This window comes from Peromyscus californicus, unplaced genomic scaffold (genome assembly GCF_007827085.1).
Source record: "Peromyscus californicus insignis strain IS unplaced genomic scaffold, ASM782708v3 Scaffold_41__1_contigs__length_357258, whole genome shotgun sequence".
Classification (NCBI taxonomy): domain Eukaryota; kingdom Metazoa; phylum Chordata; class Mammalia; order Rodentia; family Cricetidae; genus Peromyscus; species Peromyscus californicus.
The window spans coordinates 72,844-144,607 of NW_026294553.1; the positions used below are offsets into that span (position 1 = coordinate 72,844).

Sequence of the window (71,764 nt, forward strand, 5' to 3'; positions counted from 1 at the left end):
ACCAGCCATGAGCCATATGGCAGCACATAGATTAATAGAAATGGGTTAATTTAAGTTACAAGGCCTAGCTAAAAATCAAGTCTTAGCAATTGGTTGCACATTTATAATTAATAAGAAGTTTCTTTGTGGTTTTTTGGGGGGAACTGGCTGGTGAAAAATGAAAGTCTGACTACAATAGACAGACACAGGTCCTCCTAGTAACTTTCTGAAACATGATGTGTCATCCATATCCTTCTTTGAATCCGGCAGTAAAACCACTCGAGCAAAAAGAGTATCCATCCTACCCTAACCCAACGCTAGGCCATATGTAGTTCCTTAAATGACAAATTGAAATAATAAGGAAATGTAAAGATATAGGGGCTAATGTAGAGATGTAGGGACTGGGGTATATATTAAGCATGAGGTTCAGTTCTCAGCACAGTCAGCCAGAATAGGATGCAAATATTTAATGATATACAAATATGTTGTCAATGTTTTTAGAAAATGAACAGAATAACTTACAGAACAATTTGGATAAGATACTTGAATTACACTATTCCTCACTTGCTTGGCCTGGTGGTGCAGACTTGTAACTCCAGCTACTCTGGAGGTAAAAGCAGGAGGGTAGGAAGTTCAAAGCTGGCTTGGGCAACTTAGCCAGACCCTGTCTCAAAACAAATTTTGATTAAAAAGAGCTAGGGATGTAGTTCAGCCAGCTCAGGCTAGAGTGTGAGTCCTTGTTTCAGAAACAACAAAATGAAAACATTTAAGCATTTTGTTTAAACATTCATCAGAAAATGGACATGTGTCTTGTTTCACACTTGAGGTCATGTGAAAAATGGTATCAGGAACATACATGGAAGGAATTTGTGTAGAATGGGCTGCTTTCAATCAAATAGGAGAAGAACTATTTGAGTGGAGGTACAGGACGATCAGATAGAAAGAGGAAATCAGGGGTACAGGGTAGAGTGGGGGAAGGGGGAATGAAAAAGTAAAATGAAACACATCTATAAAAATGTCATTTCATCAATAATGAAAGGCAACAATTTGTCTGCTAATTTAAAAAATTAACACTGGGAGGTGGTAGCACACATATTTAGTTCCAGTACTTATCCAGATGCAGGTAGATCTCTGAGTTTGAGGCTAGTCTGAATCTACAGAGCGAGGTCCAGGACAGCCAGGGGTACACAGAGAAACTCTGTCTCTAGAAAAATGAAACACCAACAACAGCAAAAACCTTTAACAAGCACAGAGCACATATAAAAAAGGAATATCTCTTTTGGTTTCTTGGCTCTGTAGTAGAGCACAGGTACCATGAAGACAGGAAGGGGAAATGGGGAGAAACATAAGTGGGGAGGGCAATGACTGGGTGGGGGTGGGGGTTGGGGGAGGGTGATGTATGGGGTGGGAAAGCTAGCAGGAGAGGGAATGGATAAAGAATGCTTTGTGTGTTTGAAAAAATCCATAGACAGATCTAGTTCTCATAGGCTTTCTTAAAAATGCATATACAAAATATGTACATGTAGTTTAATTGGAAATATCCCATCCTGGGGAATAATGCCCTCCCCTGGAAGCACAGACATTAGGAGAAAAAAATCTGGTGCCAGGTGTGTGAAACCTCCTTTGAGTTTTGTGGTTTGATAGTCCAAGAGATTTCCTCAGACAATATAAACTGTTGCCATTGGTCTGGTTGCCTGCCAGAACTTGAGGACATGCCCCTCCTGAAGAGCAAGCAACCACTGCTCTTCCAAAGGACCCAGGCACAGTTCCCAGTACTTCTGCGGCAGCTCACCACCATCTGTGTCTATAACTTCGGTTCCAAGGGATCCAGTGCCCTCTCAGTTCCTCTTCTGTCCTCTGTGGGCACAATGAATGCTTGTGGTACACACACATATATGCAGGCAAAACACCCGAAGGGGTGTGGTGGCACAACACTTTAATCTTTATTAAAACCTATTTAAGCTTGTTTCTCCCGTAAATGCTAATTTCCCGTTATATGGTTCCCTCAGTCATCCTTTGTCTCACTTAATGGAGTCAAAGATTTTCTCAGAAAGGAGCAAAGAAACCCTCGCGGCTTTCCCAGGTCCACAGATCCCGCCCCTTTGAGACTCTGGGGCGGATCTAGGATAGATCAGTTATCCGCTGGGCGGGGCCAGCACTCAGAGGGACAGGAATTTCCTTCTTCCTTTCCTACTTCCCCCTCAACCAAGAGTTGGGAGAGTGGGAAGAAGGCGCCAAGTGCAAGCTGCTGGCGCTTGCAGCCCCCAGAGGCCTGAGATCCGACCACAGGACCGCCCTGCCTGGACCACGTAAGATTCTTGCATTATCCCCACCTTCCTGGTAGCTTGAGCGATCTCTCTGGAGCCAGGGCCTCTCCAGTCCCTGAGTGTGGGACCCTGAACCTGGAGCCTTGGGACTTGGCGCTCACTGAGACGGACCCTCTGGCAGGTGGAGGAGACACCACGTGGGATGGCCTTGTTCATGAGTTTAGGGAAACTTGAGTTTGTGCACTGGGCAGTATCCAGAAAGCCTGGTGGAAGGGCCTCGTGGGGGACTCGGAATCACTTCCCTGGTCCAGAGGAGGCTGCGGTAGGCCAGAGAGGGCTCAGGGACTCAGCACTAAGCAGGGCCCCCTACTCTCTGCCTGTGCACCGCCATTTAGGCGCGGGTGCTGTGGTGGTTTGAGCTAAGTAATCGCTAAAGTGTAGCCGCCCTGTGCAAGGCTGTGCGGGTTCCCCAAACTTACTGCAAGAACGTTTACTTTCGGGGATGTTTCAGAGGGGAAAACATCACCAAAAACAGCTGCCTTTCTGAGTGTGCATTGGAAAGATCTCACAAAATTTCAGGGGCATTTTTTTCTTTCCAGAAAGACAGGGTTTCTTTGTGTAGCCCTGGCTGCCCTGGAACTCACTCTGTAGACCAGGCTGTCCTCCATCTAAGAAATCCTTCTACCTAATTCTCCCAAGTGCTGGGATTAAAGACAGTGACCACCGGCCAGTCACATTTTCACTGGTCTAGACTCTAGAGTTTTGTGAACTGGAGAAGATATGAAATCATGGTTATGAATATTTTACAGCACTGATTTACCAGGACCTTGCTCATGTGAGGAAAAGCACTCTGCCCTACAACCACTTGCTCCCTGGAATATTAAAGGAATAATGAAACTTAAATTTTAAAATTTTTATGAAGAGATTCTTTCCTATCCCAAAGTTTATAATAATACATAATATGCCTAAGAAGAGCAAGTCCTACTTAAAAAAACAGATCAAAATGCAAATTATGTACAAATGAGGGCATTGTCGGTATTTGTGGGTGTTCCTCTGTATCCTTGTATTGGTGGTTAATCATACTGAAGCATAAGCCTCCAATGCAGCATTATTTAAAACTTAAAGTTTCTGAAGAGATTGATATCATAGTCCCTACTTATTTACCACGATGAATATTATGTTCACATATAGCCACGGGCTTTTTTTTTTTTTTTTGCTGTGTTTTTACTCAAATGTAGGAATACTTAAGCTTCCTCCTCTAGAGTCTAGAATGATAAAGGAATGTCCTAATACACAAAACAACACAAAACAAGTTACCTCTCTGCTTAGTTTCTGCATCCCTACAAGGTTTATCAAGGTTTATCAGTGAACCAGGCATGGAACTAGGAACTTCCTGTACATAGCCATCGCTCTTTCTCAAGTTTGTGTATACTCCAAGGTGACTTGATACCTGAGAAGCTTTAGGTTCTCTTCCTCTATTATTTTTCAAACTAAGTGTCTTGTCTCCAACATACTCCTGCTTTCATCACCCAAGGCTAAGATAAGAGGCCTCTTTTTTTTTTTTTTTTTTTTTTTTGGTTTTTCGAGACAGGGTTTCTCTGTGTAGTTTTGCTCCTTTCCTGGAACTCACTTGGTAGTCCAGGCTGGCCTCGAACTCACAGAGATCCGCCTGGCTCTGCCTCCCGAGTGCTGGGATTAAAGGCGTGCGCCACCACCGCCCGGCTCAAGAGGCCTCTTATAACACATTCAGCACGGCAGAACTATTTTTGAAGTTTACTTTATCTATTAAATTTCTATGTGTGTGTGTGATAATGTGTGTGCGTGTGTATACAAAGTGTGTATGTGGTGCATGAGGCACGTATACACAGTGGTTAGAACAATTATATGCAGTTAGTTTTCATTGTTAACCTGGTCTGAAACAGGGTCTCTCTTATTTTTACATTTTCAGCGCACACTCCAAAATGGTGGACCTCAAAATTTTGGCGTTATTCTGCTCACTTCTTTAATTTCTCTCTACCTAAACAAAGGTAGAACAACAGGGGCGCTATAATTTGCAGAGGATCTAGACACAGGTTTTCAGGCGCACACAAGGAAATGTTTTTACCTGAGACACCTCTGTGATCTTACAATTCTTCTTCTATGACTGTTACAACTTTTTATATGTCGACATCAATTTTAAGTATATTTTTAAGTCAAGGAAATTACTCCGTGTTTATATCCTTATAGGAAAGATAAAGAGTGGGCTTTCAATGTCATTTGAAACTATAAGGGTCAGGATAGAATAATTAACATAATCATATGATATATATATATATATTATATACAAATTAAAAATAAAAATATATAATATGTATGAATGCTGTATAAGATCACATATATTTAAATTAAATATTCTCTCAGATACAGAGAGTTCTGTGCCTGACAGGGTCTTGGGGAAGTTAGAGAAGGGAAAGAGAAGTTTCCTGTGTGGGGCCTGGTAGTTGGTGTAGGGTAGGGTGGGGAGTGGGAGGTTAGGGGTGGGAGGCAGAAGACTGTGCAGAGGAGAGGGATTGTGACAGAGCTGGAGGTAGGTCAGAATGGTTGCCTGGTGCTGCCTAGGAGACGGTTATGGTGGGAGCCGGGACCCAGGGTTTGGTGACAAGAGGGCAGGTGGGCGCAATGTTTCTTCTTTTGATGTGTCCTTGTCTCCTCCTCAGGGACCTGGTCGGCCTCCTGTTGAGGCGAGGTTGTGGATGTCCCCGGACCCTAGTGCTCCCTGCTTCGGATGATGTAGGGCAGCATCCACCTGAACGCACATCACTACCAAGGCCAAGGTTTTGGAAGGAAGCCCTTCTCCTCTCCCATCTCAATATTAGACCATGGGACCCTGGGCCACGGGGCTCAGGCCGCCGACCCTGGAGCCCTGACCAGTGAACACAGCTGCCTGTCCTTTACCCTTGTGTCCATCCAGGAGCGGCCTTCTGCCAGGTGGGAAGCCTGTGCTGGGCCTAGGGTCCCATTGAGTCGGGTGGTCACCTCTCTTGTTTTCAAACCTCCGCGTGTTCTCTCGGTTCTGGGACACCACCAACCCACTGCCCTAGCAGGACCGGGGTCAGCATGGGAGGCCCCTCTTGGCTGGTCCCTTGACCTTGAAGCTTGGGTCAGCAGACCCAAGGCCATCCTGGCAGCTGTACTGGTCACCCTGGTGGGTGGAGTCATGTAGACAGCCAGTGGATCTCTGAAAGCTGCTGTGTGTGTGTGTGTGTGTGTGTGTGTGTGTGTGTGTGTGTGTGTGTGTGTGTGTGTGTTTGGGGTGATGGCTGGGCAAGGGCAGGGATGCAGCTGTGAGAATACCCTGGTTTGGCAGCTAGGGGGCGACGCTCAGCCCCTGGTCCCCAAATCCATGAGTGTGTTTCTGAGGCTCCTCCCCTAGAATCCAGATGTGGTTTATGGAGGACTCTCTTAGGGTCTGGTGCAGGCTCTCAAGTGGACCTGCTCCCACATCTACACACTCCCCACTTGGCCCCCTCCATGACACCCTCCACCACCCACCCCATCTCCTGGCAGCCTACCATACCCTCAGTCAGGGCCTTCAGGGGGTGGCAAAAGGCCCAGTGTCTCAGGGCAGTGCAGGGAACGGAGGAACCTGTTAAGGTCGGTAACCTCCATCTGCACACCACACCCTCACCTGCTGAACACCCTGGGATCTCTAGCAGCAGCCCTAGACAGCCTCATGTCTGTCAAGTCCCCTCCTACATGGTTGGTCTCCATCTTGGAGCTTGGCAGGAGAAACCTGGCATTTTTTTAAATTTTTTTTTATTTTTTTGCGTTGCGAAGGGCGGAGGGAGAGCACCCTTTGACCTTGGCAGTTGGTATTCACAGGGCACTGCTGCCATCACATGGACTCAGTTTGCCAATTCTGCCAGCAAGGTCCCCTGCTTCCCTGGAAATGGAGGAGGCCCGCTAGGGAAGGTCTCCTGCCTGGGTCCCCCAGGACCAAGTTGGTTCTCTTTCCCACTCCATGACCCAGGAGAGCTAGAGGAGGAAGCAGGGTACAGGTGACCAGCTCAGGGTGGGCGCCATGAGGCTTGGCTTGCAGGTCACAGAAGCACAGCTTCCCGGGTCCTGAGGCCGGCATGTCTGGCCGCAGCAGAGGACCTCTCCGCATGGGATTGTGCAGCCTGGGCTGCATCATGGTCGTTTTGGGGACATTTCCTACCCGTGTGCCAGAACGCCTGCCCTTACTGTGGTGCACAAGACCACCCTGGGACCCCTTAGCTTTTGTCTGAGCCTCCCTAGCGGTATCCACAGCTCACTTCCGGAGACCACACAAACTCTGCCCTGCATCTCTGGGAGGTGCTCAAGGTCTCAGGCCTGGTTACTAACCACCTTGGCCAAATGTCTGTCATCCATTTAACTCTCACCCTGCCATCCCCTCTCCTCTCTGGCTGCCAGGCCTTCTCTCTGGCTTTCCTTTTGTTCCTTTTACAAGCTTCCCCCTTGAGCTGTGCTATAGGTGGAATTCAGAGACCGGGACCTGTCAGAAAAGGTTCCTGCTGCAGAGCCACATCCCCAGATCCCTACAAGGGCTCTGAAAGCCCCCCACCCATCATCATCCTATGCAAGGTGGTTGTGTGTACCCAGCAAGGCAGTGTGCTGGCTCAAAGTGAATCCCAGTAGAAGCAGCTCGAACAGGATTTGGACACAGGGGTGCTCATAAACAGGCATGGCAGAACGTAGGTACCATGGTGGCCAGGTTTCATGGTCCCTGCCTCCCCCGACAAGCCTCCTCTGTGTTATGCAGGACACACATGCAGACCGCATACTCCTTCCTGTGTTCTCCTGCCTAGCTCCCTTTGCCTTAAACCCAGGGAGACCTCCCAGGGTCAAAGGTCAAAAATCCCCTTGTCCTGCACTCACTCCCCTGTGCAGGCATCATCTCAGCAGGAAGAATATTTAGAGAAGGCTCTGAAATTAACAGAAAGCTCTATCTAGAGTCCTAGAACTGCTACGCATGGAGGAGTATTTGTGAGTGTGTGTGTGTGTGTGTGTGTGTGTGTATGTGTGTGTGTGTGTGTGTGTGTGTGTGTGTGTGTGTGTGTGTGTGTGTGTGTGTGTGTGTTGGGTGTTTGTATACCTGGGATTATTGTGGCCTAGTCCTGTGAGAAGCCATAAGCAATGGCTGAGAGGCACAGTATGTAACAGTTATGGTGGTCAGCTCTGGGATGTAGAGGAAGGACAGGTTTGCATGCAGGGGAAGCCTTCTAGGGCTCTATCCTTCAGCTCCAGCTCAGGTGAGCACAAGGTTTGGAGTGGTGCATCGTGTGTGTGGTTGGGGGCTCAGGCCTTGCCGGGTCATGGTGGATGAGAGCATTGTGTAGGAACCATTGGAAAGGTGGTGGGACCCTCCATTGGAGTGGCCTGCCAGACAGGTCTAGGAAGTCAGGGCCTCCACCCTTACCAAGGCACCAGGAAGCTCCCTTTTTATCCTAAGCAAATGTCTCCATGAGGCTTTGTAGAGAAGGAGATTTGGAAGAGCATAGACAGGCTTGTCTCCAGGTGGCAGGGAGAGTGATTTTCTTCGAGGCTCCATGATGGAAGATGTCAGCAGTGTGGAGGAGGTCCTCTGGAGACTTTCAGTGCTCATGGAAGGAAGGCTTCCTGTTGGGGAGTGCAAAGCATTTCCCAACTGAACATGGCCTAGCTACCGTGGATACCAGGGATGGGACGGTACATAGGAGCGAAGGATAGAGAAAGACAGAGATAGAGGTAGAGGTGGAGGTAGAGGAGGATAGATAAATGAGGGGGGGGCGACAGGGACAGAGAGGGGGGCGGGACAGGATGAGAGAGGGTAGGAGAGCACATTAGAATCTGCATGTGGGGTGTTGGGTGTTTTCGTGATTGTTGGTGTTTTTTTCATGCAGGCTGGTGGGCAGACCCACTCTGTCTGTGGACACTTTTTTCTGTTGCATGGGTCTGGGCCCCTGCAGGGAATTGTGTGTAGGACACCTGCAATGTTGTGGGATATCCATAAGGACAGACAGGGTGGGTGTGTGCTGCAGGCATCCTGGTGATGGTGTTAAGAGTGAGAATTACTTCTTGTCCCTTAATTCTATGTTGCTGTCCTCGGGCCAGTTGAATCTTTTGAGAGAGCTGAGTCTTGTGTGTGCCTAGGCCCTGCCACAGGTAGGTGGGTGTCCACAGAGGATACAGAGAGTTCTGTGCCTGACAGGGTCTCGGGGAAGTTAGAGAACGGAAAAAGAGAATTTTCCTGAGTGGTGCCTGGTAGTTGGTGTAGGGTAGGGTAGGGAGGTGGGAGGTTAGGGGTGGGAGGCAGAGGACTGTGCAGAGGAGAGGGATTGTGACAGAGCTGGAGGTAGGTCAGAATGGTTGCCTGGTGCTGCCTAGGAGACGGTTAAGGTGGGGGCCGGGGCCCGGGGTTTGGTGACAAGAGGGCAGGTGGGCGCAATGTTTCTTCTTTTGATGTGTCCTTGTCTCCTCCTCAGGGACCTGGTCGGCCTGCCTGTTGAGGCGAGGTTGTGGATGTCCCCGGACCCTAGTGGTCCCTGCTTCGGATGATGTAGGGCAGCATCCACCTGAACGCACATCACTACCAAGGCCAAGGTTTTGGAAGGAAGCCCTTCTCCTCTCTGATCTCAATATTAGACCATGGGACCATGGGCCACGGGGCTCTGGCCGCCGACCCTGGGGCCCTGACCAGTGAACACAGCTGCCTGTCCTTTACCCTTGTGTCCATCCAGGAGCGGCGTTCTGCCAGGTGGGCTGCCCGTGCTGGGCCTAGGGTCCCATTGAGTCGGGTGGTCGTCTCCCTTGTTGTCACACCTCTGCGTGTGCTCTCGGTTCTGGGACACCACCAACCCACTGCCCTAGCAGGACCGGGGTCAGCATGGGAGGCCCCTCTTGGCTGGTCCCTTGACCTTGAAGCTTGGGTCAGCAGACCCAAGGCCATCCTGGCAGCTGTACTGGTCACCTTGGTGGGTGGAGTCATGTAGACAGCTGCTGGATCTCTGAAAGCTGCTGTGTGTGTGTGTGTGTGTGTGTGTGTGTGTGTGTGTGTGTGTGTGTATGTGTGTGTGTTTGGGGTGATGGCTGGGCGAGGGCAGGGATACAGCTGTGAGAATACCCTGGTTTGGCAGCTAGGGAGTGATGCTCAGCCCCTGCTCCCCAAATCCATGAGTATGTTTCTAAGACTCCTCCCCTTTAGTCCAGATTGGCATGTGGTTTGTGTAGGATTCCCTTAGGGTCTGGTGCGGGCTCTCAAGTGCTTCTGCGCCCACATGCACACACTCCCCACTTGGCCCCCTCCATTACACCCTCCACCACCCGCCCCCTCTCCAGGTACTACATGATACCCTCAGGCTGGGCTATCATGGGATGGCAGGTGCCCAAAGCCAAGTGTCTCAGGGCAGTGCAGGGCATGCAGGAACCTGTTAAGGTCGGTATCCTCCATCTGCACACCGCACCCCACCCGCTGAACACCCTGGGATCCCTAGCAGCAGCCCTAGAGTCTCATGTCAGTCCAGTCCCTTCATACTTACTTGGCCTCCATCTTGGAACTTGGCAGGAAAACTCTTTTTTTTTCAAATTTTTTTGCTTTGCGAAGGGCGGAGGGAGAGCACCCTGTACCCTTGGCCATTGGCATTCTGGGTGCACTGCTGACATCATGCGGATTCAGTTTGCCGATTCCGCCAGCAAGTCCCTGTGCTTCCCTGGAAATGGAGGCGGCAGGCTAGGGAAGGGCTCCCGCCTAGGTCCCCCAGGACCAAAGCGGTTCTCTTTCCCACTCCATGAGCCAGGAGAGCTGGAGGAGGAAGCAGGGTCCAGGAGACTAGCTCCGGGCGGGCGCCCCGAGGCTTGGCTTGCGGGTCACGGAAGCACAGCCTCCCGGGTCCTGTGGCCGCCATGTCTGGCCGCAGCAGAGGACCTCTCCGCAGGGGATTGTGCAGCCTGGGCTGCATCAAGGTCGTTTTGGGGAGATTTCCTACCCGTGTGCTGGACCGCCTGCCCTTACTGTGGTGCCCAAGTCCACCCTGGGACCCCCTAGCTTTTGTCTGAGCCTCCCTAGCGGTATCCACAGCTCACTTCCGGAGACCACACAAACTGTGTCCTGCATCTCTGGGAGGTACTCAGGGTCTCAGGCCTGGTTGCTAGCCACCTTGGCCAAATGTCTGTCATCCATTTAACTCTCTCCCTGCCATCCCCTCTCCTCTCTGGCTGCCAGGCCTTCTCTCTGGCTTTCCTTTTGTTCCTTTTACAGGCTTTCCCCTTGAGCTGTGATATAGGTGGAATTCAGGGACTGGGACCTGTCAGAAAAGGTTCCTGCTGCAGAGCCACATCCCCAGATCCCTACAAGGGGTCTTAAAGCTCCCCACCCATCATCATCCTATGCAAGGTGGTTGTGTGTACCCAGCAAGGCAGTGTGCTGGCTCCAGGTGAATTTCAGTAGAAGCAGCAAGAGCAGGGTTTGGACTCAGGGGTGCTCAAAGAGGCCAGGCAGGACCTAGGTACCATGGAGGCCAGGTTTCACGGTCCCAGCCTCCCCTGACAAGCCTCCTTTGTGTACACAGGACAGACATTGCGGCCACATACTCCTTCCTGTGTTCTCCTGCCTAGCTCACTCTGCCTTAAACCCAGGGAGACCTCCCAGTTTCAAAGGTCAAAAATCCCCTTGTCCTGCACTCTCCTGTCCAGACACCATCTGAACAGGAAGAATACTCAGAGAAGGCTCTGAAGTAAACACAGGGCACAATCTGGAGTCCAAAAATTCCAGTGTGTGTGTGTGTGTGTGTGTGTGTGTGTGTGTGTGTGTGTGTGTGTGTTTTGGGTGTTTGTGTGTGCCTGGGATTATTGTGGCCTAGTCCCGTTTGGGTCCATAAGAGGTGGCTGAGAGGCACAGTATGTAAGAGTTATGGTGGTCAGGTCCAGGTTGAGCGGGAAGGACAGGTTGGCATGTAGGGAAGCCTTATAGGGCTCCATCCTTCAGCTCCAGCTCTGGTGAGCACAAGGTTTGGAGTGGTGCATTCTGTGTGTGGTTTGGGGTGCAGGGCCGTGCCGGGTCATGGTCGATGAGAGCATTGTGTTGGAACCATGAGAACGGTGGCAGGACAGTCCTTTGGAGTGGCCTGCCAGGCATGTCTAGGAAGTCAGGGCCCCCAACCCAACCCAAGTACCAAGAAGCTCCCTTTTTAGCCTCAGCAAATGTCTCCAGGACGCTTTGTAGAGAGGGAGATTTGGAAGAGCATAGACAGGCTTGTCTCCAGGTGCCAGGGAGAGTGCTCCATCATGGAAGATGTCAGCAGTATGGAGGTGGGCATCTGGAGACTTTCAGTGCTCATGGAAGGAAGGCTTCCTGTTGGGGAGTGCAAAGCATTTCCCAACTGAACATGACCTAGCTAACGTAGATACCAGGGATGGGACTGTACATAGGAGTGAGGGATCGAGGGAAACAGAGATAGAGGTGGAGGTGGAGGTAGTGGAGGATAGATAAATGAGAGATACAGAAAGTAAGATGAGAGCAAATGAGAATGTGCCTGTGGGATGTTGGGTGTTCTCTAGATTGTTCGTGTTTTTCATGCAGGCTGGTGGGCAGAGCTCCTCTGTGTACGGACACATTTTCTATTCCATGGGTCTGGGCCCCTGGAGGGAAATTTGTATGACGATACCTGGAAAGTTGTGGGAAGTCACTGAGGAAAGACAAGCGTGGTTGTGTGCTGGAGGCATCCTGGTGTTGAGTGAGAATTGCTTCTTGTCCCTCAGGTTCTATGTTGCCTGTCCTCAGTCCACTTGAATCTGTTGAGAGAGCTGAGTCCTGTGTGTGCCTAGGCCCTGCCACAGGTAGGTGGGTGTCCACAGAGGATACAGAGAGTTCCGTGCCTGACGGGGTCTTGGAGATGTTAGAGAACGGAAAAAGAGAAGTTTCCTGAGTGGTGCCTGGTAGTTGGTGTAGGGTAGGGTCGGGAGTGGGAGGTTAGGGGTGGGAGGCAGAGGACTGTGCAGAGGAGAGGGATTGTGACAGAGCTGGAGGTAGGTCAGAATGGTTGCCTGGTGCTGCCTAGGAGACGGTTAAGGTGGGGGCCGGGGCCCAGGGTTTGGTGACAAGAGGGCAGGTGGGTGCAATGTTTCTTCTTTTGATGTGTCCTTGTCTCCTCCTCAGGGACCTGGTCGGCCTGCCTGTTGAGGCGAGGTTGTGGATGTCCCCGGACCCTAGTGCTCCCTGCTTCGGATGATGTAGGGCAGATCCATCTGAATGCACTTCACCACGGAGGCCAAGGTTTTGGAAGGAAGCCCTTCTCCTCTCCCATCTCAAGATTAGACCATGGGACGCTAGAATAGGGGACTCAGGCTGCCGACCCTGGAGTCCTGACCAGTATACACAGTTGTCTGCCCTTATCCCTTGTGTCCACCTGGGAGCGGCCTTCTGCCAGGTGGGAACCCGGTGCTTGACCTAGGGTCCCATTGAGTTGGGTGGTCTCCTCCCTTGTTTTCACACCTCCCTGTGTGCTCTCGGTTGTGGGACACCACCACCCCACCTCTCTAGCATGTCTGGGGTTGCCCCAGCCAGCAGGGTGTCAACAGGTGTGATCCACCTGCAGGAGAGAATGAAAGGGAAATGAAAGGGATGGGGGAGACACGAAAGAAGACAACAAGACAGTGTGTTCTGATCAAGCTGTAAGTATTATTCTCCTCAGCAAGGCTTATATAGCATGGGAGAGGGAGGGGGCAGGTAGGAGGGAAGGGGTGCACGATGTGCCATTCGTGCAGGTGAAGGGGGACATGCAAGTCGTGAGGGTGTTGTGCTAGGTGGTAAGGTCACTGGTCAGGGCCCATTGTTCTGTTGCTATGCTACCTGACCTGCCTGAGCTGTTCTTTATCTTTGGGGGCATCTGGTTGAGGGCAGGGGCTTGTTCTCTGGCCCAGCTAGTACTTTTCCATGGTCCATGTTTGGTCGCTGATATCTCCCCCTTCTCTGTGTATAGCAAAACAAAGAAAGGAGGCCCAAATGTTTTTGCCGTGACAGGAGAGGGGTGACAGAGGCTCTCTCCCTGATAAGTTCCATTGTTAACTGTCAGTCCATGTAGGCATCCCCACGTGCCCTGACGGATGCTGGAACGATGCAGTTTTTTACAGGGGGCGGGTTTGAATTCGGGAGGAAAGAGTATAGGGTCTGCATAACCGCCATGCAATAAAGCATGTCATCCAAGGCACCCAAGATGGTGGAGCACTTTGGTCTCCCTGCCTTCTGCATTCCCAGCTGCACCCTCAATCCCCTATGCAGTGGGCTCCAGCTCCCAGGCACAGGTGCATCCTCCCCTGGGCAGAGGGGCCTGTGCTGATATGGAGTCTTTATCTGGTTCATCGAGACCACGATCATGGAGATCGAGGCGATGGGAATGAACCTGAATTTGTTTTGCCTGAAGTTCGGCCAGCTGACCGCGCACAAATCGAGTTAGTCAAGAGAAGTTTCAAGGGCCGAATGTCAAGAGAAGAATGAGGCCAACCAAGGGTCCCAGAAGGGAAGGCAGGAGGGTGGTTGGCCAGGGAGATGCAGAGAACCAATTTTGGAACCAGCCTAGCTCTTGATCTCTTTCTTTTCTGCGCTTCTCTAAGCCTTCCCGGACCTTGGCCATGCTATCCCTTGCTACTCCTGTATGATCAGTATAAAATCAGCACTCTTCCTTAAGAGCGGCACACAGAGACCTCCTTGCTGTAAAAAGAGGAGGTTGAGCCCTCGGCGGTTTTGGAGGACCACCTCTGAAAGGGAGGTGAGGGAGGATTCAAGGGCGGAAATGCCTCGCTCAAGCTGCCCTATATCTTCATCTATGGAAATTCTAAGCTCTGAATAATGTTGATTAGATAAAACCAGGGAAGCTATGCCAGTACCGGCCCCTGCAGCCCCGGCCCCCAGGAGGACAGCCAGAGTGACTGCAGTCACGGGTTGGGGCATCCTACGCTTTCCTCCCTCCAATAAATTTTGCAATTGTGGGCAGTCTGACCCCACCCCCAGAGAAGAAAAAGAAAATTTGTAAGTGGGAGATATAAACTGTAGTCAGGTTGTATTCCTCCCAGTCCTTCTTGACTTGTGGGCATTGGCAAATGTTGATCACGTGCCATCACTGCCGGCATGATCTCCTGAAGCTTATGAGAACCTTCTTAATAGACAAAATCTTAGACATGTTAGCAATGTAACAGTGGTGAACTTTATCAGAGCAAAATTATGAGTCCTTGGAGCCTCAACAAAACATCAGGATAGCCAGAGAATGAAATCTGAAATGTGTCATTTACATATCTCCCAAGTCTCATATATATTTTGACAAAAATTAATAAAATACATTTAGAACAGAATTATTAGTTCTAATCATCTTTCTATAAGTTTTGATGAACAGTTCATCAAAAGGATCTGGAATTGTATCAATTTATTCATATTCAAGGCTCAGTATTTAAGAATCTAGAGGTAAATAACAGCCTGTATTTAGACTGGCAGCTTTAGAACGCCTTTGTCCTGCAGCTGCCAATATATGGTGTGACCAGGCGATCCAGGATTCATAAAGGCGGGTCAATGTCCTATAAAGACATGTATCTTCCTCCTGACATTATGAAAACAGCAGGACCTTGTTAAATACCAGTGAGGAGATCATAGAGGCTTAGGTGTAACTTTGTGGCTTGACCTGGTGGTGATGAGGAATACCTGTAGTGAGGGATATGAAAAATAAGTACCAATTCTTAAGAACTCTTGAAGTATATGTAAGGCTGTTGTCTATATATGGGCTCAAGGCATTCCTAAAATTAAAAAGCAGTGAAAGAAATGGTGTATAACTTCTTATTTCATAACCATAAATCATAAGGACGTAAGCCTCGTGGGTGATCTTCTATAGGGAGAGAATTTATAATTGTTGGACAGACATATGAAAAGGTGCCAGTATGTCCTGTAGAGCTATCTGCCATTCTATAGACTCACAAGTTTCATAGTTTGATATGAATATAATATCATCTGTACAATAAATGTATTGTAAGATATATGTATATACATATACATGTATACAAACATATAGGTTGGGGGACTGTGAGGAAGCTATAATTGACAGTTCTGATAGTTAATCTGCATATATAATGAGGAACTTTGTTCAATGAATGAGTCCTGGATAGACAGAACTCGCATTTTCTGCTCTGTATGTCAACTTTGGCCTCCATCATGGTAGGGTGAGTAGGCAAATTAAAAGCTAAATCCTGACAATCTTTAGGTTGAGGAGGATGGTAAAGAAACAATCTTGTATATCTATGACGATTTTTTTTTGATTTTTGGGGATGGCCCTGGGAGATGGCAAGACAAGCTGTGAGACTTTCCTTGGCTTTAATAAATTTTATTTAATTTTTAAAGGATCTGTAACAGTTTATAAGCCTGATTTTCCTAAATAAAAAGATATTGGGGTGATTTAAGGGCTGGTGGGGGACTTCATATGCCCAATATTTAAGTTTTTCCTCCACCAGACAGGTAGCAATTATAATTTTTTCAGCATTTAAAAGCCATTGTTTGATCCAGATAGGAGCGTTAGATTTTCCTGACCTTCTGGCTACATTATTAGCTTGACCTAGGCCTGTAAGAGACGAAGAAGTAATAATCGTCTTAAGTACTTGGCCAATCTTTTTCAGAAATATAAGAAACAGCTATGTTTATGTCTAGCAAGCCAATTATCCCTGTATTTTAAGTGTTTAGTTGTTTGGAATATTTAATTTCCTGAACCCAGAAGGCCATATAGCTAGAATCTACACCAGCAGCTCCCTTAGGCTCTGCCTTGTGTGAATCTGAATTGTACAATGATCTTAATCTCTCCAGTAAAGACAGAATCGTACATCCCTAGGGCAACCTTGTACAGCCGAGGAGCTACGGCATATAATTAGCCCCAGTGTCCCTTCTGAGGCGGTCCATAGACTTTTGCATTAAGGTATACATAAGTTTATTTTTAAAGCCTATATATCTATCTCAGACCTCAATATCTATCCATAGATCTAACTTAGGCATACATCCTCAGTATCTCTGGGTTATTTACTGAGATTTATGGATCATTTATAACATATCTAGATGTTCATATGTTATATTTCTCTGTTCCAATGACTTGCATTACACATACAATAAACTATTTCTTAATGTTCTTAAACATTCTTTATATCTAATCATTCATATCCTTATAAAATCTTTACTTACATCTGAAAGCATTTTTGTATTTAATTCATCAGGAGATATAGGTGATTGATTACTGAGAGCAGCCAATGTGGTGAATTCCTTTAAACAAAGGAACAGTCAAAGTTTATTTTGAAATCTGTTTGGCAAGAATTTGGATAGCAAGGCAAATTACCTTTTAGGCCTGGTAAATGGGAATATAATCCAAATGATCTCAAAGCATAGTTTGGACAAAATCCTGGCAATAAGGGGTATGGCAGTTTTGTCCAAAACTTAAACATTTTAAATGCTAGGGGGCTAAGTAATGAATTGATTATATGAAATTTAGCATACTTAGCATGTATATAAATATGATTTTGTATACATCAGAGAATTTGATCATAAAATGATCAAGCTTTAATTTGCATCCTAATAATTATCTCTAATAACTTATAGCTTAAGTACAACTTATCCTTAACAGTTTACAGTTTAGGTTGGCGAATCAGTCAATAAGTTTTACTTCTTAATTATCTTTAACTAAAGTAAACTTATTTACCAACTTATAAGTTAGTTGTCTTTGTAAACTTAGAACTTAGGTTTTATATTAAAACAGTGTAGCTAGAGTTTTCCTGCCTGGCCCACAATCAGGACAAATCTCTCTCACCTGCCAGTCCCACAGCCGCTCAGACCCGACCAAGTAAACACAGAGACTTATATTGGTTACAAACTGTATGGCCGTGGCAGGCTTCTTGCTAACTGTTCTTACAGCTTAAATTAATCCTTTTTTTTTTTTTGCTTTTTCGAGACAGGGTTTCTCTGTGTAGCTTTGCGCCTTTCCTGGAACTCGCTTTGGAGACCAGGCTGGCCTCGAACTCACAGAGATCCTCCTGGCTCTGCCTCCCGAGTGCTGGGATTAAAGGCGTGCCCCACCACCGCCCGGCAAATTAATCCATTTCTATAAAGCTATACCTTGCCACGTGGCTCGTGGCTTACCGGCATCTTCACATGCTGTTTGTCATCCTGGTGGCTGGCAGTGTCTCTGACTCAGCCTTCCACTTCCCAGCTTTATTCTCCTCCTTGTCCCGCCTATACTTCCTGCCTAGCCACTGGCCAATCAGTGTTTTATTTATTGACCAATCAGAGCAACACATTTGCCATACAGAACATCCCACAGCAAAACAGAGGAGGATTTTCTTTTCTTCTCTCTCTCTCTCTCTCTCTCTCTCTCTCTCTCTCTCTCTCTCTCTCTCTCTCTCTCTCTCTCTCTTTTTGTAGAAGCTGCAGCCGGTTTGTCCAGTCTGTATCAAGCCAGACAGCCACCGGGAATGGCAAGGTGAGGAGAAGGGCGGAAGTGAGCTGAGATGCAGATAGCAGATAGTTAGGTTCAGAGAGAAGAAGGCAGATGTTTAGGATTCCAACCCCCAAACGTCTTTGGGGGTCAGATGAATCCATATAGGTTGTAGCAGGGCGTCCCCTAAACAGGACTTGTTTTTTTGAAATGGGTCAACTGAAGTTCTTGTACTTGGCCAAGATTTTTGTAAATTACCAAGAACTTAAAAGTCAACCCAAAAAGAGGAAAGAGAGAGAAAAGGACACTTTTTTAGGAGAGCTGGGAGTTGCCATTAGTTTTTAAATCAGCACTGGCTGTGAGGCTTGTGTTAATTTAAATGAAGGCTGCTGGAGCAGAGCTCCTTGTTAGCTGCAGGGCAAATTTAGGGCTCAAGTTAGCCCTTAGATTCCAATAGTTTTAGCAAAAAAGACTGTCTGTAGCAGGACGCTGCTGCTACTATGGAGAACATAGGGAACTTCATTAGCTCTAGTTTACACTCTCAGGAGGTCTGGTAGTGTGATAATATTGTGTTACCTCTTTGTAAGACCCTGAATGAAGTAAGGGCAGGTTTCTCCCTAAAAGGGAGGGGTTAGAATCTCTGCCGCTTATCATAGTCTGACGGTAAATGAATTTCATAAGGTTGGCAGCTTTTAGGGGTCTCTTAAATCTTTTTTTTATAAACCTTTAGGATATCATTAACATCAATCGTCCCTTCTTGGGGAAACCAGGGACAACAGTCGTCTAAGTGACTAAAGAATTTGTTGAGGTCTTTTTTTTGCGAACCCTTATCCCTCGTGTCTTGAGGGCCTCTTTAATGCCCTTAAGGAAAAGGTCATGGGAAGAACTTCCCCATCCCATGGTTAAGCCTAAGTTTAGACTAACCTCGTCCTTCCTGCTCTCCTCCGGATCGTCAAGAAAGGGCGTCGAGTCGGGCGGTCTCAACGGACGATCAGCAAAAATATCTCCACCAGATGTCTGGACTTTCCTGGAGAAGGACGTTCAACTCCCAACGAGGTGAGGGTCGAGCCACCACGTTGGGCGCCAGTTGCCCTGGCCAGCGGGGTGTCAACGGGGGCGACCCACCTGCGGGAGAGAATGAAAGGGAAATGAAAGGGATGGGGGAGACATGAAAGAAGACAGCAAGACAGTGTGTTCTGATCAAGCTGCAAATTTTATTCTTCTCAGCAAGGCTTATATAGCATGGGAGGGGGAGGGGGCAGGAAGGAGGGAAGGGGTGCACGATGTGCCATTCGTGCAGGTGAAGGGGGACGTGCAAGTCGTGAGGGTGTTGTGCTAGGTGGTAAGGTCACTGGTCAGGGCCCATTGTTCTTTGCTATGCTACCTGACCTGCCTGACCTGTTCTTTATCTTTGGGGTCATCTGGTTTAGGGCAAGGGCTTGTTCTCTGGCCTAGCTAGTACTTTTCCATGGTCCATGTTTGGTCTCTGACACAGGGTCATCCTGGGAGGCCCCTCTTGGCTGGCCACCTTGACCTGGAAGCTTGGGTCAGCATACCTAAGGCCATTCTGGCAGCTGTACTGGTCACCCTGGTGGATGGAGTCTTGTATACTGCTGCTGGATCTCTGAAGCATGCTGTGTGTGTGTGTGTGTGTGTGTGTGTGTGTGTGTGTGTGTGTGTGTGTCTGTGTGTGTGTGTGTGTGTGTGTCTGTGTTTGTATGTGTGTGTGTATCTGTGTGTGTGTGCACACATGTGAAGGACCTCATGTGGAGGTTCAAGGACAACTTTCCAGAGTCAGTTCTTTCCTTGCACCATGGGACTTGGCGCTTACACTATGGTTGTTGGGCTAGCATAGCAAACTCCTTTACTTGCTAAGCTTTTTGTTGCCTTGTATTTCTTCATTTTTGTCAGTGTTATGCTTTGTAGGGGTCAGGGGTTTTCAAAAGGGGACATACAGGTCAGTGATCATTTCTGAATTTAGTAATATTTTAAACGTCCATCCCAAAGGTAAATAACTTAGCTTCCGTGGTGTAGGAGACAGTTAAAAATACGTATGGAATAAAAGACTCCAATTTTCAGTCAAGGGTCAAGTCTCCTTTAGACTAATTTTTATGCAGTGTTATTCTAAGTAACGTTTCCTCTGGGAGCATGTTAGAATTCTCTACTGCAGACTTACCCAGGAGTTTACATTTGAACATCATTCTTCAGGGATTCATGTACATACTCAGTATTAAAGTACTGATATCTAATTGTTATAGAATGATAGTTGCTGAGGTCATTTAATGGAGAGGAGGCGTACCATAATTGTGACTTTCATTGTGGCTGATCATCTCTTAAAGGAGAAAAACTGCTAAACCTGACTTGTAAACCCAAATACCATTATTTAGAATAATTGTTACTGGTGATAGAAGGCACCATAAGTTAGTATAAATTCTTTTCGTTTTTGTTTATACAGAAAATATTTATACAAAGATCAAGATCGTTATCCATAAAAAGTTCACATTTTAAGTGTAAGTTGATCATTAGATCGTTTCCTAGGATCCATGTAAGGGTGATGGGAAGTTTGGGGAAGAGTTTCTGTGTAAAAACCACAAGCTTAGGGCTGGTGGTGGGACTTGAGGGCCTATGAGGTTAGGGGGCTCTGGGAACTGCAGAGAGTAGGAAGAGAATGAATGTGAGGTCCAAGGGAGCTGATGGTTGGGATGCTTGGCCCATTGCAACTGGGCAACTTACTCCATGAACTGGCCAAGAACGATGGTCCTCCTAAACCTTACCTAAGCTGGTGTATAAGGAAAAGACTTCATACAGAGAGGTAAAGAGGAGCCAGGGAGTCTAGGGATGACTTTGTCCTGCCACTAAAAGGTACAGGTGGGAGAATAATAGACTTCTGCCTCCATCCATAGAGCAGTAATAGACAATGCCTGCCAAGGCTGGGCGTTAGGCTCCTAGAACAGAGAGTTCTACAATGCTTCCTAAGGGGACTACCTTTATTCTGAAGCAAGAATGAGAAGACGCAAATGCAAGGACCCTATTAAAATGTAGATCTTGCTGGTAAGCAATCAAGAGAAGAGTAGCCACAAGAGTGCTGGTAGCAAGTGAAAACAATGGATAGTTCCTCCTTACAAACAAGAGCACCAAGCAGCTGAGAAAACCCCTCTTGATGTTAGGAGAAACCCTCAAAGACCGTCCCTGCCTTAGAAATCATCTGATGGAATTTCACTCTGGGGCTCCTGGTTTCAGAGTCAGCACTCAGGCCATGACAGAGAAGACTAGGTAGAACGGTATGGTGGGAGAAGATGTGACAGACGTGTTCCGGTCTTATCATATCAGAAAGCAGAAAGGGGACCAGAATCTGCGTAGGCTCTGTCCTTCAAAACCCACCCCTAGTGATCCATATCCACCAGCTGGGAGACCCTGTCTTCCAAATATTCCCTGGCCTCCCAAAATAGCAGTACTATATGGGAACCAAGTTTTTAAACATATGAGCCTGTCGGAAGCAACTTACATCCAAGTCACAGCATTCACATTTATTTATATCAGTGTGGATGCATACATGTTTATTCTATAATTTGTGTTATCATTCAATATGTCTGTGTTCATTTTATTGTGTATATTGCTGCAAGTTGATAGAGACCTTTTTTTCTTCCTTTGGCATACCTCCATCCTTGTAGGTGTGTGTGTTGGGGGATCAATACTTCGGAGAATGGTATGTCAATGTTTGGCATGGTAAGGGGTTGTCACACCATTTCTAAAGTGGCATTCTTATTTTGCATCTCTATTAGAAATGGATGTGTGTCCCTGTTGCTCTGTGTCTTAACAAGCAACTGATACAATTTTTTAAAAAAGATGACCATTTCTTTTCATTTTTGTGTCCTAGTACTGGAATTCAAGACCAGACGCTTGTATATGCAAGATATACTGTCTGAGTTTTGGTTTTGTTTGTCAAGTTGGAAAGAAGGAACATTTGTTTAAGAACTGACTTTATTAGATAGCCTTTGGGCATGTGTGTGGGACATCTTGACTGCTGATTGATAGAGGAAAGGTCTAGCCCACTGTGAGTGGTCCCTTGCCTAGGTAGGTGGCCATAGGTTATATAAGAAAGGTAGCATAGTAAGGCAGAGCAGAAGCCAGTAAGCAACATTCATTCATGATCTCTGCTTCAGATTCTGCCTCCAGATTTCTGTCCTCAAATTCCTGCCTTGACTTCCCTCCACAGTGGACTGTCACCTGTAAGCCAAAGAAACCCTTTCCCAGAATTGTTTTGGTCTGTGCTTTGTCACAGCAGTAGAGAAACAAGCTACCACACTGGGAACAGTTTTGCCACTGATCTCCATGCCCTGCATTGGCATTTTGTTTTCTTGTTATACATTTTATTCTTTAAGAGAATATTTAAATTTATATTTTGATCATGATTTCCCCAACCCACAAGTCCTTCCAAATCCTCTGCCCTTCCCTACCCATCCAAATTCAAGTTCTTTCTCCAAACAAACAAACAAACAAATAAATAAATAAACAAAAACCAATTCTTAGAAAGTATGTAGTTATAGTTGGTTTCAATTTTATGGCTTTATTTTGAGTAGATATTAATTTTAGATTGCCACTTTTTCTAACATTTATGCTGTATTTTATCATCATTATTTCCACAAGTATCTTATTTTTAAACTTTTGTTTCAGTAGAGCTAAAGCTTACCAGAAATTTGCTCTTATTTATAAATCCCTTTAATTTGTTAAATGAATCCTCTTGACGTACTTTAAGAAGGAATTACTTTTTAATGAGAGACAGAAAGTGAGTGGATCAGGATGGGAGGAAGATTGGGAGAAAAATGGGAGAAGTAGAGGGAGGGGAAATCTTAATCAGGATATATTATATGAAAAAAATGGTTTCAATAAAATAAAGGAAGGAAAAAAAGAAAAAAAAGACAACACACACAGATGGGCTGAAACACTGAAGAGGCAATGTTCCTAAAATGAATCCTAATCACTTTAACGTCTGTCTCCAGTACTGTATGGATTCTTAAAAATGGATTGTAGTTGTAAGTTGGCCTTTCCCAGTGGATCCTTCGGCATTTAACTACTTCAGAAAAGAAAACAGAGGTACCTGTCTGAAACTGAAGGTCCCTTAGGAAGCTTGAGTTCAAAGTGATTGCTACTGTGATGGCGCTGACATATGGAACTGCAGATAGGGAAACTTCCCTCGCTCCTCCCTTCCTGCTCTTGCCCCCTCACCTGGCCCTTCTGTCCTCATGATGTATCCCAGAATGTTACAGAGCAGCAAGGCAGCCCTACAGCAGCACCGGATTGGGAGGTCAAGTCTCCTATCCTCCAAGTCTATGTGTCAAATAAGCTTCTGCTCAAGTAGGTTTCTGTGTGTCTGTTTGTTCTTTGGGGACGCTTTCCCCTTTGTTTGTTGGTCCTATTCTGATGTGTTAGTTGTTGTTTTAGTTTATCTTATTATCCCTTAGACGTGTTTGTTTTCTAATGAGAGACAAGAAGGGGGTGGATTGGATGAGAGAGAGGTGGGAAGAAACTGGGAGGATTATGTAGACGAATTTCTAAGTGGTCTTATTAAATAAAGAACATGGAGCCAAATACAGGGGTGAAAGCCTTAGAGATCAGGTAAATAGTGAGAGTCACCAACCACCTTACCTCACCAGATCTGTAGCTTCCAAAATGCCATGACTTCCTGTCTACCCAAGCTTTTATTGCCTTGCTGTTCTGCCCTCTCATTGACTCAGCCCAGCTAGCTCACTTCCTTGTTACTGCCTATCTGTACAGACCTCCAGGGTCTCTATGGTTGGTACTGGGATTAAAGACCTGTGCCACCACACTTGGCTCTGTTCCCTAGCGTGACCTTGAACACACAGAGACCCTGCCTGCCAAGTGATCAGGTTAAGGGCCTGTGCTACCACTGCCTGATTTTTGTGTTTTCTTAAAATGGCTTGTTATTTCCTGTGATCTCCAGGCAAACTTTATTTGTTAGCATACAAAAAAAAAATCACCACTTTTCAGCACAAATAAAATATCACTACAGAATTAGAGGGAGGAGAAACCTTAATCAGGATATATTATGTGAGAAAAAGATCCAATTTCAATAAATGGGAAATATATACATATATTTATGGGGAAAAAGAAGGATATTCTTTGGATTCATGTATAACTAAAAATATTTGACTTTCTGTTTAAGCAACACTTGCAACATATTGTCTTTTAAAGATTGCCTTGTTCATTAATGATTAGTGCTTCTAGACGAAGATTTGAGGTCAATATGATCTCTTTCTAAGTGTATGATTTTGGTCGGTTTCAACATCTATCCTTTTGTGCCTTGTAAGTCAATACATTTATTATTCAGTATTATTTTTCATAGCGTGCCATGTGTTTCTTGCTTTCCTTCTCTTTAGAAATTCTCTCTTCACTATTTCATAATTTCAGCTACCCTCTGATATTTATTAAACTTAGGAAGTCTTCACTAGATGTGTTGCATACTCTAGACTTGTTATGGACAAGGCGAAGATAGCAATCTATTTGCCCTTTTGTCTATGCTTGTTCTCTGGAGCCAGAGATATCTATATATCTTCTCTTGTTGCAGGATATTCGATCACACTGTGACATTCTTAGACTATGTTAATAATGTTAACGTTGAATGAGGGGTGGAACCAGTGGCTAACTGACTGGAATTAGCCATAGAGAAGCCAGGAATACAGATAGGGAAGTTGGACAGGAAGGAGGAGGGAGGGACTTGGAATTCAAGAGCTCTCTTTGACCTGGGACATGTGGATAGAAGGTGTGCTGGCTGGGTCTCCGGTAAGAAAGGGAAGGTCAGCTGGTCGCTCCTCCTGTGCTTCTTTGATCCATAAGCTTTTGACCCAATATCTGATCCTCGAGTTTTCATTGGTAATGGACCCATTTAGCAAAACACAACATTCACTTATCATTTCAAGTTTTTTTGTGCTTAGGGTAATAACATTTTTTATAATCATTTATTCATTCAACAAAATATCATGAGTACTCACTATGTGTTCTACTATCTTTAAAATGTTGAGGTTCTTTAAATCATCTTAATTTTCCACAAAGTATATACTTTTCCCTATTTACCTGGTCTTTACTGGTATGTTTAAACATTTTGTTTTCATTAAGCTATATTTAACTACATTTTATGTTTCATATCTAATAATTCTAATGTATAATGATCCACTAGCCGAAATTTTCTGTTGTCTTTTTCAGTCTTGTTTCCTAAATTAGGTAAGAGTTTTTGTATCTATAACATGATCATTTCTCAGAAAAAATTCAATGGAATGTTTGAGGGCTGAGAGAAAGGACATTCCTCTAAAAGATTTTAGTTTTCTTCTGTGAGTCTGGAATCGATATGAATTAAATTCTTGGTTTGGGGTTTTGTGGCACAATTCAGTTAGTGTGAATTAGACTTACTCATATGTACCTCTTTGTGGTTATGAATTCTCTGAGGATTTATCTTTGTACTCACGAACAAGGTTGATACTAGCAAGTTTACCTGTAGTTCTCCGGCTTCTCTCTTGGGGTTGGATTGTCCATGAGGGTTTAATTCTTAGTTTGCCTTATGCTGGAGTAAATTTTCCTGTCATAGTCTTAAGGGGGATCTTCGGTTGGGCTTTTAAGCCCTTGAATTTCCCCATGATTCTGAGAGTTAACTCAATCTCACCCAATTCTCTTGAAAGCAAGTCAATTGAAGTTCTCAGAGATTTGACCATCATTCATTGCTTAGCCTAAATATTCTTTTAATTGTTTTGTCAGTAAGCAGGTATCTGTGGAGACTTAAGGCTATTTTTTAGTATTTGTATGTTTTGCATTTGAAGGTTTATCCAGGTCATCTAATTTTCTATCAAGACCATTGTTCTTTTTTAATCCATCAGGGCACTGTTGGTTTTAGACTGCATCACCATAAGATTCACCTTGTTTGAAGCCTCACTCTGAAATATCCATCCTTAATATTTTCATCAAGAAAGATCTCATTAAAGGGAGATTGATTTAACTCATCCTGTTCTCTGACAAGAGTAATTCAATAGACACAAGTACATTAATAAGTTTTGATTTATTGGCTAAATATCAAATTACCTGACATTGTTATTCAGCAAACAGGAGTATCATAAACTCATATCAGTAAAAGTTTTTATAGACTCAAAAGAAGACAAATATCGGATTTCAGAAGCTTTCTGTTTGTAGCGACGCCCTCATTACTACCCGTTCACCATGTCCGAGTGAGGGGCTGAGGATTAAAAAGAGAGACAAGACAGTGGGTCATTCCTCTCAGTAGAATGCCCCCTATTGAAGGAGGGAGGAGGCCTTAAATACAGACTTACAGTACAGTAGAAGAACCTGGGAGGGTAAAAGTAGGCTACAGGAGTTTTACATTCTAGCATTCCACCAATATGCAGGATACGCACACAAGCAACCTTCGGTAAGCTGTTTAGGAGGAATGAAACCGGAAAGGAATTAGCATAGGGAGGACATCTGATCAAGGTCAGCGAGCAAGGCAACAGCTCCCCAAAAACGGGGGCCAGGGCCCAACATCTGGTTACTGTGTTCCAAATTAATTCCTGCCTTTTCTAGGTAAAATGAAACAAACAAAAAAAAAAAAACCAAAACACCACCTATAAAAAACCCTAACCCAAAACAAAACAAAAAATTAGGTCAATGTTGGAACAAACAATCAGTCTGAATTCTAATCAATGAAAGTATCTGAACTCAACTCTGAACTCTGGATTCCTATTCCGTAGTTTATACTGCTTTGCATCTGAGGCAGTCTGTGGGAATTGGTTCTTCCGCCATATGGGTCCCAGGGATTGAACTCAGGTCATGAGGCTTGGCAGCAGGTGCCGTGACCTGCTTAATAATCATTCCGGACCAGAAGGTGATTATTTCCTGCATAGAGATTTAAAATCCCATAAAGAACCTTGGGTTGTGTTGATTCCGGTCAAAAGAATCCTGTGTAACAGTGATGATGCTGTTGCTGGGTTCTATGCTTTTTGCAGAATGTGTATAAATATATCTATAATTGTTTCTCATAACACACCTAGAAAATATATTAGATTACTCATGTTAATCACGAAGTCATCAAAACAGTAAGGCTGTGGCCAGGTTCCTATGTCTCCAACTATTAGCTTCACACAATGCTATGGCAGCTCCATAAGTGAGCAGTGACAATGTTTTATGCAAAAGAGAGCTGCCTTTTTGCATCTCCTGACACAGGATGGATGATACCATTACCTCATTGCAGTTGTCAGCATGTCATATGCACATTTATGTGTGTGTGTGTGTGTGTGTGTGTGTGTGTGTGTGTGTGTGTGTGTGTGTGTGTTCGTTCATATTCATGTATATGTGTGCGGCAGAGTGTTGAATGTGTACCTGTATGTGTGTGGAGGCCAGAGATGTATGTTGGGTGTCTTTCTCAATTTGTTACTTTTCTTTTTCTTTTCTTTATGTATGTATTTATGTACTTATTTATTTATTTATTTAGTTTTTTGTTCTTTGGTTTTTTGAGACAGGGTTTCTCTGTGTAGCTTTGGACCATTTCCTGGAACTCACTCTGTAGACAAGGCTGGCGTCGAATTCACAGAGATCCTCTTGCCCTTGCCTCCCAAGTACTGGGAGTAAAGGCATGCACCACTACCGCCCAGCTAGTTGGGAGATGGTTTTCTTACTGTTGGGTGTTACTGCTTATAATTTTACACAGGATGACTTTTTTTCAGTTACAGTGTTTCTAAATATATTCTCTCAGGCTCCTCCCCACCTTAGACAGTCATGTGCAAGTGCCTTCACAGATATACTGAGAGGTGTGTTTCTCGAATCTCTCAGGTGATTCTAAATCATTCTGAATTTTACTGACAGTATTAGGAAAGAGTCTGGGTTAATAGATATACATGGGTTCTGTGCAACTCTGTTCCTCTAGATAGTACTGTTCCAGGGAAGAGGAATCTGATATCAAATAGTTTAACTTAAAATTTAAAAATTCAGTAATTCTATGTTCAATGAATTCAAAACTTTTTGACAGAGGAATTGGCACAGCCTTCGTTATAGTGTGTTTTGACTCTCATATAGCATCCAGCATTTTTCAGTTTTAATTGACTTAAGAACCAGTTTTTTAGACCATAGTTATATTTATCTCATAATACAATATTTTAGAGACAGCAAAGGGCTTTCACCTAAAAATCAAATTAACACTAATGCTGAAACAACGTCACCATGTCTTTGGTACATGGGGGCTTAGCTTTGCTTCCAATCACCTGAACCAAACATCTGTGATACCAACTGATTGTCAGTGAGGAATACCTTATATGGTGATATTTTATTTGTATTAAAATGTTATTTGTATGTTGCCGGGCGGTGGTGGCACACGCCTTTAATCCCAGCACTCGGGAGGCAGAGCCAGGTGGATCTCTGTGAGTTCAAGGCCAGCCTGGTCTCCAAAGCGAGTTCCAGGAAAGGCGCAAAGCTACACAGAGAAACCCTATCTCGAAAAAGAAAAAAAAATGTTATTTGTATGTTAATAAATAAAGTTGCTCGGGGGTCAGAGCTATTAGCAAGCCATAGGAAAGCAGGGCAGTGGTGGTATACACTTCTAATCCCAGCACTTGGTAGGCAGAGCTGGGTAAGTCTCTGTGTGTTCAGGGATACAGCCAGTATTGGATACACATGCCTTTAATCTCAATACCAATCATGGAAAACCTGGAGGCCTATATAGACAGGCCGTGAGGAGGCGGTCATGTGGTTGGGTTTACACCCAATGAGAAGGCAGGACAGGAACTCTATATAAAGACTTTAACACAGGGGTAGCTCTGATTCGGAGAGGTAGGACCACCGCAGGAGGAAGGGTAAGGTTTTAGCTCTTAGCTCTGACCTCTTGGCTTTCTTTGCATTGGTTCTGTGTTTCTTATTTAATATGATGGTTGGTTACATCTACAACCTTATCTATTCAGAGTCCTCAAGGACAAAAACATACTGAGAAAGAAGATGACAGCCAGTACATGAGAACCCCAGTGGTAGAGCACTTGCCTAGTATGTACAAGAACCTAGCTTCCATCGCCAGCAGAGCCGACACAAAATATCGTTTGTAGTGGAATTGATCTTCCTGCTTCCTCAAGGACTACCCTGACAACTATTTAGAGTATTGGGGGTAAACAAAGAGATAATTTGTCCTCTGCTCATTTCCTTAACAAGTCCTTTTCCTCTGGCCTCAGCTGTTAGCACATAGTTAATTCCCACTGCTGTGTGCGGAACACATCCTCCTCTCCCTCTCCTCACGTCCCTTCCATTTATCCTCCTCTTGTATAATTTCACAATAAGTGCCATTGTCAATGCCCATATTTTGTATGTTGCTCTCTGAGTCCACGTATCCCTACATTTGGCTGCGGTTTCTGAATTCAGGCATCCCCATGTCCCTCCTGAGCGCTCCTCTCAGTGTTACCCCACGTTTAGAATTTTCTAGACAAATACAAGGATACTGAGTTTCCTTCCTGTTTGGCTTCTTTACATTCCAGAGAATCTAAGTGAATCTACACTGGTCTCCATGGTAAAAATTTTTGAAGTGTAGTTTTGGAAATCATCATGCTCAGTTAAGGTTCATTTCTTGTGGAAAATTTCCTAGAGCCAGATGACCTTTGGGATTGAATAACAAGAAGAAATCGAAGATAAAATAATCGATTTTAAGATTATGTGTGCCATCACTCTACAGCCACCTTTAAATTTTTTATTTATTGTCTGGATATGGGTCTTTGCTCTGCATGCATGTCTGTGTTAGACATACATACCTAGTACCCCTGGAGGCCAGAAAAGGGCATTGGATCTCTTTGGACTGGAGTTACAGATGGTCGCTTGTGAGCTGCTATATGGGTTTGGGAAATTGAACCCAGGTCCTCTGGAAGACCAGCCAGTGTACTTAACTGCTGAACTGTCTTTCCAGCTCCTTCCCTCTACCTTTCCTGCTTCCTCCCTGGGTTCCAGCACGAAGTCTAGATAAAGAATAAATATAACTTTTACCTAGCTCTCGCCATTCTCCTTGGATGAAATGTAGGTCAGTTGTTAAGCTGTGTGAGCTACATGTCCAAACTTCTTGTGATGGTGGGCCTAAGATATAAACCACTTATCGTTTTTGCTCTCTAGTAGGTAGTGCCCCCAAAACGGAACTAGTGATAGGTGGCAAGGGGCTTATTCCTTCCCCTTTTGTCTGCTGCTCCTGTCAACGTTACTGAAGCAATGGCAGTTGAGTGTTGTGGAATATTATTTTCACTAGGCAAACATGCTGTAGAATTGTACTTTAACTGTGTAACGGTGTGTTACTTTTGTTTATGCTGCATTTGTATAATGATGTAAGGATGTGTATTTAATTATGTAAAGTTGTGTTGCATCTGTTTCACCTTGCCTGCCTAAGGCAACTGATTGGTCTAATAAAGAGCTGAATGGCCAGTAGCTAGGCAGGGGAAAGGATAGGCGGGACTGGCAGGCAGAGAGAATAAATAGGAGGAGGAGAACTCTAAGTTCACGAGAAGGAAGAATGAGAAAAAAAGGAGGAGAGAATGAGGGACATGCCTGGGGCACGAAGCCAGGCAGACACCAGCCAGACACAGAGAAGCAGTGAAAGTAAGAGACACAGAAGAAAGGTTCTAAGCCCTGGGGCAAAAGGTAGATAAAGAGAAACAGGTTAATTTATGTTAAAAGGGCTAGCCAGAAACCTGCCTAACCTATGTCGAGCATTCAAAACTAATCAAGTGTCTTGATTTGGGAGCTGGTTGGTGGCCCAAAAGAAAAAGCCTGGTACAGTTGTCTATGGCCTTCACCTGCCTTTAGTCCTCCAGTGCCAGCCTTGCTGTGCTCCTTACTTGCACCAGAAACATTTGGGTAGCGTGTCCCCCTTGGTGTCCCCTTGGAGGTCTGAGACCCAGCTCTGTGGTAGTTTGTTGTTCTCATTTTGCTTTTCCATTGATGGCCAAAGGAATTTCTTGCATTTGACTCTGTTGAAATACCTGATATGAGTTCTGATTCCCTAAGAATGTTTTTTTTTTTTTTTCCAGTGTCTGAATGTATCTATCGCCATGGTAAGGATGCAATGCAGGTTCTTTTTAAAAGAAAGCAGGAAAGAGAGCTTGGGGGAGCAGGATATCCCAGCTGGATCAAGAACAGAGAGGGAGAACAAGGAATAGGAGACCATGGTAAATGAAGACCACATGAGAATAGGAAGAAGCAAAGTGCTAGAGAGGCCCACAGAAATCCACAAAGGTACCCCCACCACAGACTGCTGGCAATTGTTGAGATACAGCCCGAACTGTCCTACTCTGGTGATGGGATTGCCAAACACCCTAATTGTCTTCCTAGAAACCCCATCCAACTACTGAGGGATCTGGATGCAGAGATCCATGGCTAGGTCCCGTGTGGGTCTCTGGGAGTCCAATTAGCGAGAATGAGGAGGGTTTATATGAGTGAGAATTGTTGAGACCAAGGTTGGATAAAGCAGAGGGACAAATAGCCAAAGGAATGGAAACACATGAACTATGAACCAATGGCTGAGGGGTCCCCAACTGGATCAGGCCCTCTGAATGGGTGAGACAGTTGATTGGCTTGATCTGTTTGGGAGGCATCCAGGCAGTGGGACCAGGTCCTGTGCTCATTGCATGAGTTGGCTGTTTGAAACCTGGGGCCTGTGCAGGATCACTTGGCTCGGCCTGGGAGGAGGGGACTGGACCTACCTGGACTGAGTCTACCAGGTTGATCTCAGTCCACGGGGAACGCTTTGTCCTGGAGGAGGTGGAAATGGGGGGTGGGCTGGGGGGAAGGTGAGGGGGCCCGGAGGGGGGAGAACAAGGGAATCCGTGGCTGATATGTAGAATTGAATTGTATTGCAAAATAAAAATAAAAATAAAAAAAATCACGACTGGCCGGAGGTGGTGATGCACACCTTTAATCCCATCACTTGGGAGGCAAATGCAGGTGGAAAATTGTGAGTTCATGGCCAGCCTGGTCTATAGTGAGTTCTGCAGGACTGCACAGAGAAGCCACGTCTCAAAAAAAAAAAAAAAAAAACAAAACAAAATAAATAAAAAAGTAAAAATTGGAGAGATGACTGAGCAGTTAAGAGTGCATGCTGCTCTTCCAAAGGCTGCAAGTTCAGCTGCCAGCACACAACTGCCTATGCTCCACCGAATCCATGCTCTCTAGTCTCTGCAGAGATTAAGGGGATACGAATTGGAAAGGAAGAAATCAAGCTTTCCCTATTTGAAGATGACATGATAGTATACTTGTGCGACCCCAAAGATTCAACCAAGGAACTGATACAGCTTATAACACCTTCAGCGACATAGCAGGATACAAGATCAACTCAAAAAAATCAGTATCCCTCCTATATACAATGGACAAAGAAGCTGAGAAGGAAATCAGAGACACATCACCTTTTACAATAGCCACAAATGACATAAAATACCTTGGGGTAACACTAACCAAGCAAATGAAGGAAGGACCTATATGACAAGATCTTTAAGTCCCTGAAAAAAGAAATTGAAGAAGATCTCAGAGGATCTCAGAAAATGGAAAAATCTGCCATGCTCATGGATAGGCAGGACTAACATAGGAAAAATGGCAATCTTACCAAAAGCAATCTACAGATTCAATGCAATCCCCATCAAAATACCAACACAATTCTTCACAGACCTAGAAAGAATAATACTCAACTTTGTATGGAAAAACAAAAAACCCAGGATAGCCAAAAGAATCCTGTACAATAACACAACCTCTGGAGGCATCTCAATCCCTGACTTCAAGCTCTACTATAGAGCTACAGTAATAAAAACAGCTTGGTACTGGCATAAAAACCGACATGTGGACCAAGGGAATCGAATTTAAGACCCTGATATTAATCCGCACACCTATGAACATATAATTTTTGACAAAGAAATCAAAAGTCCACAATGGAAAAAAGAAAGCATCTTCAACAAATGGTGCTGGCATAACTGGATATCAACATGTAGAAGGCTGCAAATAGATCCATATCTATACCGTGAACAAAACTTAAGTCCAAGTGGATCAAAGACCTCAACATAAATCCAGCTACTCTGAACCTGCTAGAAGAGAAAGTAGGAAGTAGTCTTGAACGCATTGGCATAGGAGATCACTTCCTAAATATAACACCAGTAGCTCAGACACTGAGAGAAACAGTCAATCAATGGGACCTCTTGAAACTGAGAAGCTTTTGTAGAGCAAAGGATATGGTCAACAAGGCAAAGCGACAGCCTACTGAATGGGAAAAGATCTTCACCAACCCCACATCTGACAGAGGACTGATATCCAAAATATATAAGGAACTCAAGAATTTAGACATCAAAATGCCCAACAGTCCAATTAAGAAATGGGCTATAGAACTAAACAGAGAATTCTCAACAGAGGAAACTCAAATGGCTGAAAGACATTTAAGGAATTGCTCAACATCCCTAATCATCAGAGAAATGCAAATCAAAACAACTCTGAGATACCTCCTTACGCCTATCAGAATGTCTAAGATCAAAAACACTGAAGACACCTTATGCTGGAGAGGATGTGGAGCTAGGGGACCTCTCCTCCACTGCTGGTGGGAATGCAAGCTTGTACAACCACTTTGGAAATCAATATGGCGCTTTCTTAGAAATTTGGGAATCCATCTCCCCCAAGATCCAGCTATACCACTCTTGGGCATATACCCAAGGAATGCTCAACCACAGCACAAGAGCACTTGTTCAGCTATGTTCATATCAGCATTGTTTGTAATAGCCAGAACATGGAAACAACCTAGATGCCCTTCAACTGAAGAATGGATAAACAAAATGTGGTACATATACACAGTGGAATACTACTCAGCAGAGAAAAACAATGACATCATGAGGTTTTCAGACAAATGGATGGATCTAGAAAAAATCATCCTGAGTGAGGTAACCCAGACTCAGAAAGACAAACATGGTATGTACTCACTCATAGCAGGATACTAGATGTGGAACAAGGATGACTGGACTGCTACTCATATCACCAGGGAGGCTACCTGGAAAACAGGACCCCAAGAAAGACACGGGGATCACCCAATGACGAAGAAATGGAAGAGATCTACATGAACAGCCTGGACATGAGTGGGGGTAATGAAGGGTGAGGGTCGAGGGAAAAGAGTTTGGGGGAGTGGGACATCCCAGCTGGATCAACAACAGAGAGGGAGAACAAGGAATAGGAGACCATGGTAAATGAGGACCACATGAGAATAGGAAGAAGCAAAGTGCTAGAGAGGCCCACAGAAATCCACAAAGATGCCCCCACAACAGACTGCTGAGAATTGTTGAGACCAAGGTTGGATAAAGCACAGGGACAAATAGCCAAAGGAATGGAAACACATGAACTATGAACCAATGGCTATGGGGTCCCCAACTGGATCAGGCCCTCTCAATGGGTGAGACAGTTGATTGGCAGTTAAGAGTGCATGCTGCTCTTCCAAAGGCTTCAAGTCCAACTGCCAGCACACAACCGCCTATGCTCCACAGAATCCACACTCTCTGGTCTCTGCAGGTACCTGCACACACATGGCACACACTCATAAAGACACACATAGACACATAAATAAAAATAAAAATGCTTTTAAAAGAACCATTTTTCTTTCTCTTCATAGTCATTCCTGGAGCTCAAGGATTCAGCCATTATCACCACACTCCCCAAACAATTCCTGCCTAGAAACACAAAGGCTCAGATTTCCTACGCTAGAGTGGGAATATAGCTCAGTTATAAACTATATGTTACATACTTGAGCTACTGGGTCCAATTCTAAGCACTATACAGAAGAGAAAAGTAAAGAAAATAATCAGAATCCCTCCCAGGCTACATTATCCACACAAGACCCACAGTACATCACTAGGGTTCAGAATCCATAGGCTGAGACTGGGTCCAGTGGGAGAGCCTTTGCCTAGCACACACAAGGGCCTGGGTGTGATTCCTGGCGCTGGAGGGGAGGGCAGGAAATCTACATGAATGAACCAGCTCACTACTAATAAAAAGTGTGTTATATCATGGGACTTCAATTCTAAAACGGCAGAGAAATTATGTACTTAAATCAGCAATAAATAGTTAAGAATCAGAAGCAAAGAACAAGAAGGAAGAGACATACAGAATAAAGTTAATCACAAAATGCGTTCTGGGAAAATGTAAACATGGTTGAGAAATTCAATACAGTTAAGTTGCTGGAACAATCGAAACAAGACAAAGAAGGCATCAGTGGGACTCCAAGACACACAACCCCCTGAGAGATCCATGACGACAGCATAGAAGAAGGAGAAGAATCAAGTTCTAAAGGTACAAAATATGTTTTTAAAAAACCTCATAACAGAAAACTTCTCAGTGCTGGATACAGAGAGGTCCATCCAGATGTGAAGTGCTTAGAACACCAAGAGACAGACCAGGAAAGAATTGGCCCTCCTCACAATTAGAACACTAAAGACACAGAACAAAGACAGCATCTCAGCAGCAGCCAGACACACCATGTCCCATAGGGCAGAATGGCAGTATGGCAGCAGATTATTCGGCTGCAACTTTACAGCCAGGAGACCCGGGCAGATGCATTTCAATTCTGACTCAACTGCCAACCCAGATGACTATAGCTAGCAAAGCAGTCTGTTGTAACTGAGGGGAAAATACACACTTTGCATGATAAAAAAAAAAAAAAAAAAACCAGACTACAGGAATGCATGAGCACTAAGCTAGCTCCATAGAAAATACTTACAGGAATCTTTTGGACTGAAAAGAAAAACAAATTCCGCCACAAATCCACAGCAAAGAATAAACACAGTAGGATAGTAGTTAAGCAAGCGGGGAAAAGAAAAAAAAACCCTACAAAATCAACAAATGGCAGGAATTAACACCCACTTTTCAACAATAACTGAGAATTAATGGTCTCAATTCCACAACCAAATTTCAGGGGTTCCCATACCACTGGGTCTTTGAAAACCTGCAATCACACGCACAGACCTACATATAGGCATGGGCGCACACAATTGAAAATAAAAATAAATCTTTGGAAAAAAGGGCACAGACTAGTAGTAGATTGCATCAAATGACAGGAAACATCTACTTGATGCCTCCAAGAAACAGATGTCACTACAAAGGCAGATGTCACCCTAGGGGGAAAGAATGGAAAAAGATCCAAGTAAATAGGCCTAGGAAACAAGCAGGTGCCAGTGTTCCAATAGCTAATGAAACAGACTTCCAACCAAAACTAGTGAGAAAATATAGAGTCACTTCATACTGACTAAGGGAATGTAAGAGGACTTTATGATTCTAAAAGTATGCCTCAAGCAAGTGCACCTGATTTCCTAACAAATAATATTAGATTCAAGCCAGATTAACTACTGGGTGACGTTAATACCTAAATCTCACCAACTGATATGTCTCCCTAACAAAAAATAAACAGAAATATGCAAATTAAATGATATTATAGATCAAATGGACTTAACAGACATCTACAGACTACTCCATCCAAAGTCTGCAGAATACATATTATTCCCATGGAACTTTCTTCAGAATAGATCCCATATTCTGAGACAAAGCAAGTCTCAACAAATACAGGAAAACAATTCCTTGTGGTTTACCTGATCAAAATGGAATGAAACTACCGGAGGTGGTGGCACACTCTTTTAATCCCAACACCCAGGAGGCAGAGGCAGAGGGATCTCTGTGAGTTGGAGGTCAGCCTGGTCTACAAAGTGACTTCCCAGACAGCCAGGGCTGTTACACAGAGAAACCCTGTCCCAAAACACAACAACAAAAAAGCCAGAGAGTGTGCAAATAAATGATACATATGAGAGCTCTCAAAAATGAAGGATAAGCCAAACCCCAAATCAGGAGATGAAAAGAAATCAAGATCCATGCAGGAATTATTGAAATGGAAACAAAAATAACAATAAAGAATCAATGTAACTAGAAATTGGTTCTTTGAAATGTATGATTAGACAGACTGATCAAAAGACAAAGATAAGACTATTAGAGACTCAGATTAATAAAATTAAAGATAAAAGGAGAGCCACTGCAACAGATACCAACAAAATTCAGAAAATCATTAGGTTTTATCTTGAAAATAGGCATCATAAATTTAAAAAAATACAAATAAAAAATAACCCCAAATTTGCCAGTTAATTTTTTTTGAGACAATGTCTCTCTATGTATTCTGGAGCTCTCTACATTGACCAGGCTGGCCTTGAACTCATAGAGATCTACCTGCCTCTGCCTCCCAAGTGGGGGGATTCAAGGTGTGTGCCACTGCTGCCACCACCACCTGGCAGTTAACTTTAAAAAGAAAACAACAACAACAAAACTCACAGTGTCAACCTGGAACGACAGCCTAAGGAGGATCACACACTTGGACCGTCTTTCTCTCCTACAACTATGAGAAAGTTCACCTCCAAGTGGCTGTGAGCATCACTCCCACAGTGCATCACATAGAGCCTCAGCTGTCTGGCTCTGCTGACTAACCCCTCCCTCCCTCCCTCATCTATGATTGAGGACTACAGAGCCTTACACAGGGCCTTTAGCCCTCCATGTACAAACACTGACTCTACCACAGTGCAGATAAACTTCTGTTCTTGGAGTCTGAGGGGAAGAGCTCATGAACTCAGGGTTGCACCGACGTTCTCTAAAGCCGAGAACATGTCTTATGCACCAGTTTACTGAAATGCTCTTGTCCTCCTTGTGCTTCTTGGAGAGAAAACCTGGGACTTGGAAATGATTTAACAATTTCTGACAGAACTGAGAACAGAACCTAGGGAACTTCCTATGTGCCAGACGACTGCTCACAAGCTACAGCCCCAGTCCTTTAAAAAAAAATTTTTATTTTTTGTATTAAAACAAAAGCTATGGACTGGATAGATGGCTCAGTGTTAAGAGCACTGGCTGCTCTTCCAGAGGACCCAGGTTCAATTCCCAGCACCCATATGGTAGCTCACAATTGTCTGTAACCTAGCTCAAAGTGATCTACATTCACACAGACAGACATGCAGGCAAAACACCGATGCACATAAAATAAAAATAAATGTATCATTTAAAAACAAAAACAAAACCTAGGAGTTGGGCAGCGGTGGTGCCTGCCTTTAATCTAATCGCTTAAGAGGTAGAGGCAACCAGATCTCTGTGAGTTCAAGGACAGCCTGGTCTCGAGTGACTTCCAGGGCAGCCAGGGTTACAGAGGAAAAAAAAAACCTTTCCTGAAAAACAAACAAACAAAAACCTGGAACCAGTGGGATAACTCAGCTGGTAAAGACTCAAGCCTGATAGCCTGAGTGTGACAGAGGGTCACATATAGACGTAAAGAAAGAACCCAGTACCCAAAGTTATTCTATGATTGTCACGTGGTGCCAGAGTATACATGCATCCAGACCCACACAAAATAATACTGACAATGCATTTTTCTTAAATTACATTTAAAAATTGAACCCAGGCATGATGGTGCAAATCTGTAATCACAAAACCCAGGGGGCAAAGGGAGGGGAATCAGGAACTCAGGGTCTGGCTCTACTACATACTGAATTCAAAGCCAGTCTGAGCTATACGAGACCCTGTCTCAAAAAAACGAACAACAACATTAAAAAAAAAAAAACATGACTACACCAAAATCTGAAATCTAATTGTTTACTAAGTTTAACATCAAGCTATGCTGACTAGCTCTTGTGGTTGTATGTGTCTAGAAGACCTAAACCAAACACTACTATTTCTGAATCTTCAAACAGCTATGCATTTCAAGACCTAAGTATATGGGAACAAGAACATATATAACACTAGGAAATGCCATTAACAAACAACCTGCCTAAGTAGGTACTGTCAGGGCCAGCAAGATGACTCTGATGGTAAAGGTATTTGCTGCTAATGTCTGTCAGCCTGGGTTCAATTCCTTGATGCAGTGGAAGAAGAGAAACAACTCCTCCAAGTTATCTTCTGACCCACACACGTGGCTCATGCACTCACATACACAATTAGGAACTTAAAGGAAATTTTAAAAAATCTCAACTGAAAACTGTCTCAGCACTCTCCATCAGTCACTCCCCACCAGTCACTCCCCCCTTCAGCCACTCCCCCCATCAGCCATTCCTCAACAGTCACTCACCCCCATCAATCACTTCCCCCATCAATAAGTCCTCATCAGTCACTCCTCCCACCCACCCAAAGTCACTCCACCCCTCAGTTGCTCTCTTATGCTGTGATAAAATACGAAGAAAAAGCAACTTAGGGAAGACAAGAGTGTGTTCTAGGACTCAATGTACTAACAGGCAGTCTTGAACTATCAGCCACTAATCTGATCATGTCCACTTAGTTCTAAGCCCATTCTCTGACCAGCAGTGGTAGGTGGAGGGTGAGGTTCACAGAAATTTTCTACATGTTCTTGCAAGGGTCCTGTGGTCAGTGTGTGTTCCCATCTTTCTCCCATACTCTATTCCCCAATTATCTTGCAATGCTACACAATTCATCCTCCAGTGTCATCTCTGTAACCTAGGAGGAACAGGCAGCACGCACATGCATGCAGAAGCAAGCTAAAACTCCTTCTACATGCATGCCCTGGAAGCAAGGTTTAACTTCACACGACCTTTCACAACCCTGTTCACAGTGGCTCCCTCGTTCCTCATCTATTGGGCCACACCCACCACTTGTGCACCAAAGCAAATACCACCTACCTCAGCAAGAGGTCATAAAGCCCAGAGCAGTCAGTCAGGGAGGGAAAAGCCTATAGCGCCCATCTGGAGAGGAGCCTGTGGACGCAAACCTTGAGGAACATGGAGAAGTGTGGAACATGCGCAGAAGGACACGTTGACGTCACCCTTTCCTCAGGCCTCTCTTGATTCCTCATCAGTAGTAGACATGACCGAACAATAGGCCTTGAGTGTCGTCATTCCTGGGGCCCCACTTCTCTCTGTGGTTTCGGCCCACTACTAGTCATGGCCCGCAAGGTCCATTGGCAATATATATACGTTGTGAGGAATGAGAATGGTGAGGAGATAGCTGAGGTCTCCACCTTAGAGGCTGCCTTGGCGATGGTGGGTGGCAACCCTAGTGGAGGTGACGCGGGCTGCGTAATGGAACTAAATAACGGGGTCCGCCAGGTCCGTGAGAGCCAAAACGACTCTGAGGAGAGCAGTAGGGAGCCGAACTCCTCATCCTCGGAGCCTCACCAGGAGGAGCCAAGGCCCTCAGCCGAGGCTGTGATTCGGATTCCCAGGCGCCGTTCATCACGAAGGCGACGGCGAACCACATTGAAGTTCACACTGGGGCAGGTCGAGGAAATGGAAAAATTGTTCAAAGAAACCCAGTACCCAGATGCGCTTGCCAGGTATGTGTCTTGCACCAGGAGCTGTCCCCAACCTCCCTGTTGTCTCAGGTTGAGATGTCCTTTTGTTGTTCCAGGCCCTGGTTTCCTGTCATCCCTCCCTAAGACACTGCTGTCTTCTCCCTAGGTGGTGGGTACAGGAGGGTGCCTTCTGTAGGGGTAAAAGTCAGTATTAGCGTGTAGTGTTGGCCCCAAACAAGTGTACATAGTCAACACCACTCATTTCGAGTCATATTTTAATTTCTGTAAAATATTGAGACATGAGTATAGTGTGGCAAAATACTCACTAGTGTAAAGTTCACCAGTGTTAAGGATTTACACTTTGTTGGGTGACCTCCTCACCAGTAGTCTCGTCATCTTTTCAGGGACTGTGTACCTATCCATCAACTCCTTTCGCTTTCCCTTTCCCTTCCCCTGCTGCTGTTTTTTAATTTAGTACAATTTGCTCGGCATACACTTTGGCATTTATTTTTAAGTTTTCATAGAGTGTTAAAATTAAAATCTTTGTTTAGAAACTTTTATAAGAGGTGAAACCATTGCAAAAGCAAGACTAGTTCTGAGAATGAAAGTTAAAGGGGGGTTGAGGGAAGATAGCAATATTAAAAAAGCATAGAAATCATTTATGACTTTGCAGTTCATGTAAAACACGGCATGCTAAACATTTGTGGTTCTCTTTCCACAGGAAAGAACTTGCACAAGCTTTGACTATTCCTGAAGTCAAAGTGAAGGTCAGTAAATCCAAGCAAAGACATTGAACAGTCAATCTACAGCCTTCCTCATGTCTTGGGAAGCCTTGTCCTAGGCACTTTTTTTTATTTAAGATTTTTTTTTCATTTTACATACCAACCACAGTTCCCCTCCTTCCCCATCTCCTGCTCTCATCCCCACCTCCTCCCTGAACTCCCACATCCACTCCTCATAGGGGGTAAGGCTTCCATTGTGAGTCAACAAACCTGGTACATTCAGTTGGGGCAGGACCTACTGCATCAAGGCTGAACAAGGCATTGGGTTCTTGGGGACTTCCCTAGCGCCAGGTTTCTCCCTAAACCCATAATGGCTCTCTCAAGATATCTCTTTCACGGCTCTCCCTTTCCATTCCTACTCCAACTTGGCCATCCAGATCCCTCATGCTCCTATCTCCCAACCCCTCCATTCTATCCCCTACCCAGTTTACAAAGGAGATCGTATCTGTTTTCCCTTCCTGGGGTGATCCATGAATGTCCCTCTATGGGACCTCCTCTTTACATGGCTTCTCTTGGGTTGTCGATTGTAGCCTCATTATTCTTTGCAAGAGAGGCTGATGCACTGCATCTCTAGAGAGGCTGACACACTGCATCTCTAGAGAGACTGATTCACTGCAGCTCTAGAGACTGAAGCACTACAACTCTAGAGTTGATGATGCACTGCATCTCTAGAGAGGCTGATGCACTGTAGCTCTAGAGACTGGTGCACTGCAGCTCTAGAGAGGATGATGCAGTGCAGCTCTAGAGAGGATGACATACTCCAGCTCTAGAGACTGGTGCACTGCAGCTCTAGAGAGGATGATGCACTGCAGCTCTAGAGACTGGTGCACTGCAGCTCTAGAGAGGATGATGCAGTGCAGCTCTAGAGAGGATGATATACTCCAGCTCTAGAGACTGGTGCACTGCAGCTCTAGAGAGGATGATGCACTGCAGCTCTAGAGACTGGTGCACTGCAGCTCTAGAGAGGATGATGCAGTGCAGCTCTAGAGAGGATGATACACTCCAGCTCTAGAGACTGGTGCACTGCAGCTCTAGAGAGGATGATGCACTGCAGCTCTAGAGAGGATGATACACTACAGGTCTAGAGACTGGTGCACTGTAGCTACAGAGACAAGGTGGACACAAGACACAAGAGAAAACACCCATGGTCTCCTGTTTGCACACTCTTGAGTGTGACTTTCCAATAGCCTCGTTTCTGATTTCCTCTTTCCTCTTACAAGTGCAAACAATAGGCTTTAGGAATCAAACGGGGAACTCTGACTTAAAGTGAGACCACATGAGTCAGCCACTGGGGCTTTATTTGAGTTCATGGAGGCATCAGGATGGTAGTAGGGCTTCTGGTCCTTTGGTTGGTCTTCTTTAGACTATACATACACATAATAGGTAGGGAAAGAAAGGACATGGAGGCACAAATGTACAGTTTGAGAACTTCCCAATACAATGGACCCTCATTTCACTAGGAGCCTGAGAGGATGGTGACATCTAACAGGTTACTGTGACTGTATTTCCATAGCTAGACCATATTTAGGAAGAGCTGATTTAGACGACTTTCCCCACACTGTTGTGGACCATCTTACTCTTTGCCTTTTGAAGAAAGATGGGCTTTAGATGTCCTGGTGACACAGCAGGGCCTAGTGTGCCCTCTGTGCTGGACAGGATTCTGGAAATATAGGTGAAACAATGATATTATTCTTCGTCCTGATCCTGGAGAACTTTTTTTTTTTTTTTTTTTTTTTTTTTTTTTTTTTTTTTTTGGTTTTTCGAGACAGGGTTTCTCTGTGTAGCTTTGCGCCTCTCCTGGAACTCACTTGGTAGCCCAGGCTGGCCTCGAACTCACAGAGATCCGCCTGGCTCTGCCTCCCGAGTGCTGGGATTAAAGGCGTGCGCCACCACCGCCCGGCTCTGGAGAACTTTTTATAGCATGAAAGAATATACTGTTCAGATTTACCATGGGTGGAAGTCATGCTTTCAGCTGAACTCCTGGAGATGGTAAAGGTTTCGGTGTCCTGTATGTCATTAGGTTAAATTTGTCAACCTTCACAAACACTGGAGGCTGTGATGTCAAACCATTGTCCAGGCCTTCTCTGCCCACCACTTGTTCGCTCCCCTGAAATTTCAAGCACCAACAATCCCATTGGAACCCTTGAATGCTATTTTCTTTCTAAAAATCTCCTATGCTTATTTCTGTTGATTAATTACTTCATACTGAAGATTGATTTTGCAAACAGAAAGCTGTTCCCGTCCCTAGGCCTTTAAAATGTGCTAACATTTGGTGATCCACAATCTCTGTCCAAACAAGAGGAATGGATCACTAGGGAGGAGGGTATTCTACAGCTGATGGAAAAATGTCAGAATGAAGACTTTCCTTTACCCAGTTACCGTATATTGAATTAATATCAAGGAACTGGAACATGCTGTAATCTAAGCTTTCCATCCATTAGAAGAGAAACCACTGAAGTGTCTATACTGCTGGAAAAAGACAAAATCATGGCCTATTGCAGAATTTGACACACAGCTGGTATTTGCTTTTATGAGCTGAATAGAAAGTCAGTGTTATGTGTCTTAAAGTGGTTTTTATCTCTTGGCTCTGGGGTGGAAGCCAATACTAACTCCAATCCTGCCTTCCTCTAATTTTAGACATGGTTCGTCCATCGGAGAGCAGAAGAGAGGAAGAGTCAGAGGCGTGTAGTAGTACAGAGCACACCTCCTCGTATTGAAAAGGTCCTTCTCATTATCGATAGGGACGACTATCCTTAGAGTGCAATCTTTGTTCAGGAGCTAGAGGGAAATCTGGTGACACCTGTACTCAATGTCCAGCTTCACTAAAATTCAGCACTCATGTTAACAATACAATCATGAAATTCCAAGTTATTTAATTTCATATGCTTTCTGGGGTTTTGTAGTATACAGATGTACACTCTTCAGGAAATGCCATTTAAACAAAATGACACATTCTATTTTTTGGGGGTGACATTTCTAAGTCATGAGTATTGTTTGCACAGATGACTATTGCCTACACATGGGAATTGTGAAACAGTGGATCACTTAAGCCTTCTTGATTCAGGCTCACTTGATCCTTTGAGCACGGGATTCAGTAGTAACCCTGCAAATGGGGAATCTAAGGAGAAGGTGGGCACAGAAGGTATTGATGGTGATGATTACTTTTTATTTGGGGAGGGGTCACAACAATTCTTTCTTTTTTCTTTTAATGAAAATAGATTTTTCTGTCACATACTATATTCTGATTATGGTTTCCCTTCCCCCTACTCCTCCCAGTTCCTCCTCACTTACCCTTCCATCTGGACATATCTACCATTCTGTCATTAGAAAACAGCTCAGATAGGTGGAAGCCACTCACAGGCCATCCTGGGTCCTCAAGACCTGGGCTGCCTAAAGCAGTTGATGGAGGTTGGGTGCCATTATAATGAGCAAATGTGTGGTGGAGAAATGGGAGAAAAAGAGAGACAGAATGGTTCATGTGCTGTGGAAAGATGTGGAATAGAAGAACCGAAGGTGGTGAGGAGCCGGCTGAGGTAGATGGCCTGCTTGTCACCCAGGGAAGTGATGATTCCTGTGCCTGGGCTGCTTGAAGGGTCATGTCTGGGTCCATGGCCTTACTGCAGCCAGGGTCTATGTGTTGATATCCATGGCTCCTGCTGCCATTGAAAGCCATGCATATGTCTGGGGTCTGGGCTGTCACCTGGGGCCGTGTTGGTGACCCTGGATCATGCTGCCTCTGGGGCCATGCCAATCTGAGTGCCTGTGCTGCTACCCGGGGCCTTGGTGACATCCAGGCCATGTAGCTGCCTAGGACAATGTCTGGGTCCATGTCCTACTGCAGCCAGTGCCTGTGTTAAACTCTGTGTCCCGTGTTGCCACCTAGGCCACATGGATACCCAGGGTCTGTGGCACAACCTGTGGACTTGTTGTCCAAGCCTCCAGAGCCATGCTGATCTGAGTAGCCTATGCTACCACCTAGGGCCTAGGTGTCATCCGGGCCCAAGTAGCTGCTGAGGGCCATGTCTAGGTCGGTGTCCCTATGGCAGCCATGGTCTGAGTTGATAGCCATGGCTCCTGTTACCACCAAGGGGCATGAAGGTGCCTGAGGTCTGGTCTGCCACCTGAGACCATGCTGGTGTCCCACAGCCATGCTGCTGCTCTGGTTGGCCTGTGCCATCACCTGGGGCCGTGGTATGTCAGGGCCCAAGCTTCAGTCTAGGGCCATCTCTGGGTCCATGGCCCCACAGCAGCCAGGGTTTAAGTTGATGTCCATGGCATCTGTTGCAACCAAGGGACATGCAGATGCCCAGGGTCTGGTTAGCCACCTCAGACTATGCTGGTGTCTGAGAGCCATGCTACTTGATGCTGGGGCTGAACTGCTCTGAGTGACATGAGCTGAGACACGGGACATGGTAACATCTGGGCCTGAGATGCTCTGGAGGACCACCTCTGGATCTGTGGTCCTGCTGTAACTGGAGTCTGTGTTGACATCTGTGGGCCATGTAACCATAGGAGGTCATGTATGATGAAATCCAAGGGCAGTGCTGAGCCACACCTGCCCTGTGTTGGCCCTAGGAAAGCTGGCCCTGCTCCTCACTAGACACTGCAGCTAGAGTGCTGACCTTGACCCTCACAGGAGAGCTGGCCCCAATGACTCTGGCATGGAGAGCTGGCCCCCTATACTTAGGAGAGTTGGCCCCACCTCTCAACACAGGCATGAGAGAGATGACCCTGATGCCATGGGCATAGGAGAGCTGGTTCCACCTCCACCTGAGGGGGCAGCCTTAGTATCAAGGACTGACCAACTCAACTACCACCCAGGTCCATATCCAGGGCCTTGGATTGGCCCACCCTAACATCAACCCCATCTAGGACCTGCTGGCGCATGTGAAGGGACTGGTTCTGCAGATCTCCATGACTAGGGGCAGCCATGGGATATCAGAGAGGAGTTTCTGTGAGGATTCAGTGATGATGGTGTACCACAAACCAGAGTCCTTGAACCAGACCAATGACTCATTGCAATTTTCATTTTCGGATGGGGCTGATTGAACAAAGGGTATCCTGCAGGACACACCGGGGATCCCAATGCCACTCAAATGAATGAAGAGATGTTGAAGAGGCGGGAGAGACAAAAGAGAGAAGTGGGCTTTTTTGTTTGCGTGGTTGGTTGGTTAGTTGGTTGGTTGGTTTAGTTTGGTATTTTTTTTATTTTATTATAGTGGAGGGCTGCTGCAAGGGTGAAGGGAGGATAGGGAGGACTGGGAAAGGAGCAGATTTGGGGTGCATGATGTGAAATTCACAAAGAATAAAGATTGTGTGTGTGTGTGTGTGTGTGTGTGTGTGTGTGTGTGTGTGTGTGTGTGTGAAAACATACAGGCTTCAAAGGAATAATAGTAAAATCAACTATAGCCAAGCTGTTGTGGTACATGCCTTTAATCCCAGCCCTCGGGAGGCAGAGGCAGGCAGATCTCTGTGAGTTCGAGGCCAGCCTGGTACAGTGTGAGTTCCAAGACTGACAGGGCTACACAAAGAAACCCTGTCTTGAAAAACCCAAAATAAATTCATATATACATACATACATACATACATACATACATACATACATATATACAGACTGAAAATAGAAACTAACATGTTAGAATACAACAAAATATTGTGCGGCCTGGGTCACTCAGAGATTCACTGTGACCATGAATAAATTTAAATTAGGACAGGCTTTATTAAATAAGAACTGGTGATCCCATCCTGCCTTGGACTTCCCTTCTGGAGCACAGGTGAGTGCCCTGGTTTGGCCTGGACCCCATCGCTGGGCACCAGCCACTCTGGGGAAGACCTGCCCAACTTGGCCCCAGGTTCTGGCCACTGGGCAGGTTCCCTTCTAGCCCCACCGTGAAGGATCCCCTTCTCCAAGACCCCCGGCAGAACCTGCAATCTCCACGCCTTGTCCCCACGCCTACCCACCTGAGACCCCAGGCACTTCCTTAGATTTAGAGGCCGGCCCCCAGCTCCCATCCTGCCCTGGACTTCCCTTCTGGGAGAGAGAGAGAGAGAGAGAGAGAGAGAGAGAGAGAGAGAGAGAGAAGCTCCCATCCTGCCCCGTACTTCCCTTCTGGACAAGAGCGCCCATCCTACCCTGGACTTCCCTTCTGGACAAGAGCACCTAATCTGCCCCGGACTTCCTGTCTGGACAAGAGCTCCCATCCTACCCCAGACTTCCCTTCTGGACAAGAGCTCCCATCCTGCCCCGGAGTTCCCATTTGGACAAGAGAGCTCCCATCTGGACAAGAGAGAGACTTCCTGAATCTGTCAGCTCTGTCTGAACCAAGTGTGCTGATAAGACCAAAATCGAACCACAAGGAGATGGGCAGACATCAAGGCAGAAATACATACAACAAAATGAATAGCAATACAGCATCACCAGAACCTAGCCCTCCTCCAACACCTAGACCTGAACATCAGAAATTGGAAGAAGCAGAAGAAAACAGCCTTATGAATGACATCATGAAGAAGGTAGAGGCTTGTGTAGAGGAAAAGACAAAAAAATGGGAAGAACGCTGTAAACAACTAGAGGAAAGGGCAAACAAATTAGAATAAATCAATAAAGTCCTGGAAGAAAACAATAAAGTACTGAAAGAAAATCAAGAAAAAGCAATGAAAAAAATGAAGGAAACAGTCCAAGACCTGAAAAGGGAAATAGAAAAAATGAAGAAGACACAAACAGAGGGAATGCTGGAAATAGAAAATCTGAGTAAAAGATCAGAAACTTCAGATGCAAGTATAACCAACAGAATGCAAGAGATGGAAGAGAGGATCTCTGGCATTGAAGATACAGTAAAAGAAATAGATTCATCAGTCAAAGAAAACACTAAAGCCAACAAAGTCATGAACCAAAATGTCCAAGAAATTTGGGACACCATGAAAAGACCAAACCTAAGAATAATAGGGGTCGAAGAAGGAGAAGAATACCAACTCAAGGGCACAGGAAATATATTCAACAAGATCATAGAAGAAAACTTTCCCAACTTAAAGAAGGAAATGCCTGTGAAGATACAAGAAGCCTATAGAACACCAAACAGACTGGACCCCAAAAAAAAGTCCCCTCGCCAAATAATAATTAAACAACTAAACGTACAGAATAAAGAAAGAATATTAAGAGCAGCAAAGGAAAAAGGCCAAGTGATTTATAAAGGCAAACCCATCAGAATAACACCTGATTTCTCAATGGAGACTTTGAAAGCCAGAAGGACCTGGACAGATGTAATGCAGACACTAAGAGACCATGGATGCCAGCCTACACTAATATAACCAGCAAAACTTTCAATCATCATAGATGGAGCGAACAAGACATTCCAAGACAAAGCCAGATTTAAACAATACTTATCCACAAACCCAGCCCTACAGAAAGCACTAGAAGGAAAATTCCAACCTAAGGAAGTCAGATGCACCCTCGAAAATACAGACAATAGAAAAAGCCACGGTATTAAACCCCAACGAAGAGAACTACACACAAATCACCACCAAAAAATAACAGGAATGAACAATCACTGGTCATTAATATCCCTCAATATCAATGGAATTAATTCACCTATAAAAAGACATAGGCTTACAGAATGGATACGAAAGGAGGACCCATCTTTCTGCTGCATACAAGAAACACATCTCAAATTCAAAGACAGACACTACCTAAAAATAAAAGGCTGGGAAAAGACTTTCCAATCAAACGGTCTTAAGAAACAAGCGGGTGTAGCCATCCTGATATCCAGCAAAATAGACTTCAAACTAAAATCAATCAAAAGAGATCAAGAAGGGCATTACATACTCATCACAGGAAAGATCCACCAAGATGAAGTCTCAATTCTGAACATTTATGCCCCAAACACAAGGGCACCCACATATGTAAAAGAAACATTACTAAAGCTTAAATCACATATAAAACCCCACACATAAATAGTGGGAGACCTCAACACCCCACTTTCACCACTGGACAGATCTCCCAAATCGAAACTTAACAGAGAAATAAAGGACTTACCTGATGTCATGACTCAAATGGACTTAATCGATATCTACATAACATTCCATCCTAACAAAAAAGAATATACCTTCTTCTCAGCATCCCATGGAGCCTTCTCTAAAATTGAACACATACTTGGCCACAAAACAAATCTCAACAGATACAAAACAATTGGAATAACCTCCTGTGTTCTATCAGACCACCATGGTCTAAAGTTGGATTTCAACAACAACAAAAACTACAGAAAACCTACAATCTCATGGAAACTGAATAATACTCAACTGAATCACCAATGGGTTAAGGAAGAAATGAAGAAATTAAAGACTTCCTAGAGATCAACGAAAATGAAGACACCACATATCCAAACCTATGGGACACTATGAAAGCAGTACTAAGAGGGAAATTCATAGCACTAAATGCCCACATAAATAAGTTAGGGAAATCTCACACTAGTGACTTAACAGCACACCTGAAAGCTCGGGAAAAAGAGGAAGCAAAGTCTCCCAGGAAAAATAGACGCCAGGAAATTATCAAAGTGAGAGCTGAAATCAATACAATAGAAACAAAGAGAACAATACAAAAAATTAATGAAACAAAGAGTTGGTTCTTTGAGAAAATCAACAAGATAGACAAGCCCTTATCCAAACCAACCAAAAGACACAGAGAGAGCATCCAAATCAACAAAATCAGAAATGAAAAGGGGGACATAACAACAGACATTGAGGAAATCCAGAGAATCATCAGATCATATTTCAAAAACCTCTACTCCACAAAACTGGAAAACCAAAAAGAAATAGATAACTTTCTGGATAGGTACCACATACCTAAGTTAAATCAAGACCAGATAAACTATTTAAATAGTCCAATAACCCCTAACAAAATAGAAACAGTCATTAAAAGTCTCCCAACCAAAAAAAGCCCAGGTCCAAATGGTTTCAGCGCAGAATTCTACCAGATCTTCAAAGAAGAGTTAATACCAATACCCTCTAAATTGTTCCACACAACAGAAACAGAAGGAGCATTACCAAACTCCTTCTATGAGGCTACAATTACCCTGATTCCTAAACCAAACAAGGATACAACAAAGAAAGAGAACTACAGACCGATCTCCCTCATGAACACTGATGCAAAAATACTCAATAAAATACTGGCAAACAGACTCCAAGAACACATCAAAACAATTATCCACCATGATCAAGTAGGCTTCATTCCAGGGATGCAAGGGTGGTTCAACATAGGAAAGTCCGTCAATGTAATACCCCATATAAACAAACTCAAAGAAAAAAACCACATGATCATCTCACTAGATGCAGACAAGGCATTTGACAAAATCCAACACACTTTCATGATAAAGGTCTTGGAGCGATCAGGAACACAGGGAACATACCTAAACATAATAAAGGTAATTTACAGCAAGCCAACAGCCAACATCAAATTAAATGGAGAGAAACTCAAAGCAATTCCACTAAAATCAGGAAGGAGGCAAGGCTGTTCGCTCTCCCCATACTTATTCAATATAGTACTTGAAGTTCTAGCCAGAGCAATAAGAAAACAGAAGGAGATTAAGGGGATACAAATTGGAAAGGAAGAAGTCAAGTTTTCCCTATTTGCAGATGACACGATAGTATACTTGAGCAACCCCAAAGATTCCACCAAGGAACTGATACAGCTTATAAACACCTTCAGCAGCATAGCAGGATACAAGATCAACTCCAAAAAATCAGTAGCCCTCCTATATACAATGGACAAAGATGCTGAGAAGGAAATCAAAGATACATCACCCTTTACAATAGCCACAAACGACACAAAATACCTTGGGGTAACACTAACCAAGCAAGTGAAGGACCTATATGACAAGAACTTTAAGTCCTTGAAAAAAGAAATTGAAGAAGATCTCAGAAAATGGAAAGATCTCCCATGCTCATGGATAGGCAGGACTAACATAGTAAAAATGGCAATCTTACCAAAAGCAATCTACAGATTCAATGCAATCCCCATCAAAATACCAACACAATCTTCACAGACCTGGAAAGAATAATACTCAACTTCATATGGAAAAACAAAAAACCCAGGATAGCCAAAAGAATCCTGTACAATAACACAACCTCTGGAGGCATCATGATCCCTGACTTCAAGCTCTACTATAGAGCTACACTAAAAAAAAAAACAGCTTGGTACTGGCATGAAAACCGACATGTGGACCAATGGTATCGAATTGAAGAACCTGACATTAATCTGCACACCTATGAACATATAATTTTTGACAAAGAAGCCAAAAGTGCACAATGGAAAAAAGAAAGCATCTTCAACAAATGGTGCTGGTATAACTGGATATCAACATGTAGAAGTCTGCAAATAGATCCATATTTATCACCGTGCACAAAACTTACGTCCAAGTGGATCAAGGACCTCAACATAAATCATGCAACACTGAATCTGCTAGAAGAGAAAATAGGAAGTAGTCTGGAACGCATTGGCATAGGAGATCACTTCCTAAATATAACACCAGTAGCACAGACACTGAGGGAAACAATCTATCAATGGGACCTCTTGAAACTGAGAAGCTTTTATAGAGCAAAGGATACGGTCAACAAGGCAAAGCGACTGCCTACAGAATGAGAAAAGATCTTCACCAACCCCACATCTGACAGAGGACTGTTATCCATAATATATAAGGAACTCAAGAATTTAGAGATCAAAATGCCCAACAGTCCAATTAAGAAATGGGCTATAGAACTAAAGAGAGAATTCTCAACAGAGGAAACTCAAATGGCTGAAAGACATTTAAGGAATTGCTCAACATCCCTAATCATCAGAGAAATGCAAATCAAAACAACTCTGAGATACCACCTTACGCCTGTCAGAATGTCTAAGATCAAAAACACTGAAGACATCTTATGCTGGAGAGGATGTGGATCTAGGGGAACTCTCCTCCACTGCTGGTGGGAATGCAAGCTTGTACAACCACTTTGGAAATCAATATGGCACTTTCTTAGAAAATTGGGAATCCATCTCCCCCAAGATCCAGCTATACCACTCTTGGGCATATACCCAAGGAATGCTCAACCACACCACAAGAGCACTTGTTCAGCTATGTTCATATCAGCATTGTTTGTAATAGCCAGAACATGGAAACAACCTAGATGCCCTTCAACTGAAGAATGGATAAACAAAATGTGGTACATATACACAATGGAATACTACTCAGCAGAGAAAAACAATGACATCATGAGGTTTTCAGACAAACGGATGGATCTAGAAAAAAATCATCCTGAGTGAGGTAACCCAGACTCAGAAAGACAAACATGATATGTCCTCACTCATAGCAGGATACTAGATGTAGAACAAGGACCACATCACCAGGGAGGCTACCCGGAAAACAGGACCCCAAGAAAGACACTGGGATCGCCCAATGACAGAGAAATGGAATGAGATCTACATGAACAGCCTGGACATGAGTGGGGCTAGTGAAGGGCGAGGGTCGAGGGAAAGAGAGCTTGGGGGAGCGGGAGATCCCAGCTGGATCAACAACAGAGAGGGAGAACAAGGAATAGGAGATCATGGTAAATGAAGACCACATGAGAATAGGAAGAAGCAAAGTGCTAGAGAGGCCCACAGAAATCCAAAAAGACACCCTCACAACAGACTGCTGGCAATGGTCGAGATACAGCCCGAACTGACCTACTCTGGTGATGGGATGGCCAAACACCCTAATTGTCGTGCTAGAAACCTCATCCACCTAATGAGGGATCTGGATGCAGAGATCCATGGCTAGGCCCCGGGAGGATCTCTGGGAGTCCAATTAGCGAGAATGAGGAGGGTTTATATGAGTGAGAATTGTTGAGACCAAGGTTGGATAAAGCACAGGAACAATAGCCAAACGAATGGAAACACATGAACTATGAACCAATGGCTGAGGGGTCCCCAACTGGATCAGGCCCTCTGAATGGGTGAGACAGTTGATTGGCTTGATCTCTTTGGGAGGCATCCAGGCAGTGGGACTGGGTCCTGTGCTCATTGCATGATTTGGCTGTTTGAAACCTGGGGCCTATGCAGGATCGCTTGGCTCGGCCTGGGAGGAGGGGTCTGGACCTACCTGGACTGAGTCTACCAGGTTGATCTCAGTCTGCGGGGAAGGCTTTGCCCTGGAGGAGATGGGAATGAGGGGCGGGCTCAGGGGAAGGTGAGGGGGGCAGGAGGGGGGAGAACAAGGGAATTCGTGCCTGATATGTAGAACTGAATTGTACTGCAAAATAAAAAATAAAAAAAAAAATAAAAAAATTAAACAATCTGTAAAGAGATGTATAGTATAGGGAAAATGAACTCAAAATTGTGACAATATACAAAATATCTTAATCAAAGGTAGAAATTTATAGTACAGTATTACAAGAATATCCTTAATTTAAATCAATACACAAAATATCCTAAGCTATGATAGAACAAATATACAGTATGACAAATATAATTTTACATTTGTATCAATATATGAAAATAATTCAAACACAAGTAGAAATGTATGTACAATATAACAAATATAGTTTGGTATTTGTATCAATATACAAAATAACTTAAACATAAATACAAATATAATTTTACATTTCTATCTGATGGGACATTTAACTGATGGGAGAAAAGATGAAATTGAAATGGACTGTGTATGATAAGTCCTGAAGAAATCATGGTGAGGTAATGCGAAATCTGTTTATAAGTCAATAAATATGTCAAATGCACACCACTGTTACAGGACTCCCTAAGTAATGCAAAAACTGGTAGTTAAATCAGTACTTGGAGAACCATGTATAGTTTTCTGAAAACTTCTCAAGAAAATTAATGAATGATCTGTAAACTAACTGTGAATTCAACTTAACAGCACAGTAGAAGTACCTGTGGAGTAGGATGATGTGTCTTTGGGCATATGCCAAGGAGGGTCGTAGCTGGAACATATGATGGACTTAATTTTGCTTTTTGATGATTCTTCACACTGATTTCCAGAGTAGCTGTACAAATTTGCATTCTCAGCAACAGTGATGAGGATTCCTCTTTCTCTCCAACCCCAACAGCATCTGTTGTCAGTTGTTTTATTGACCTAGCCTTCAGACTGGGCTGAGATGAAAACACCTCAAAGTTTTTTTTTCATTAGCATTTCCCTAATTGCTAAGGATGATGTTTTAGTTACTTTTGTATTGCTGTGAAGAGACACGATGACCAAGGCAAAGTATTTTAAACAGCATTTTATTTGTGTCCTGCTTATAGTTCAGAGGATGAGTGCATGGAAACAAGACTTTTATCTCTGAAAAGGTTAATATGGTAGACTGATATCTGTCTAGACTGGACAAAACATAGAGTGAAGATTATAAGTAAAAACATAGGTAAATGGGAAACAGCTACAGATACTACTCAAAATATTGAAACATTATATATAACTTTAGGCAATAGATTTAGAAATAAAGATTTATTAAACCATAAATTATGTTTATAATGAAATGTTAAAATAACCATTAAATGGTCTTGAAAAATCTTTATATGAAGCAAAGTCAATAAAAGCAGATTAATTTCTTTTTCAAGGACATATTAATACGGTAACAAGAAAAACAATTTACTCAAGATATGCTTTAGAAAACAACCATTAACAGGAGAGCTATCTTATAATATGAACACACGGACAGTTTAACAACTGAATATGTCAGGGTGAATGAACACATTGACAAAAATAAAAAATACAATTTACCAAAATGTACAATAAAAATACCTCACTGAATCCAGTATCAATTATGAATAACTGAAAAATCTCATAAACCAGAGTATAAGGATCCTTCCTTATCTTAAAAAAATCAATAAACTATCAACATGTAGCAGCCATACTCAGTTATAATCTTAGATGCATTCCCTTTAAAGTTCTGAACAAGACAAAGTATATATTACAAATATTATTCTCTATTTTATGGATAGCCTATTTGAAGTTTTCCTGGCTAAATTTATGACAAACTATGAATTCAGTACATACATACCATCTAATACATGCTGTATGTACATACATACAACACACTCACGTGCGCGCGCGCGCACACACACACACACACACACACACACACACACACTCAGACACACATTATTTTCTAAACTGTTTTAGTGAGAATGTCTTAGAAAATCTGATTGGAGCTGTTCCCTGAGACAGAGTCCCCCAGCACCTGATTGAACTAAGAGGTGAGTCTTCATCCTCATACTCCAACACCCCAGCCTCCAGGCTTTGGGCCCAGGGGCACAACCCAGCACCCCCACAACACCATCCATTGCAGTCCTAGTTTCTGGCCAGTGGGCAGGCAGACATCCTGCAGAGAGGTCAGACTAACACCATCCCTCATCAGACCCTATAACCCAAAAACCCCACCTCCCCCAAATCCCACCCACCCTCCCAGACTGGAACTGTTCCCTGAGATAGAGCCTGCCAACGCCCAATTGGACTAAGAGGTGAGTCTTTGTCTAGATGGGGCCCGGGGGCACAAACCTGTGCCCCCACACCACCACCCAGTGCAGTCCCAGTCTCAAGCCAATAGGCAGGCCACCTGCAGACAGGTCGGACTACCACCATCCCCCACCAGACCCTGTAATCCTAAATCCCCACCTCCCCCAAATCCCACCCACCCACCTAGACTGCAACTGTTCCCTGAGACAGAGCCAGCTAGCACCCAATTGGACTAAGAAGTGAGTCTTTATCCTCATATCCTAACACCCCAGCCCCTAGGCTTTGGGCCCATGGGCACAACCCTGAGCCCCTACACCAGCACCCATTGCAGTCCCAGTTTCAGGCCAGTCAGCAGGCAGGCAGAACTACTGCAGACAGGTCAGATTACCACCATTCCCCACCAGACCCTGTAATCCACAAGCCTCACCCCTCCCAAGCCACCCACACACCAAGATTGCAGCTACTCCCTGAGACAGAGCCCACAAGTACCAATTGGACTAAGAGCTGCTCTCTGACACAAAGAGTCCATCAGCACCATTTAAACCAAGAGGTCCCACTGGACCAAGAGTATGGATCAGACCAGAGAGGCTCCCTCAGACACAGACACCGCTTGCACCAAGTGGAGAAAGAGATAGGTAGAAGCCAGTGCAGAAATACAGTCAACAACATAAAAACCAATGGCTCCATCAGAACCTACATCAGCAAGACCTGAACATCCCAACACAGAAGAAACAGAAGAATTCGACCTTAAAATGACCTTAAGAAGTTGATAGAGATCTTTAAAGAGGAAATGAAAAATTCCCTTGAAGAACTCAAGGAAAAGTCAAACAAAAAACTGAAGAAATCAGTAAATACCTGAAAGAAAGCCAAGGGAAAGCAATTAAAAAATTAAGGGAAACAGTTCAAGACATGAAAACTGAAACTGAGACAATAAAGAAGACACAAACTGAGGGCATGCTGGAAATAGAAAATCTGAGAAAGTGAACAGGAACTACAGATGCAAGCATAACCAACAGATGGAATGAAAAATAATAAAATATACACTATCCCACAGCTGAAATTGATTGCCCTTCAAATCTTCTTCATTGCTGTGTGGCTGTCTTGAATACAGATGCCATTATTGAAGACACTGAATTCCTTGGGACTGGAACTACAGACGGTTGCCAGCTGCCATGTGGGTGCTGAGAATTAATCCTGGGTCCTCTGGAAGAGCTGATAGTGTATATAACCATTGAGTCATCTACACAGCACCAAACAGTGTTCTGTTTAGAAAGTCTTTACCTGTGCCAGGGAATTCAAGGCTATTCCCACAAAGCTTGTGCCATTAGCCAACCAATATCCAGTTTGACTTAAGACCCACTCCATGAGACGGAACCCACACCCAACACTGCTTGAGTGACCAAGAACCAGAGACTAGATAGTCCCGGGACTTTGAAGAAAACCAAACACTACTCTTCTAAAAAAGGTGGCAATAAAATGACTCCCAATGACATTAGGTTATACTCATAGACCAGTACCTTGCTCAGCCACCATATGAGAAGCTTCCTCCTGTGACAGATGGGAACAAATACAGAGAGCCACAGCCAGACAATATGTGGGGTACCAGAGACCTTGAAACACTCAGCCTTAAATGGAATGTGTCCATCTAACCCCTTCTCTCGGGGCTCAGGGAACCCTGCAGAGGATAAGAGGGGAAGTGTGTAAGAGCCAGAGGGGGTGGAGGACACCACGAAAAGGAGGCCTCTAAATCAAAATGGTCAGTGCACATATAAACTCACACAGACCAAGGCAGCATGAGCAGGGTCCACATGGGTCTGCACCACATGGGGTCCTTGAGCTGAAAGACAAAGTGGACACATACCCCCATCCCTAACCCAGAAGCTTTCTCTAATTGGGGAAACAAACTATTCTTAATGATAGGCCACATGTCCAGCAGTAGATGGAAAAATTGAAAGGAACTCAAGGGCACCTTTGAAGGTTCCTTGTCTCATAATGTCATGTCACATTTTTTTCTTCTTCTGATTTTTTTCTTTAATTTTTATCTTCTTAAAGAGTTTTAACTTATTATTTTTAATTTTCTCTCTCTTTTTTAACCCCAAAGGTCCTTTGCATAGATATTATGGTTCCTAGTTTAGTGTTTTTATGGGACTTCTGAGTATGTGAGCAAGCAGCTCTTTGTCTGCATGTTTTTTGTGCCTTTTCTTGGGCTCTTTTCCTTCTATTCATTGATTTTGTCCTATGCTGAAAACTGTGTGTTTTCTAATGAGAGGCAGAAAGGGAGTGCAGCCAGATGGTAGGGAAGGTGGGGAGAAACAGGGAGAAATAGATGTAGGGGAAACAGTAACCAGAATATATATTATGTGAGAAAAAATATCTATGGTCAATTAAAGGAAAGAAATGCCATAGGGAAAAAAACTTGCTTAATTGCTCAGAAAATGTATCTTGAAGTGGGATCTTAGATCCTGCTGTAGATAAATTTATATATAAGAGTACACTGCTATAGCTCTCCTTTTTATAAACATGAATGGTTTTTCTTTGGGCTGGTTTCCCTTAAGCACTAGCAAGGGTCTTGATTTCATGGCTAAAGAATTTGTGCTGTGTTCTCTCAGTGCCTGGGTGAATTACTTCCTGGATTGGTTTATGTTCCCATAGCAACAGGATGCATGTGCACAGAGAAAACCAAAGAATGCAGAAATTTTCTACTTATTTTCAAATAAATTTAAATATTAAAAGTAAAATTTCTAACAGAAGTTTTAGAGAAGTGAAAGAGAAAAACCAGGAGATCCAAGGAACCGTTCAACTTGAAAAAATGCATCTTGATGACAAAAATCATTGCTATCACTTAGAGAGAGTATAAGGAGTCAGCAGGGAAGGAAGTGATCCAGGTCATGGTGGTCGGGAGACTCTTGCAGCCTGACTGACTAGCAGCCAGAGTGTGTCTTTATTTATATAGAAGTTAGTTAGCAGGGATACATTCATGATGTTCCAAAACATAGATCATTTCATTTTTGGTTTTGGACATGTGTTTCACTTCCTTTTGCTCATCTTTTAGTCATCATTAATAAACTATGACAGAAAAGAGTTATTATTTCCCATCATTTCCCTCAACTTTTGACATCATTAATAAACAGACTTATCATTCTTACTCACTAACCTCATAACCCAAGTTTTGAGAATCTAGAGGCATATGACAGCCTGTGCTCAGGCTGGTTGCTTTGGTTGCTTCAAGGACACTAGACTAAAACAAAAATGTTCAACCACCCTGGGCATTTTGCCATGTCTCAAGCAGTGTATTATTAACTCTTAGTGGTCAGACTGCCCAGGAAAAGTCTTCAGGCCAAAGATGCTGCACTTACTACTCAAATTCCGACATAATACAATCAATGTTCACATTTATATCCTTATAAATTTGTCTCTATGTCTAATCCTGGCATTCTGTTGTTCCATGGTTGTATGACATTATAGTGCCTCTACATGAGCTAACTTCTAAGAGAGGGAGGTCCTAACACCTCATACTTTTATCATCTTTCCACTCCATACTTTGCTCATCAATATGTCTCTGTGTAGGGCAGAGTTGTATGCCACATAACTGTCTGAGTGTCCAGTGGGAAGAGGCTTGTAATCTGAACTACAGACAATTCCTCTAGCCCATCAAATCTTGTTGATCTTTTTAATTTTATTTTGTTTTGAATATCTTGTTCCTGTGTAAGTACAGGGACAGATGTTTCAAGTATGTCTCATAGCCTCATGAAGAGACCTCTGGCAGACTGCTGTTATCTGGTAGCCAGCAAAATGCCCACCCTGACAGCCTTGTGGAGAGGCCCAGGTACACTGGAGTTGGCCCAGGTACATTGGTGGGCTACAATCCCTCCTACACGGGAGCAGGCTATCTGCCTAATTGCTTCCTTGTTCCCAGCATAAGTCCTCTGTCCACAGGAACACATCTAGCACTAAAAAGGCCAACCTCAGAGGCCCTCAGGGATCCCAACTCAGTAATAGGAGGTACTAATGGCAGTATAGAACCGTTCAAACAGGCAGGAAGACCAGGAAGTGTGCACAGGACAGAGCCTCAGAGTTAAATTAGAAAGTAGACCTGCCAGAAATAAAACCAGAAGGAACAAAGGTGGACCAAACAACACTGTTTGGTGACAACTCAAATGGAATACGAGGTCGGAGAAGGGCACTGTTGGGCTCCTGCAAAGTCAGAAAGGTGGTGGGCAGCGTCTGAGCAGAGAAGCAGCAGAGTCAGGGTGGCATTTTGGAAAGATCAACCTGGACTGCACTTGTGAGAGCATGATATTCATGGTCTGTAAAATCATCTAGCCTCAGGTCAGACTTTGGCCTATGGAGTAAATTCTCCAATGAAGGATATCAAGGCCCTTCCCAGCTTTTTATTTAGACATAATTCTGCAGTGAGTATCACAGCCAAATCAACACACACTAAGTCATTATAACCAATTTCTACTAGTAAGGATTCTTCATTCTCCATGGGTGTCACTGAAGAAGTTGAATGTTCTTACCACCCCACCAGGGGACTATCTGAGTGCTTGTTATGCCAGCCTAAGCTTGCATCCAGGAAGAACAGGTCCCTCTCGGAGAGCACAAGGGGAGTTTATGTGGTCAACTGTGTACACAACAGAACCATTTTTACTGGTCTTTGAGCCCCACAAAGGCACATTTAGGGTCCTGGAGATTTTACAAGGGCCCAGGTTTCCTTCTGTACACTGGACCCTGGTTAGCCAGGCTGCTTTACATGAGAAATCCCCACCACTGTCCTGCAGCCTGCCTCACTTCTGTACTGATGCACAGTGCGTCATGCTCACAGCATGCTCTCATCTGCTGCAGTCTTCTGCTTCTCAGTGGCCTCTTTCCTGTGCACTGCTGGGTACCCCAGCTCCAACCTCTTTCTTGGGGCTCATAATGATTTTTTTGGTTTTTCCGGACAGGATTTCTCTGTGGAGTTTTGGTGCCTATCCTGGATCTCGCTCTGTAGACCAGAATGGCCTCAAACACACAGAGATCTCCCTCACTCTTCTTCTCCAGTGCTGAGATTAAAGGCATGTGCCACCATGACCTGGCGAGGTCCATAATTGGTACATATTTCTCCCCAACCTCGACTCCTTTCCACTGGAAAATTGGCCCAGTTTGTCTCCAGACCATCTCCTGGCCATACCTCTACCATCACTTTCAGAGTTACCCTTCCCTGGAGCTCACTTCAGCCACCCCACCCTCTCCTTCCTCAGGATACTGTCCTTCTAGATGTCTTCCCACCCAGCTCCCAGTCCTGGTCTCGCTCTAAATCAACCCTTGTCTCTCTCTACCATGTGTCTCTTACAAACAGCAGGAAGAGTCCTTACTGAGTCCCTGTAGGATGAGACCTATAACCAGGGACAGGAACTATGGCCTGGATACAGCAAGAACGCTCCAGGGCCTGTTGCTAGGATACAGCATACCAGAGGGGTTAAGCAAGAACACTCCAAAGTGATGTGGCTGGTTGAAAGACTGAAGGGATGATCCCTGACCTGTCCACTCCTTTCCTGGTTCAGAGAGGGCCTGACTCTTCATTATTTCTACACAAGACACCAGTATACACACAAAAAAGAGAGAGGGAGAGAGGGGAGAGAGAGAGAATCAGAGAGAGGGAGAGAGAGAGACAGAGACAGAGACAGAGACAGAGAGACAGAGAAAGACAGAGACACACAGAGAGAGAGAACAGCTGCATTTCAGATGAGCCAGGTGGAAGCCTCTGACTTTCCTGCCAAAGACATGATTATCACTTGATGGCTTGAAAGATCAGGCCATGGGGTGCTGAGCAGAGAAAGAACACAGTGAGCTGTGACTAAGTGGGCAGTGCTGGGGTCAGTGTATCCTGTCCTATGAGCCACAAAGGCCTTGTGGGAGAGCCAACCTGGCCGCAGCTGGTTCATGGAATGTCAGGTGTCCCTACTATGCTGACCATGGGTTTGTGGAAGATGTCTCAAATCTAGGAAAGCTTCCCCATTTATTATTCTTTCTGTATGTGACATGATGTCATACGCAGGTAAAAGCTCATCAAAGAATTCATTCCCTGTCAATTATGTTTCTTCTTTTTTTCTTTAAGAAATTTTTTATTCATTTTACATACCAAAAACAGATCCCCTTCTCATCTCTCCTCACAATTCCCCCAACATACCCCCAACAACCTACATCCCTGTCCCCACCTCCAAAAAGGTAAGGCTCCCATGGGAACTCAGGAGAGCCTGGTACATTCAGTTGAGGCAGGTCCAAGCCACTCCCCTCTGTACTAAGCTGTGCAAGGTGTCCCAGCATAGGTAATGACCTCCAAAAAGCCCCCGCATGCACCAGGTATAGATCCTGATCCCACAATTACATTTCTTCTTAGAGCTGAAAAATTGCTTCTAAAATTGCTCATTTGAATTATCTCAACATTCTTCAAGGTAAACTTAATATTGTCTTGGGTTTTAGTTAAGCAGTGATCCAAGATTTTTTTTTAAATTGTGCTCATCAAAAAAAGACTTAGAATTCATTTGTGTTTCCTTTCCCGGCAGGAACTAGCTTTAGGAAACATTTTGGACCACTTTCCTTTTTTGCTTTCCATATTTCTAGAACTGCTCTTACAATCTGCACATTAGCCTCACTCTAGGGGATTGGACAATGGGATGGGAGGGCTTTGGCTACAGATGTTTCTTCATGTGAATGTTGTGACTGTGAATGCACCTGTGTGGACTTGTGCATGCTGACCAAGAAATCCCTCAGGAAAATCTGTGTGCAGATAGGTTTCCCATCTAATAACTATGATGAGCAGAGTCCCATTGGAAAATAGTGTAGAAACTTCACAATCACATGCCTTAACCTGAAGCAGTGGTTCGCAACTTGGGAGTTGTAGGCCCTTTTAACTTTGGGGTCCACAGACCTTAACTAAGACCATTGGAAAACAAAGATATTAAATTATGACTCATAACAGTAGCAAAATTACAATTAGGAAGTAACAACGAAAATGGTTGGGGTCACCACAGCATGGGCAACTCTATTAAAGGGCCACAGCATTAGGAAGGTTGAGAATCACTGACCTAAAGCATTGAGCATGTAACTAAACAAGAAGGAGCCACAAGATTGCATTAATGCATTTCAATCCTGGAGAGTCCCTCACAGAAGATAACCTAAAAGAAAATCACACAGAGCAGTAATTGGGCTCATGAATCACTGCTGTTCTACAGCAAAAGCTGCTTATGGGTACAGGTTTCCTGTCAATGCAGTGATATGTAAGATTGGGCTACTAGATAGCAGCAGGCGAGCAGCAGACATCCTAAGGAGTCAGAGGAGTAGAGTCCCTTCCCCAGGTCCAAGATGGGGACAGCAGAGTCAAGAGGATCAAAGGTAAAGGCAGAGATGGGTGCTGGTTTCCAGACTCACATAGATGACAGCTTGGAGCAGAACAGGCCTTGGTGTTTACCTCTGTTAGCTACTCCCATATTGCACTCCACAGCTCCTCTGGGTTACACAGCAAGCATCCATCTTTTAGGGTGCTGAATCAACCACCAGAGAGTGATATCCCTCTGCATCACTCTTTGCTAAGCCCTGGGAGCAAACTGCCAGAAATAAAAGAATACACCCAGTGTCCTGTGAGCTCAGTAGAAAGGGGAAGAAATGACCAGTCTCTGGGGCACCCTGAATACATGATTGCTTACCTGCTTCACACCAACCCTGGAACAGTGTCTTGGGAAATTTATCTCAGAATCTGGGGTTGGTATGGATGCAGGAGGGAGGTCTCTGTCCTTAGTGAGGAAAAAGCACTCACGTTCAAATTTCTAAGTTGCTCGCATATGTTGAAGGGATGCTAGGGCTAAAATGAGGGTTGATTTGAAACAGCCAAGCCAGGAACACCAAAGAAGAGACACAAAGTGTTTATGGGATCAGTAGGACAGTCAAGCTGTCTCACACTGGTAAAGACAGGGCTCCTGGTCTAGTGTGGGCAGTCCAACCAGGCCACCAAGTCCTTCAGGAAAGCACCCATGATACTATTGTCTCCTAAAATAGCCTAGCTTCTCCAGCAGCTAATTGTGAGAGTGAGTAAAGTCTGTGTCTAAGAAAGCCTCCCATTTCGGTGTTTCAGGGAAGCCTTTCACAATGACTCAGGAGACAAGGAGAAGAGGAAGGAGAGTTGCAGCTGCTTCTTGGTGACTGTGAGAAGACAGAGAGCTGAGGATAATTAAAAGCACCTGGGACAGCTGAAAAGTCAGAGGACACAAGACCATGCAGTGGCTAATGGCGACAAGACAGTCAAGGTCCACAACTCACAAAGCCCTAGTCAGGGATGGATAAAGGGCCTGTGGTGGGAGGGGATTGAGCCACCCCTGACTAGGTGGGCAATGGGTGAACAGAGAATGATCATCTCCTTGGTGTGGGCTAGACCATGTGGACCGTGGGCCCTCCAGTGTCTCAGCCTATGCTATACCAGAGAACTAACCCATCTCCTAACAATTACCTCAATCATTGTCCAGACTCTACCATGATCCTATTAAAAACAAAAACCACGAAATGACAGAGCTCAGTGGCTCTTTTAAATTTTGGGAATGTCACCTACTCTGGAGAGTCTCTCTAACTTTTCCTCAGTTCTGCCCCGTCCTGCAATGATTCTTTGTAGAGCTTCCATCCAGAATTGCTTACTCCTCCTGTCTTTCACCTTCACAGCTGTGAGGTTTGGAGCCAGTACCCAGGGTTGATCTTTGATGCCCTCAGGTATCTGGGTCACCCGAGGACCTTGGTCAAGCACAGCTAGGTAGAGAAAGGTCTCCATCAGAATGAGCTTGTGAACACCAGTGGAATTCAGCCCTGTTGGGAGCACAGTCTCTCAGGAGGATCTTGCCCTGGCCTACCCACATAGTTGCCATCATACAGGGCTCTTCAAGGCAGCACAACCAAGATTGGGGCATTTTGTTTGAAGGACATTTCCATAATTTGATAAAGTGATTTAGCTGGGCTCAAGGGCCTGCTGAGTTTGAAAAGGTCTTTTGGTTACTCCCTATGACTGAATTTGGACAGTCCAGCATTACCCAAAACTAGAGGTGTCAGCTAAGGAGCAAACCAGAGCCACAGGTTCCGCACCCCCACCGCACACACTCACTGCAGTTTTTAAATACTCCCTGCTCTTTGCAGCTCTAAAGTGCTTCAGGCTAAGCACCTCAGAGGACAAGCCCACAGCCACTGAGGCTGTGCAGGCCAGAATGTGTGATTGGACACATTGTAATTACGTTGAGTCTCCAGAAGACAAGCCTTCCGGGTTAAGAGTCACAGCTGTACCTCTGGCGTCAGACCGTGAGGACACGGCTTTTAAGTCTTCAGAACTCGGGTCTGATTGAAAGATTCCTGGCATGGAGTCTCGCCAGTGCTGCTGCCACATTTTCACCAGGTTGCTGTGTCTAGGAGCTAATGAAGACCAGGAACAACAGCATGGTCAGTAAAATGGTTCTGACTCTTCTTGGGCAAAGTCCGGGAAGCAAATTTGGTGGAAAGGCCAGTGGCCAGGCACTTTGATTACCGGCTCTGCCTGTGGGCCCTCTCCAGGCTTTCCAATGATCCATGGGCCACGATGCTCAGATCTTTATCTTTGTGTTTTTCTCTCTTGCAGGTGGGAATGAAATAGTCCCGAAGGCTGAAGAGGAAGGAGGAAAGAAAGGGCTTGTACAGAGCGAGCTTGCTCAGGGTGAGCTTGATCAGGGCGAACTTGCTCTGGGCGAACTTGCCCCAAGCAAGCCTGCTCAAGAAGAGCTTGCTCAGTCCGGTCTTACTCAGGAAGCCACAGGAGTGGTAGAGGAGGGAGAAAACGAAGAAGAAGAAATGGAAGGAGGACAAGCTGGAGATGGTAGTTCTGGCGCCATGGACAAGGGGATCCAGGCAGAAGGTGGTCATGGCAGCAGTATTGAACAGCAGCCTCAGCAAGAGGCGGCAATGCCTGAGGGCACCAACAGTCTCCAGGCTGGTGACAACCTGTCTTTCCGGAGACGCACCAGATTCACCCAGTCTCAGCTGCAGGACCTGGAGCGTCTTTTCGAAGAGACTCGCTTCCCCAGCTTTCAAGTAAGGTAAGCAGAAGGCCTGTTAGGCGCCTGGTTTTCTATCAGTGCATCCAGGCTGTCCTTTGGTGCTCCCTGACCCCTGATTTCCTCTACAAACAAAGCCACCATGTCTGGACCCTCCAGCAGAAAATGGATTCTGGAGTAAGCAGATGTGCCCTAGTCCAACTGGAAAGATTGTGTTTTGTTGCCTGTTTAATTGACACGTGAGTGGGAAATTTAGACAATGCTTGTTCTAAATAAGTCTCTGTAAGTATGAATGAGAAGCCTGAGTTGTGGCTGGGAAAATGCAGGAGGGATTCCACCTCAGATTAAAATTTGACTAACACATTTCATCGTGGAGGCTCTGTTAATGAAGCTTTACATGATAAGTACATAGACCACATACCTGTGTTTGGGGGATTACCCTTAATTTTGGTCCCTGAAAGAAACCTGTTACTGAAGTAAGTCTCAAAGTATGTGTGAGGAATACTGTGTGTGTGTCTGTGCGAGTGTGTGCATGTGTTTGTGTATGTGTCTGGGTGTGTGTGTGTGTGTGTGTGTGTGTATGTACACATGTCCACACACACAAGTGTGGACACAAACATTTAAAAGCAAACAGGACATGTCTTTATACAGTTTATTTCCACTACAAGGCCTGAATGTTGGAATCTTTTCACTTCAGGAAGGATCTTGCAATATCAATGGGTGTGCCGGAAGCAGATGTGCAGGTCAGTATTTTTTAAAAAATTAATGTTTTGGAAGGGCTCCACATCTTGTGATGGTGCTGTCTAGAAGAGAGGTGTAGCAGCAAATTGGGACCTGATGTTGCATCCCAAGGATGCCAGACCCAGTCCACAGCCAAACTAGGCTCAAGATGATGAAACACCTCCATTTTCTCAGGCAGGAAATGCCAACCTGGACACCTGAAACCTAAGATGCCAAGGTGCTTTGTCTGACCCTCAGTGAACATAGTGTGTTCTCCATGACCTTCTGAAGGCTGTGCAGCCCGCATGCCTCACTTAAGTGAAGAGACCATGTTCTTGCCCACCTTCAGCTCTTTCACTCTGTGTGTCTCAGAAAACCTTTTCTCAGACTTCTTGATCTAGTCTGTAAATGTCCCATGCCTGGCTTAGTTCTGAATCAATACTGGGACCAGGAACCTCAAACGACCCATAACCCTTTTACCAGGCTTTTGTTGGTTATGTATGTGAACTCTGCTCACCATTACAATCAGTCCTGACTTTTCCAGACCACATGCCCACAAGGGAAAAGACCTATACACAGTATGCTTGGAGGCTGGGGAGGAAGCATAGAACAGGAAGAAGTGCCCTTTGTCTCATAAAATGTGCATTGTGGATACTCATAAAAGGCTATCACCATGGAGCCTTTTACAGAAAGCTTTGGGCCTTGAGATAGTACTCTGGGGTTCCAAGAGAACTGTTTTTGATACTTTTCAACACACAGCAAGGACTGAACTAGATCTGCATGCTTTCCTGAAAGAATGCGTTAAAAGTATCAAGTGATGGAGAGAATAGACTATATTCTGGGTCTGTTCCATAGCAGAAGGACTGGGTGTGGGGGTACATGTCCTCAGCGGCTTCATGGGGGTGTTTTGACTGTTTCAATGAGAATGAAACCTGTTGCTTCCAGCATTCTGAACAATCAGTACACACTTGAGGTAAGTCTTCAACCGTTCTTGGGGTTAGATCGATAAACAAACAGTTTCTGGGCAAACAGAAATGTGGTACTTTGCTAGGGGAGTAGCTCTGTCCTGGAGCACATACCTAGCACATACTGGCCCAGGGATGGGTTCCATAGATGTTCTAAAATGCTAGTAAAATTGAGCCAGTATACGTGGTTAAAGGATATGTTCTTCAGTGGTGGTACAGTACAGTGTACTAAAGCAACCCTTTCTTCTGCTTGTAGGATTGGTTTAGGGCCAGGAGAGCCATTTTCAGAAGCAATAGAAAGGTGGTGCTGATTGATGCACCACCTGGTCCCCACAACAACGATTCCTGAAGATTTTGGAGCAGCTCATGTGTGGCCTCTTTCCAAAGCCAGATGACCTGGAACCTGGCCCTGCCCCCAATGTCTCGGCCGCCTGTGCTGGTCATGACAACCTTTTCTTCCCTGCAATTATCTCCACAATAAAGAGGTGGATTCTAAGTATGTTGGTTCCATTGTTTTTCAGGTTACTAAAATGTGAGTATAAGTATTTGAACCATATTAGCCTATTCCAGAAATGGCATTTATGGCAGGAGGTGACACTGGCAAGCTGTGGTCACTGTGCCTTGCTGAGTGAGGAAGATTTCCAGGTGCTATGCTGCTTCATGCTGACCCCACATGATTCTCCACACCCTCATCATGGGCTTGTCAACTCACTCCACCTCTGTGGAACAATTATTTATAATGTCAGGTGGGGCAAGTCTCCAGCAGAGGACACTGTGTTTCTAGTCATGGCTGTTCCCACCCATACTCCAGTATGTCCCACCCTAGACCTAATCCCCAAGGGGTCATGGTGGGGAATCACACAGGGAGAAGCAGAGATAGACAGAGAGATGGGTTCACTGGGGCCCTGGAGGCATCAGGAGGAAGGGTCCTGAGGCTCCACATTGGATGTTCCAGCAAGACATGACTTTCCTGAGTTCCATACAGGCCCTTGCCACCATCTTCCAGGTACAGAGTGTTATCTGGTGACATGCTCCAGTTCCTGGCTGCCACATCCAGTGGCTTCAGTCTTCTCACTGAGGCTGATGTTCCATGAACGGAACCTGTGGGTGGCATCCTGTGCCTCAGCTGACTGTGGATTCTCATTCTGTGCTCCCCGGTTATGTGGAACTGAGATGTGCTGTTGACACTCTTCCTGGGGAGCCGGGAGAAACTGGGAACAAACATCTTCTAAGCCTAGTTGGAGCTATCAAGCCTTTTACTTCCTGTGTCTTAACCATCTCTCCCTTATTATGATATGTTTCGCCTCCATTTGGAATGTCTTTTGTCTTCAGGAGCTTTCCTCCAAATGGAATGTCTTATCTTGGAGGAAACGGCTACACAAAATGTGTATCCAGCTACAGGGCCAGATCCTGTGGAGGCATGCTCTAGGTGACCACATGTCTGGCTCAGTTTCTGACTGGACTTCCTATCAATTAGAAGAGGCTCCACTTTTCTGTAGCTTACATTGCTGTGCAAGGGACCGTGTGTCTGTGAGAAGGCACCTTCATAAAACATGGACGGAGACTGTGGGGAGACCAGGTAAATGTGTGAAAAGGGATCTGTGTTTCTATTGGCTGACTACACATGACTGGCTGGCATCTGTGTCTAAGGGTAAGCGTTTTCATTGATACTTTAAGAGAAAAGACTTTCTGCTGTTCATTGAGGACATTTTGTAAACATCCCTTCACTCAGATATCTCAAATCCATATACAACTTCCTCCTGAAATCACGGGGCTCGGTTTCTATGACTTCCCTTGTGTAGTAGGACTTATTAAAGTCAGAGCCCCCACTTCAGGGACTCTGAAATCCCTGTCTTACTGCTGGGTTTACCACGCTCTTGAAGAACTTTCCACCCACAGAGAGCACTGTGAGCATAACCACCATGCAGCGTCAATCCTTACCTTCCGGATCTTTCTCTCAAGCCCTTTCAGTCCATAGTAGCAGTGCTCTATGTCTTCCCTTCAGTGAAAGGCTGGATATTTCCTCCAAAACAATGAGCTGTTTGATTTAGCTAATATCCAGCATTATTTGACATGGTTTTCCTATTTCTAGCCATGGTGTTCACATTTATAGGTTGAGATGTTTGCCCTACAATATAATTAGAATTCCTGGGGGCTGTCCAGCCATGCTGCAGCTCTATGCACAGCTAAGCCTCCAGTTCTAATACTTCTTTTTTATAATTAGTTAATTAACCAAAAGCCAGATATTTCTATGCACTCCTGTGAACAGTGGGAGGGTATAACACAAGGAAGAACAGCACTAGTCATCCTGATGTACACAGTATGTGACATGTGAGGTTCAGGCTTCCCTGGGATACATGAGAGACTGTCACAAACACAAAACGAAGAAACAAACCAAAGGAAAATACTGCATTTTCATTCTCAGGTCCTATTAACACCCCACTGTAGCTGGAGTTTTCTCTCAGGGGCCCACCAAGCCCAGGCAGCCCGGCAGCCCACTTATAAAATAAACACACAGATGCTTATGTTATTTAAATTGTTTGGCCTAATGGCTCAGGCTTCTTGTTATCTAGTTCATATATCTCAAATTAACCCATATCTATTAGTCTATAAGTTGCCACATGGCTCGTGGCTTAGAGGTACCTTACATCTCGCTTTCCATGGCGGCAGCTGGTAGCGTCTCTCTGACTCAGCCTTCCTGTTCCCAGAATTCTCCCCTCTACTTGTCCCGCCTTTACTTCTTGCCTGGCTACTGGCCAATCAGTGTTTTATTTATTAACCAATCAGAGCAACACATTTAACATACAGAACATCCCACAGCACCCCACCCCAACCCCAGCACTCTGAAGCACTGTCAATGAGATCAGTCACTCTACCACAAGAAGTGCACACAACCTCTCCACTGTTTATGGCCTTCCAGAGTCTGTGGCACTTACTCTGCCCAGGTTATTGTACAAATGCACCCTCAGCCCTCAGCAGTTTGTACTGCAACACAAAGGGTGCAGTTGGTGCAGTGTCTGAACTTGCAGAGCTGAGAAGCACTGGACAGGACCTTCTATAAGCATTCTAATGCAGATTCTTCACTGGCTGTCTGGAGTCTGTTAACTTTTGCAAGGGTTGCACTGGCTGTTTCGAAGTGCTGCACAACACACTGTAAACATGGGACTAAAATGCCACTGCTGAAGGTGGAGGTCCGGAACTGGCCTCTGCTTTCAGAGTCCTTGAAGACTCTTGAAGCAGACACATGCAGAGCTGACCCTGTCTACTCAATGTTCATCTCATGTGTCATAGAGACTCGGAAATGTGGGGTCTGGAATGTTGAGAAATTTTCCAGTCTTCACCCAAGCCTCATGTGCTCATTGTGAGTTTTTCCCATCTTCCCCAAGAGATATGGTCCACACATTTCCACAAGGCCTCAAAATTATTGTTTTTTTTTCTTACTCACTGCAGATTTGTTCCCATAGTTTACCACCACCCATTTCCTAGGAAGATAATTCCCCAAGACCAGGGGACTCAGTTGAGATGCCACTTGGAAGGTTCCTTCTACACTCGCCTTGCCCAAGGGCCACACCTTCCCTGTAAACACATCCTGCTCACTGAAGCTCCAAACTGCTGTGAGTGGGGAGACACTGCCAGCCGCAGCCATGACAAGCAGCATGTTAAGATGCCGGTAAGCCACGAGCCATGTGGCAAGGTATAGATTTATAGAAATGGGTTAATTTAAGATATAAGAACAGTTAGCAAGAAGCCTGCCACGGCCAAATAGTTTAAATAATATAAGCATCTGTGTGTTTATTTTATACGTGGGCTGTCGGACTGCCGGGGCATGGCAGGACCCAGAGAGAAAACTCCAGCTACACTGCTGTTGGTTTTGGACCTCAGGGGCTCAGTCCATTGCAACTGTCAATCATTCCAGGAAGCCAGAAAGGAAGGCTTCTGATTGGTTACAATAACTTGGATGTTAGGTCGTTAAGGTATAGAAGAGAAAGAAGCCTTCCTGGTGGAGTAGTTCTCCTGCCAGAAGTATATGGGTCTCCCCCTCAGAATGTGAAGAGACACAAAGGAAGGCAAACCTTGAGGATCTTCAACAGCATTCCTGTCATGGAGCGTGGAAACATCAAACATCTGCCTCTTGAGGGACCTGACCAGGAAAAATGGAAAGGTCAGTGCATGTTAGGAGTGGTGGGTTGGCCATGTCCATGAGGAGATGTTGTTCCTCAGAGGTGACTGGAGAGGAGTGGGGCACTGAGGGCTTCACCTGCCTTGATGTCATAGCAACTTTGCACCACCCTGGTCCCTGTCGCCTCTTCTTTCTGTTTTCTACTTTCAGGTGCTGAGACACCGATGCTCTCCCCATATGAAGAGGGAAGAAATGAGGAAGAGGGTGGAAGGGACCACCCTGTGTCGGGAGCCCAACAGCAGAATGGAGAGGAGTAGAACAGAAAAACAGGGAAGACTGGAGAAGGTCCTTCTGCTGCTGTACCTTCAGGCATCATGGATGACCGAGAGAGTGCCAGTCCCAATAGCCAGGAGAATGAGCGTCCACCTCAGAAGCCAGTTCCTGAGAGCATAGGGGGTACCGAGGCTGTGCAGCTTTGTGATCTGTGTACAGCATATGTCACATCTGGTGCCTCGAGTACAGTGTATGTCAGAAACAGTGCCTGGTGTACAGCCTCTGCCTGTTACTGTGCGCCAGGTACAGCCTATGTCTGTGACTGTGCCACAGGTACAGCATGTGCCTGTTACTATATACAGCCTGTGTCTGTTAATGTGCCCCAGTTACAGTCTATGACAATCACTGTGTCC

At 44.7% G+C, this 71,764-nt stretch overlaps 2 protein-coding genes across 7 annotated transcripts; both read left to right on the forward strand.

The window, feature by feature from the left end:
• The first annotated feature begins 2,145 nt into the window (after positions 1-2,145).
• On the forward strand, positions 2,146-46,032 carry LOC128123706 (homeobox protein Rhox13-like). Of its 6 annotated transcripts, XR_008222789.1 has the most exons (6): positions 2,146-2,288; positions 4,943-5,213; positions 8,732-9,003; positions 12,003-12,080; positions 40,699-40,744; positions 43,397-43,445. XR_008222789.1 is itself a non-coding variant. In XM_052759978.1 (3 exons), the coding sequence occupies exons 1-3, from the start codon at positions 39,628-39,630 to the stop codon at positions 43,514-43,516; spliced, it is 558 nt and encodes a 185-aa protein (XP_052615938.1). In that variant the 5' UTR covers positions 38,593-39,627; the 3' UTR covers positions 43,517-46,032. The 6 variants fall into 6 exon arrangements, 1 of the variants encoding a protein (XP_052615938.1); XR_008222792.1 differs by lacking the exon at positions 8,732-9,003; XR_008222788.1 differs by lacking the exons at positions 40,699-40,744; positions 43,397-43,445 and adding an exon at positions 12,400-24,291.
• Positions 46,033-64,141: 18,109 nt separating this feature from the next.
• On the forward strand, positions 64,142-67,425 carry LOC128123710 (rhox homeobox family member 2-like). The gene is made up of 4 exons (XM_052759982.1): positions 64,142-64,686; positions 64,862-65,315; positions 65,971-66,016; positions 67,215-67,425. Exons 1-4 carry the CDS (start codon positions 64,605-64,607, stop codon positions 67,305-67,307), a joined length of 675 nt encoding a protein of 224 aa, XP_052615942.1. The 5' UTR covers positions 64,142-64,604; the 3' UTR covers positions 67,308-67,425.
• Positions 67,426-71,764: the final 4,339 nt, after the last annotated feature.

Coding starts and splice junctions, on each gene's coding strand:
- LOC128123706 (XM_052759978.1), top strand. CDS start 39,628: ATGGCCCGCAAGGTCCATTGGCAATATATATACGTTGTGAGGAATGAG. Junction 40,020..40,698: donor TACCCAGATGCGCTTGCCAG/GTATGTGTCTTG, acceptor CTCTTTCCACAG/GAAAGAACTTGCACAAGCTT. Junction 40,745..43,396: donor TTCCTGAAGTCAAAGTGAAG/GTCAGTAAATCC, acceptor CTCTAATTTTAG/ACATGGTTCGTCCATCGGAG.
- LOC128123710 (XM_052759982.1), top strand. CDS start 64,605: ATGGAGTCTCGCCAGTGCTGCTGCCACATTTTCACCAGGTTGCTGTGT. Junction 64,687..64,861: donor AGACCAGGAACAACAGCATG/GTCAGTAAAATG, acceptor TCTCTCTTGCAG/GTGGGAATGAAATAGTCCCG. Junction 65,316..65,970: donor TTCCCCAGCTTTCAAGTAAG/GTAAGCAGAAGG, acceptor TTTTCACTTCAG/GAAGGATCTTGCAATATCAA.